Source organism: Sphaeramia orbicularis, chromosome 12 (assembly GCF_902148855.1).
Source record: "Sphaeramia orbicularis chromosome 12, fSphaOr1.1, whole genome shotgun sequence".
Classification (NCBI taxonomy): domain Eukaryota; kingdom Metazoa; phylum Chordata; class Actinopteri; order Kurtiformes; family Apogonidae; genus Sphaeramia; species Sphaeramia orbicularis.
The window spans coordinates 15,878,676-15,950,252 of record NC_043968.1 but is presented as its reverse complement, the minus strand read 5'-3'; the positions used below and the strand labels follow the sequence as shown (position 1 = coordinate 15,950,252).

Below are 71,577 nucleotides of genomic sequence, written 5' to 3'. Positions count from 1 at the left end.
ACAGCACACATGAATTCAGCTTTAGTGCACTCTACTCACCAAGAAGGGATTACATAATGATAAATAAAGGTCATATAGTTCAAGAAAAGAGCTATTCCAACAAATGTCAGACTTGACAGGCAAATGAAGTGTACGTTTAAAAATGATGATGTTGGGTCGCATCAGCAGTGACAGAGACAGAACAATGAGATCAAATGGAGATCAGCTGTTCATACAGGTAATTAGAGACGCCTGTGATGAATGTGGACCACACAAACTATCTATTAAATCTGAACCCCACGAGAAAAGAGAAAATGGATTGTCTCCTCGACAGATTAAAGTCACCTTTTGAACACACTAATCTCCAAAAGCCATTAGTGGTACTAGCTACAGCAATATCTCCATCCTTCTTTTTCCATTAGGTGTTCGTGTCATTTTATGTGAGATTTTCATCAAAACACATACGTGCCACTCTGTTTCCCAGAGCTATTTACTGTAAGAGCCTTTCAGCTGCCCAACACTAAACACACTGTTAATCTCCAGACATGTGTGCATTTGATTTCAAACACTCCATAGTTAATTAAATGACAGGGGGCTAACACGATACTGTAAATGCATTAATTTGGTTTTTAATCATCTGTTCCAAACTGAAGAGGATGAATTTCAATAAAAGCAAATGATAGACACTTTACATTGAAGATGAAAGTGTTGATGGGAAATATTTGTATTCAGTGATAAGTACTGAAGAAGAAATTATGTAAAGTTGGACTAAAATGTATGTAATCATTGCACCAGGTCAACGTATAAAGCATCTATCTATCTATCTATCTATCTATCTATCTATCTATCTATCTATCTATCTATCTATCTGTCTGTCTGTCTGTCTGTCTGTCTGTCTGTCTGTCTGTCTGTCTGTCCGTCCGTCCGTCCGTCCGTCCGTCCGTCCGTCCGTCCGTCCATCTATCTATCTATCTATCTATCTATCTATCTATCTATCTATCTATCTATCTATCTATCTATCTATCTATCTATCTATCTATCTATCTATCTATCTATCTATCTATCTATCCTTTACTTAGGGATGCAGAGCGTCTATGTTCAGTACTGGTTCTACTTGAGTGCTGCCAACCCTCAAAGACCTGAACAGCCTTCAGGAACCTAAAGCATCTACTGATCTAAAACCACCAGAGTGGGAACGTGAGAGCAAATGAAAATTGGATCACTAATGTAAAGTGCTTTGGATACTTTGAAAAGCACCATAAAAATCAAATCCATTGTTCTTATTCTTATTCTTATTCTTATTCTTTTTCTTTTTCTTTTTCTTTTTCTTTTTCTTTTTCTTATTCTTATTCTTATTCTTATTCTTATTCTTATTATGTTTTTTGATGGAAAGGGTCTAATCAAATTAAATTAGCTTAATTTTTTTTTTTAAATTCAAAATCTAATTAAAATACCCATAGCTTCACTTCATTATACACACATGTATATGTCGAGGCCCAAAACAGAATCTGGCCCGATTCAGAATCGGGCCGGCCCAGAATGGAATTCTATTCTAGGCCGGCCTAGAATGGAATCCTGCTGCTATAATGTTATTTTTATACCATGTTTAATGCAAATGATCCATAATTCCATAATTGGTCATAATTTTACATTTTCAGTCTTACATACCTTGAGTAACTATTGTCAATTTCAGTCGATTTCACTGTACCGTATATTGGTGGGGAGTACCACTAGGTTCTATTTGTAAATAAAGTGTATTATAGTTTACAATTAAAATGTTGTTTGTTTCCTTTTTTTTTTCACATATTTGCAAATTCCATGTATTGATTTTTGTAATAATTTAGATCATTTGCATTAAACATGGTATAAAAATAACATTATAGCAGCAGGATTCCATTCTAGGCCGGCCTAGAATAGAATTCCATTCTGGGCGGGCCCAATTCTGAATCGGGCCAGATTCCGTTTTGGGCCTCGACATATACACTTGTGTAAAACCAAAAAAAAAAAAAAGGACTAAAAAAGGTTCTGGAAATCTTCTCTGACACAAAAAAACCACTTCTAAAGGTTTTATTGGACTCTGGATTCCTCTCTTTTTCTTGTTCTTTTGGTCATGTTTTTTTTCCCCATTTTTGCATCTATCTATCTATCTATCTATCTATCTATCTATCTATCTATCTATCTATCTATCTATCTATCTATCTATCTATCTATCTATCTATCTATCTATCTATCTATCTATCTATCTATCTATCTATCTATCTATCTATCTATCTATCTATCTATCTATCTATCTATCTATCTAATCTGTCTGTCTGTCTATCACACACTATGAACATAAAAAATATGATGATAGAAGAACCACAGGGAAAGAAGATAAGAAAAGAGACCAGAGCATCGTTGTAAAACATGGCAATCATCAAGAGGGTGGTTTGATTCTCCTTAAATCATGCCCCATCGTCTCATTTTCTGTCTTGTTAGTAGTGTCATCACTCACTGTCTCTGCAAAAGCTGTTCATATCTGTACATCTCTGTCCCGCATCTGCAGCTATGACTTTGTACAACAAGTAATAATGTGACTTTATATTAGCGATGACATGAACATTGTGATGCACACACAACATCTGCGTCTGCTTAAAGATCCCCTTGATTCTTGACTCCTCTTAATGCACTCTAACTAAACTCAGGAAACACTGAATGGAAAGCAACATTTTCCAAGCTTCAGTCATATTTTTGAAGTCAACACACAAACTCTGTGTGATTTGACGGATTTTATATTGCTGGAAAACCCCGCTGAGAATCACCCATGTGTTCACCTCATTACCTCATTTCAGTTTAGTGTTTCTGCTCCACTCCAGCCACTGTGGATGGACCCTGACGGCACAAGTTGACACCCTGAATACATCAAAACTGTGAGGGCCCACTTTAATCCGAGCTCAACAAGCACAATAAGTGGTGAGTAATGGCTGCTTTTAAAACTAACCAAAGAACACACGAGGAGCTGACAAACCAAAGCCTAGGAATACATGATATTCAACAGGTGGCCAGAGAGTAGACTGCAACAGAGAGACCATGTTTCTGCTGGATGTGCAAGTACGTCTGCTGACATTTGTCATTTTATGTTTGATTGCTTGAGAAGCTTTTTACCTCCTAGTGTTAGAAAAACTTAATGCAGCTTTAACCCATGAAGAGCCTGTGCTATTTTTGTGGCAGTTTGCAAATGAATTTTTCTCACTAGTTCATTTTTCTTAAGTGGTTTATCACCATTTATTACAGTGTTTTTCAACCTTTGGTTCGGAACCTCACGTGGGGTTGCCTGGAATTCAAATGGGGTCGCCTGAAATTTCTAGTAATTGATAAAAAATAAAAAAATAAAAACTTACTAACAAAAAATCTATGGTGAGTTGAGAGAGACAATCACAATACATACAAGACATGACAAACTGTGAAGCTGAAACGGAAGCACTGTGGTTCTGTTTATCTGTCAAATGTTCATTGTGGTCGGTTTCAGATGCTGCAGCTCTTTCATAATTCATAGTTTGAGTTCTTGTTTGTTCAGTATTAATTGTCAGCCTTGTAAATCCAAGCTGGACTGACTGTACATATCCTGACCAAGGAAAATCAAATTCTCACTTTGTGCAGTAATCTGCCCCTGGCTTTTCTGCCTCCATCCATAATAATATACATTATACAGACTACATGTTATCTAAAATTTTAAAGTTTATTTGCAACATAGTATAGCAAACTATTACATGATCAAAAACAAATTAATTTTAGCAAAAAAAATTCTCCCTGTTGAATGTCTGGGGTCGCCAGAAATTTGTGATGTTAAAATGGGGTCACGAGCCAAAAAAGGTTGGGAACCACTGATTTATTATAATACTATTCTCTATAGTTTGACCTTTTAACTGTAAATCATGTATTTTCCTATATTTATTTTCCTATATTTATGTTAGATGTTCATGAAAATTCTGAGTTAATTCAAAGGTTATTATATCAAAATATGAAAAACTGAAGAAAAAGTGACTTTTTTCTGCAAATGTATCAATAACTGAACATAAACCCAGTGTCCCCATCCACTGTCACTGATCCAACTCCATGGGTTTTACTGGTGAATCAGTGTTGTAGAAGATGACGGTGTTTCCTTGTTTACTACGAAGCCTCTGAACGTCCAAATGGGTCATATCTGATGACCGTGAAAAGATGACAAACTGCATTTTACACCAATTATTTACATGGATTGATAGGATTGGTGGATCAACAGGTATTAAACAGTTTAGATAAGTAGATGGTTTAGATCGACAGTGGAGGTTTGGGTCTTTATGGGTTAAAAAGATGTGTATTTACATCCTTAATGCTCATTTACCGATCAAGACAAACCACTGACTTACAGTATAGAGTGTAAATATAAAACAACAAACAGATGATAGGTTGAAGAGTTTAGTGATGAATTTATGTTGTGAGTATTCCTAATTCTACTATTGATAATCATAATACACATATTTAATATTAAAACTCACAACTTCCTTGACTCATTTCCTTTGGCGAAATCAAGGCTATTTCTGCATATAAATTAATAGAAATGTGCACATGCTATTCTTTGCTGAAACTGTACTCTAATGTTGTTTGTATCATTATGTTTAATTGCATTTAATTATTGTTTTTGCAGCAGTTCAACCTCTTGGTCTTCCAAGCAAAAAAGGACCAATCCCAAGGGATTTCCTGGTAAAACAAGGGTTGAATAAATACATATAAACCAGGCTAATCTTAGTCATATAATGCAGTGCAAACATCTTTGAACCCCCTTTTAACCTTGTTATTAATCCATCTTTATTTCTCTCTTCATTATGATATAACTAGGTAAGGCAGAAAATATGTACACATAAAGACCCAAATATCCACCACTCAACAAAATCATCTGCTGATCAAAAATGTTTAATACCTGTTGATCCACTAATCCTATCAATTCATGTAAATAATTAGTGTAAAATACATTTTGTCATCTTTTCATGGTCATCAGATATGACTCATTTGGATGTTCAGAGGCTCTGTAGTGAACGTGGAAACATCTTCTACAACATTGATTCACCAGTAAAACCCATCGAGTTGGATAATGGCAATGGATGGAGACACCTGGTTTATGTTCAGTTAATGACAGATTTGACTGAAAACGTCACTTTTTCTTCAGTTTGCTCTATTTCTGATATAATCACCTTCAACTTTAATTTGAGTTTTTATGAACATCTACATGATCAGTATAGTATAGTATATATATATTATCAGTATATTGCTCCTACCCACTTAGGTGCACTGATAAAAGCTTATGTTGCCCCTGGGTCTGGGGAATGTTGTCTGGTGGTCCCCAGACCTTGTACAAGACAATCCAGGCTCTTTTCATGGGTCGTTCCACGTTGGTGGAACATTCTACCAAGCACTACGAGAACAGAGGCATCCCTGAAGCTCCTGGAGACCCAGCTCTTCCGAGAGCACCTCCTGTCCTAGCACTGTCAGACATTCCATTTTAAATATTTTAATAGGGTTTTTCCCAGGATTATCACAGATTTTCCCAGGATTATCTCTGGACCTGCTGCGGTGGTCCTGCCTCTCTCCTGCCTTCACCATCATCACTCACTTATCCTCAACTGCCTCTGTGTGTCTCCCCCTACTCCGCCCTTCTCCCCCTCTCCCCCAGTCTCTATCTCTGTCGCTCTTTCTTTACCCTCTCTCTTTAACCCCAACTGGTCAAGGCAGGCGGCCATCCTCCAGGAGTCTGGGTCTGCTCCAGGTTTCTGCTGTTAAAGGGAAGTTTTTCCTCGCCACTGTCACCAGTCACAAGTGTTTGCTCCTGGAGGATTCTGTTGGTTTTCTGTAAATTGACTTAGAGTCTGGTTTTGACCAACTCTATATATAAAGTGTCATGAGATAACTTTTTTTGTTGTGATCTGGCGCTATATAAATAAAATTTGATTGATTGAGTGATTTGATTGGTTTTCCCCTGTAAGTCGCTTTGGAAAAAAGCGTCTGCCAAATGCATAAACATAAACATAAACATATATTAAATGTAGGAAAATACATGATTTTCACTGAAAACAATGCAAAAATACAGAAGATAATATTATAATAAATGGTGATAAATTATTGAAGAAAGGCTGAATAGAGAGAGGAATTCATCTGAGAACTGCCATAAAAGTAGCTTTGGGTCTTTAAGGGTTAAAACAAAAATGTGTGAACTCAATGAATATGAACTCTGGACATTCTTGTTTATAATCTTGTGGTATTATAAACCAAGCTTCAGGGTGAACATCCCAGAGTTTTACTTCAGATTTCACTTCTCTTTTATTAATTTTTCTGCCCACATGATGCCATATAGCTTTTATCATATGTTTTTCTGAAATGTATTATTGCCTTAAATGTTGTATGTGTATTCTCAGTACATTCCAGGTGTATGTATACACGCTTTGAGTTAGTGTTAATAGAATAGCACTATATAAAGCTAATCCATTATTATTATTAATTATTATTATTATTATTATTATTATCATTATTATTATATAGATGCATATATGTGATCACCGTGACCTTGCTACAACAATATATGAAATGATGCCATATATTTAAGATTAAACAACAAATAAGTTGTAAAATATGTTCTTAGGGTTGAATACAAGTGTCTGCTAAGTCAGTGAAAAACAATCTTGTGCCAACTAAAACAACTTTCATCTCATAACAACAGTTTTTAAGTTATTGATGACACAATCACAATATCGTACAAAAAAAACTGTCCAAGTCCAACCTAATTCACCCTATATTACTCTACACTCAGCAGTCAGTATATAAACACAGATCAACAGATTAAACTGTTTATGTATCTATGCGCTGTAATAACCACAACAGATAAATTACTGAGGGCCTGAACTTACAGGCTATTTGTCAGTCACTTATGTCGTGATATATGTGATTAAGCTTTACTCAGTTGAAAACCTTTAAAATGTAGGATGACTGGGTGACATAAACTGGCTGAGACATTAGCACAGATGGCATTATGACACGTGACGTATATAGCACTTGTGTCTGAATAACGATATGCCTGATCTTAATGGAAATGTCACATTATCTGCCCACATCTACATCTATATCTTATTTTCAGATTTGCATACAAGATATTTCATTAACTAAATAATACAGATCACAATGGGGAAATGGCATTACTAAAATTTGGGTCAAGACATAAATTAAATGTGAAACTCTTCCTTTTGCATGACCTTAATACACTTATGGCAGTTCTCTTGCACCACCTACTGGAAGATAGAAAAATACACATCACACACAGCATTTAAACTAACAAGAATCATGTTGATTGTGATGTCTATTTGTACTGCAATCTCCAAGAAATCAGCAAAAAGTGGAAATTTTTGGTAAAATTTATTTCTCAAGTGTTTAAGTGACACGTGTTTATAGGGATTGTCTTAACAACGATGTATTTAAATTTCCCCAACATCTGGGAGTGTAAATGAAAAGCAGTTTTACTTTTTCTTTTAGTTTTCCACACAAACAGTACAATATGTGAATATACTTCAGCACAAGGGATACAAATATTCAACTTGAGTACCCTTGATTAGACCCAAACGTATTCCATTTAAGTACCAGAAAAAGGCATACTGTCAGTATTTGTCATGTCACTTCGACCTCCCGCTGTGTTTTTAACCAAAGACATAGATGTATCATACCTAAACACACATTCACAGATTTTAAACAACCTTACAGCACTCATTTTCTTAGAAAAAAAAAACCTTTCTGTGTGCTTCAATTCTTTAGCCCTGAACACATCAACGTTGTCACCAGCGGGTGCTGCTCTAAAGGAGTCAGCTTCAAGAGAGATATACTATACGCATCATGCTCCAAGACATATGAAGGCATTTCATACAATCAAATATATTGATTAAAAACAGTCAGTGAAACTGGTTTGGACATAATATCTGCAGAAGCAATCACAGGGACTAAGGCATAAAAATCGTAAATTATAATGAGTGTAGAAGACAGGCTAAATAAAAAGAACAGCACAATGTGCAGCAAGACTTGTTTGGGTGGTGTATGAGTCATCTGAATGAAAAAGCACTCTTTCACAAGTGTGTTCCCTCCATTTATTTTCAAAGACCTTTCTTTTGCTTAGAAAATTAAGAAACCGATGACAGGGGACATAGCAGAGGACGGACATGTAAAGGAATATAAAAAGAAAAAAAACAGAGGGCCCTTCAGTTCAGCCTTCGTCTTTTGTGGTATTATCCTCTACATCCTCATCGCTGTCTAGATCACTGTGGAGACGCTTGGTCATTGGAGTTCTGCTTCTCTCCTTGTTCCCCTTCTTTACCTGGACTGGTAGTGATTTGACTGGTTACACAAAGAGAAAACAGGGATGACTCTCATGAAAAGCTCTTTTATTTATAATCTCAGAACAGCTGTCAGTGACACCGTATTTATTGTTTTGACTTTTTTAAATACACATACGTAGATACATACATATATACAGGGTGTCCCAAAAAATGTATACACACTTAAGCAGCTGATAACTCAATTGTTTGTTTTTTCTTTGCAGATTAAACCATTTGGAATTAATGATGGCAGCCAGACTAAACTCTGACGAAAGGTGAATAGAATTGAGAGTAGCCATTGAACGTGAATGCACGCAAGTATCAAGGGAATTGTTTCGTGATGTGTGCGATTCCATTGGTTGGCGTTGTCAGCAGTGTCTGGACCAGAACGGACGTCGGTTTGAGAACAGACAGTGACAAAACAATAAAATGATGTTTGTAAATTCTATTACATTTTGAAAATTAAATTAATTTTAAAAAACACCTACTTTACAATTATTTAAAGTATGTATACATTTTTTTGGGACACCCTGTATACATATATATATATATATATATATATATATATATATATATATATATATATATATATATATATATATACACATACATATATATATATATATATATATATATATATATATATATATATATATATATATATATATATATATATATATATATATATATTCGCATACACTGCAAAAATCTAAATCTTACCAAGTGTATTTTTCTCATTTCTAGTCAAAATATCTCATCAGACTTAAAATAAGACATAATCACCTAAAGAGTAACTTGGAAGTGAGATATAAAAACTTATTTTTAGACAATAGATCTTGAAAATCTTATTTCAAGAAATCTTACCAAGATAAATTTTACTTGCTCCATTAGCAGATTTTTTTGCTTAATTCAAGATTTTTTTTCCCTTAATTCTTAATTCTTTAGGTGATTATGTCGTATTTTAAGTGTGATGAGATATTTTGACTAGAAATGAGAAAAATACACTTGGTAAGATTTAGATTTTTGCAGTGTAGTCATGATGCTTGTCTTTAAATTCTCACCTGCTGAAGGGACAAATTGGTCTTCAGCTCTGCCGCCATTATCACTGTGACTGGCGCTCACTGTCTGTTTCTGCTCCTCATCTGTGACAATTCTCTGCCTCGCGCTCTCAAAAACAGACTTAATGACAATTGAATCCTCATAGATCTGCAGGGATAAATGGAGACACATCCACGTATGCACAAATGCAGACATAAACACATGAGCACACATTGAAAGACAATCAGAGCATGGGTTGTTGTTCAATAAATTAAAGATCCAAACCCACTTATTTCTACATTAACAAATCAAGACTGTGCTAGGGAGTGAGTAGAATAGAGACGGAAAAAAAAATATGGAAGAAAAAACTCCGGAGTTCACCTGAGAGCCTTCCAAGTTGTAAGTCTGAGCGTTGTGACACAGGAGGAAAATATCCTTTTCCAAATCGCCCACACTTCTGTACTTATGATTACGTACGCGCTCCTGTCAGAGAAAAAGGTCGGCATCATTACTTTGGTGAGAGTCATCTGACTGATATGAGAATGTCCTACAAGTCCTCAATGCACTGGAAACATTTACGACTTCTGATTCTGTCTGGAATGCACTCATGTTGGTTCATTTGCTGTTTAAAAGGCAGAAAACCAATGCTTAAAGACACAGAACTGGAAGTTAATTCAATGCTCAAGTTACTTACAAGCTGATGTAGATGTCTAATACTTTTCACCCAATATTTACACATTTTTTAGCTCATTTTGGGCCCCACCTAAGCCAAAAGTAAAACTAGTTTTGTGAATGTTGTTTATTTAGAGTAATAATAATAATAATAATAATAATAATACATTTTATTTATAAGCACCTTTCAAGACACCGTACAACAAGACAAAACAAACAATCCATAAAAATACAAAGAAATAAACAGATAGAATAGAATAGAATAGAATAGAAACACTTCAAGTGCAAAAAGACCATAAAAATATCACACAAAATACTAGAAAATATTGGCAATGTACAAAAACTACAAGTTAAAAATATTTTAAAATATATATATATACACTATTAAAAAACTATTAAATACTATAAAAAATATACAAAAAGTTAACTTTATAATACTTTCTCTTTTATTTATCATCTGTGTAAGCTTTACCAATGTTTTGTACAAAGATATTCTGTCAATGTTCCAAAATTATGTGAAATTATGTATTGATTATTGAAACACATAGTATTTTCTTTTTATGACAACATCTTAAACAAACCACAAACCAGAGAGAACGTAAAACATCTGAAGACTCTGAAAAGCCTCACAGCTCCGACTAAATCTGTTTAATGAAGCTTGAGTCGAAACTATTTACTCCAAAACATTTTTTAGCACTAGCCAAACATTTGAAGTGAAAATTAATAAGAAATCTGGTAATTATACTACAGATACTTTCACAGAAACACGGTTACCTGCGTCCTGTTAATTAACTGAGTATAGACGTTTCACTTTGCTATTTGCTTTTCCAGCTTTTCTCAAACAATAACATGCATTCAAACACTGAGGATTAAGGCCTGTTGTACAACTCAAAAAAATACCTTATTTGAAACTATAGTGATCTTTTCAATCTATGATTATTATTGACTCTGCTTTTCTATTAGGTATAAGAATGTGTATATTTTACAAAAAATCTTGGCTGGTTTCAGAGTGAATCATTTTATTATTTTAAGATGTAATATTACACATTTCTTTTTTCATCCCCACTGATGGTAAAGGAGGAATGCCACTGTTTTTCTTAATGCCATTATGGTTGAATAGTTGTTATTGTGTTTTATTGTTAATTGTGTATCATGTGTGTGTTTTATGTTGTTTAGACTTTGTATGGCTGCTACCTTGGCCAGGTCTCCCTTGCAAAAGAGATTCCTAATCTCAATGGGACTTCCTGGTTAAATAAAGGTAAAATAAAATAAAACAAGTGTTCAGAGAACACAAACCTCCGCCAAGCACCCCGAACGGTGTGCATGTGTGGACTGACTATTTCTTTTTAAATTAAACAGTTTCAAGGTTGTTCCATACAGCACAAAAAGTTGAAGCTTGGTACCAGTCATGTGTATGCCAAATTAGATTAAATTCCAATCAATATTTGTTGAGTTATAATGAAAAATGTGTTGTAAATGGGATTTTCAATGTTAGATTGAAATGTCCACAGAGTCCACATTCCACAGTGGATGTGGACAATTTTGTGCCAGATACAAGATATTGTTATAAGCTACGGGTGTATCAAATTGGAGGCTAATCGGAGTCATTAGAATTTTTTATGAATTTTCAAAAATTGCTCAATGATGAGAGAAAGGAAAATTTGAGATTTTGTGACCTTGCTGTGACCTTGGGCCTACTTGGCCCAAAATTTAATGGGTTGGTCCCTGGGCCTAGGCCTATCTGTGGGTACAATTTGGTAAACATGGTTGTAATAGTTTTCCTGTAAAGTTGCTAACAAACAAACAAACAAACAAACAAACAAACACGCAAACAAATACACAAAGCAAAGTGATCACAATACCTCCTGGTGCAGGTAATAAAAGGTGTTTCTACTAAACGAGCTTGTCAACAAGAGAACATTTTAACTGTTGTATCAGCTATTTCACAGGTTTTCTCACTAGTAGCGACATATACATGATATTATATATCACATGGCAGGTTCTTCAGTATTTAATACGCTGTGTGTGATATTCTAAAATGATTATCTACCAAATGTAATGTCACTCATGGATTAAATGCCCTAATGTTTACTATCTGTATGTTGAGTCATGTGACTAAAATTATTTGTTAAAGATAATTATAAATGAATCATTCAAAGCAATGATTTCCCATGTATAATAAACCATATACATCACACAGAAACCACCGCTGAATTAACACTACATCTCCACAGACTGTCACTGACTGAATAAAGTGTGATACTGATAATTTATACACATCCGTATTATGGTATTTTCTCCTTCATATGTAATCATATGATCTATACATGCCACATCATTCGAATAACATTATAGCTCTGTTAGCTTAGCTGTGTTTTTAGACAGAAACAGCCACAGTAAAACTGTAAATCACCTCTGTTTTTGTATGGTTTGTTTCGTCAGTAGCTGCTCTAAAGATATGAATAATCTGAACAAGGTCAAAATTGTCACAGTTTAGTCTGAACAGCAAACATAAAACCATAACGAATAGTAATTTTATACCTTCATAAGCTTCACAATCAAACTCACTAGTGGAGAAGAAATGCTGGGATTTTAGTATGAAATGTCATTCTGTTACTTTAGAGCTGTGTCTATTGGAGATTATATTTTCATCGTGGTTTGTTTGTTTGTTTGTTTGTTTTTTCGTTTGTTTGTTTTTTAGCAAGATAACTCAAAAAGTTATGAATGGACTTGGATGAAATTTTCAGGAAATGTTGATACAGGCACAAGGAACAAATGGGGGGGGGGGGGGGGGGGGGGCTGATCTGTCTTGGTGAAGGTCTGCGCTCTCTGAGTGCTTTTCTAGTTTTTATCACTGTCATTTGTCTTTGACTCTGAAGGTTGTTTGCTACTTGACATTGGTTGTCATTGCTATCGGAGACTGGCAGTGACTCACTACTCCCTCTAGTGGTCACATATATTCAGACTGACACAAAGGCCTGTGACTGAGAATAAATTCACCTCATACTATCTCTGCAGTACAGTGGATTATCATCTTTGACATAACATCAGAACTCTTAATTCTTAAGAGTTTAATGGTAATTTTAGAATCTCAAGTCCTTATATTTGAAACATATTTTAATTAGGGCCATCAAAATTAATGTGGATTAATCCATCTGCAGCAAATCCAATCTGATGAAACATTTTAATGCAATTAACTCATCTGCAGTGAATAAATGACTCTGAATGTCTCTGGCAACACATTTGGGGCAGTTTGTCCACGTAGAGTTACCGTGGCACATGTGCAAATGGGCAGTTGATCCGGTGGTGAACCAACCCATAAAGATGGAAGATGCTAAACAGCATGTTGGGCCTCTGGATGGAAATATGAGGACCAAATAAACAAAAATGGAACAGCTGACTGACAAAAAGTATTATACACACTCTGCAGGAGGGAGTTTTCTTTTCACCAAAGCACTTCCATCTTAAAATATCACTTTTACGCGAAGCATACATTAGTCGGGGATTCTGCTAGCACTCCGGCTAACGCGTCACCCAGCTGGCAACAAACCACCCTGACAGAACGGTGGGGCCTCAGTAAATCTACATCGGTCAAATTGACTGACACAATTGCCAAGTGGATTGCAACAAACTGCAGACCTATTAATATCGTCAAGGATACGAGCTTTACAAAGGTTTTGAAAGTTGCCTCTCATGCGAAATTATTAATATAGATTAAAAATGACTGATATTTAATCGTGATATATCTAAACTAATCCACAGCAACCCTTGGATTTTTCTGATTAAAATTTTAATCATTTGACAGCAATAATTCTAATCTTTTATGCTTGTACTTTGAGAGACCTCTGTACAAGAATTCCTGTGAAGCTGAACAAGTGTACAAACGGCAAATAAACTTTATCTTTATCTAGCTTTATCTTTAAAGTGGAAATCCAACATATAGGCTCTTTCAAGATAATATAATGAAATGCAGATCAGTGTCTTTTGATGTACCATGTATCTGTTGGAATTTCATTTTCCTTTTTTAAAATGGTTTTACTGCTGAACAGTGAATATTATCTGGCTCTGTGTTTGGGAGGCTTTTAATGACACGTACCCTGATCCTTCTGAAGTCCACAGGCTTTCGGATCAGCTCGTAGTACTCGGGTACCTCCTTCTTAGAGGGAAGTTGCACAAAGCCTTTACTGATCTGTCGACCCAATCTGGAAACACAAGGCACAGGTTCTTGAAGTGTCATTTTATGAAGAGCCTATCTGATCATCCTATCGGTATATCAGTAACACCTAGAGGAACCCCGAACAGCTGTTATTGCTCCCAGTGTTTTCTAGGACATCAGCTTGGCTTATTTCATTATCTGATTTGGTGAGCTCTGAGTTTCTCATTTTAGGATGAAAGGATTAGGTTATGACTCAATTACATTATCTCCAGCATCAAATATTGATTTCTGCCAATCATCAGTAATATATCTTCATATCTGTAGATGACAAGTCTCTACATTCTTAACAGGATTGTTACAGCAAGGGAAATGAAGCTCCAGTTCTGACACTACCTGGATGAAAGCAGCATATTCAGATATTAACATTAAATTATAGTTGATGAAGAAAAACATACTGAACATCACATTGTTTCATCTTAAAATCAAAATATATGTCTTATGTGGTATAAGCAGTGATGAGACTTTTGTCACTATAGTTTCATAACAGACCAACAGATTCTCAATGTCCTCACCCGTCCTTGTAGTTGATGACCATGTCCACCAGTGTGTTCAGCTGTCTGGTGAGCTCAGGTGGATTTGGGGGCATTTTCTCCACAGGTGGACGTCCTCGCTTCCTTTTGACCTTTTCGCCGGTTTCCTGTCCGGTCTGGACCTCTTTCTCTTTCTCTGCATGTTGATCACCTTTACGTTTCTTCAGACTGATGTCCTCCTCCATCTGCTCCAAGGAACCGTTCTCTCCTGCTTCAGGCTGCAAAGAGAAGGAAGCGGTGACCGAAAACATCTCACAAAGTCAAAGACAAGGCTTTACAGTGAGACGGATGAAACATTCAGTTTAAAAACCTATGCAGTACATGAATCACACGCAAGCCTGCCATGTCTGTTCAACCTCAGTGTGTAATAGGAGGAGAGAGGAGGTACTGTGATTGATCTGCAGTTGTGACTCCTCTATTTCCATTTATTTTGACTCTTGCTTTGACTTCATGAGACATTTCGGGTGCCACATACATTCGTCAGACCACATACTGGTGATATGATAAAAGACACAGCCGTGTTGCACTTCAGGAATGCAACGCCTAAACCCCTCGTATTTCAATCAGAATATGGCTTGTACTCAAATAGCCAGAGAGTTTATTTATTTATAATAATAGCATGTAGATTTGCATGGACTGGAGCGACTGCTGTGCTGCCTCTGCAAATTTAGCACAGATTATTTTATCGTGAGGCTTTGCTTTGATGTCAGATGAATACCAAAGAGATGCAGAATTGTATGCCAAATGTTATACCAGTGGAGACAATACAATTAGTATTGATATATATTTTCAATGGTTTGCACTTGCCTTTGTTAACGCAAATGTAATGCATTAATCATTGTGCGTTTGTGGTGTTTGACAAGCGTGTTTACTGCATCCACAGTTATTTTCATCGGTTTCATCACTCATTTTGAATATATGCTGCAACCACTGTATTCTCCACAAAGGCAATTAGAGGCCAGAAACATGAGTATGCATGCAGCAGGAGCAGCTACAGCAGTGGCAACAGCAGCAGCAGCAGCAGCAACAGCAACAGCAGCAGCATCGGCAGCAGCAGCAGCAGCAATCCGGCTTTGAAGAACACAGAAGAAATAGAGATGGCAATACAGGGCTAACCAATCCGAACAGAATATTGATGCATCAATCACACAGGCACACACAATGCATTCATTCAAAGGCACTCATATCACATGCATGCACTTGTGCAGATGTGCTGTGTGTCAAGGACAGACATCAAAGCACACTGGTTGTATTTTTGCACATGCACACAGTGGTAAGAGGAGCAGTAGGCTACAGTAGTACAATGCAGAATACAAAAAAAGTGCTAATTATCTGTAGAAGCAGATGTCAAGCATAGAAGCTCTTAATGATACGGTGAAGCAAGACGCATGGCTGCACTATCCAACTGAAAACATGGAAGAATTGACTGAGATGAGACAACAACACTACTACAGAGGTAACAAAAGAAATCCTGCTCATCATCGGTTCGGCTCAAATGTAGGCTTTGAAAGCCCCGCTACTCTCTAAGGGGCTGCAGTCGTTCCGGCGGAATACTGGAGGGATAGAGGGTAATCCTCAAAAAGATGTATAACACAGCTGAGAGCAGAGTGAATGGATGTTAGTGTGTGCATGTGATGCTCCATGCCTGTGCTATCTCCTAACAAGCCTGCCTCTTCCCTGACTAATCTGGCAAAGATTCCCTCTCATCTGTTACAAGACACACACACACACACACACACACCTACACAGTCCCTCTCTCACCCTGTTCACTCTCTCCCCCCCATACACACACACACACACACACACACACACACACACACACACACACACACACACACACAGAAACAGATAAACTCACAGACAGTCGCGCTCTTCCCTGGCACGCGCGCGCGCACACCCCCTCATCCTCCCCACACACATACACACATATACACACACACATACACACACACACACTCATTTTATCCATTTCTTCCTCTCTTCCCATGCGATGTACCCTGGCTGAATCCTGTGGCTGAGAAGAAAGACATGGAGGAGGATGTTTACCTGAGTGCAGTCTGCAGGCTGGCTATCAGGATCGGCTGCAGCTGTGGGGGAGAGAATTAGCAAGCCAGCATAGCGGCGAGCTGCTAGTCTCTTCATCAGCTGATCACTCAGAAGCAGAGCCCAGAAGGGGGGAGAATAAAAGCGCTATGTTTTCATATACAAATCAATGGGCTGGGGAAAAATATAAATGCCATACCCATCTTCTGTCTGCAGCTCTCCGAAGTCTTTTTCCTGACTCTGGAAGGCCCCAAGCTTGTCTCCCTCTGCATGTTTTTAATATCGACTAGCAGTTGCCAGACGGTTTTTTTCCCCTTCCTACCCCGCTGTTAAAGTTATCGGGTCCATTTTTTTTTTTTTTTTTTCCTATTTTTTTGTTTTGCGTTGCATGTCAGAGGCAGAGTGCCACAACAATGCAGGGACAGGAATATAGGACAACAGCTTTGTCTGCAGTGATACAGACATTCCAGGTTTATAAATACAAATGTAAGCACTATTATGTGTGTGTGTGTGTGTGTGTGTGTGTGTGTGTGTGTGTGATTCGTGTGCGTAAAAACAGCCCCAGCATTCCAGCAGAGTGATTAATGCATAAATACTGACTCAGATTACACTTTGATTCCTCTGCCAAGACAGCAAAGAAAATATCTTTGCAACTCGAGGCAGTAACAATTGCAGTAAAACTCTGACTTTCTCTGCGTTGGGCTGATACTCACACACATCTGGTTTCTGTAAATGAATGATTTTTTTATTTAAATATGTGCAGCAGGGAAACACCACACCATGTTAGAATTCACACCACAAGAAAACAGGATGGAAGGAAAAGATCTTGTTGTGGTAAGGTCAAATTCAAACTGACATTGTCCTTGTATTTTATGTAGGAACGTGGCAGCTCTGGGAGCTAAGCTACTTGGACTGGAATTCAGTGGTACCAGACAAAATCATGATGCACAGTTGAACAGCAATTTGCAGCTCTAATGCCTTGTAGCAGACAGCCAAGGCCATTTGTCAAACTTTTACAGAGTGGGGGTTTTACACTGAAGACAGACTGAGAGTCTATCAAGCTGCAAAAATCCCAAATAGAGTAACTTAGTACCATCCTCACTAACAGGAGACACACTGTGAAACACATTTAAGTAATAAAATGCTCACTCTACTGATAAATACACAGTCTATTTGCAGAGACCTGGACCTTGAAATCAACTTTGTGTGTGTTTGATGTTAAAACTATACAGGCACTGCCTTCAGCCAATCAGAGATTTGCCAGGGTGTAAACATGATGGTATCCATGGTGCTAACCGGCGAAGGGCGTTGACAACAGAAGACAGTCTGTCCAAAATCCCATACCAGGTCCTACGGACATGACATCTACTCTAGTGTCCATCATACTTACATGTAAATAAACAATGTAACTGCATAAATTGATCATGATGTAAACACATTACTTCCTTATCAGCTGATGGCATGTAACCTTGGTAACCACCCTATATCATCTCTACCAGCATCTTGGCAATACTATAGACTACAAATGTCAAGGCTCTGTTTGCCCTCTGTCATAGTCCTGCAACAGCATTGCATTATGGGATATTTATACCAGTGAAGTCTCAAGATTGAACACTGTAATGTTCCCCTGGACATAGCACATAATTCACATGCAAATCTTGCATGGTGTTTTAACCACTAATTAGCATGTTAGCATGGAATGTCAGACTCCACAACTGAAGCAATATATTTTAAATAGAGCTGAAAACCAGCTATGTTGAATTTCAGCTCAAAAGTCTTATGGGACTTGTACCATACTTGTACCAGAGCACATTATCCTCACTTTAAAAAAAATCATATCTTTCAAACTCTACAGTTTTCAAGTTGAGGTTCCTTAAATGTTTTTAACACAATCATGATGGAGTTATCACGGTGATGTCTGCAAAATTTAGAGTCACAAACATGTTTTATATTACAATCAGGTTTATCTGTTTGCGCCTTTATCTGAAAATCAACTGAACACTTCCACATGTTACACAAGATAGGTCTGTATCCTATCATAGGCAGCTTGAAGATAATCCAGATCCGGATCCGGATTCTGATTATGAAATTTTCAAAGGATTCTTCACCATTGAGAAAATAAGGCACCTTTGGACATTTTTATGATTTTCCTTGGAAAAGAGGTCAGTTATGGCTCTGAAGAAACCTAGCCACATGGTGCATGACAGTATTTACGAGCAATGCAGTTCATCACTGACCTGAACCATGATCTGGACTCAGGACCATGTTTTCATTTTGCAATATTTCATGAGCATTTCTAACCTCACTTTTGAGCACGACATCATAGTTGGTGTTTCATTCACTGCTCAGTTCTCTTTAAAAAAATGTATATATATATGTAAAAATAAAAGCTCTGTTCATCGTCTGTTAATAGTACTGACAAGCCTGAGAACCAGACACATCTGCCTGGGATGAGCAGATCCACCTGGCGCTGCTCCATTTCCAACTCATTTCCACTGAACTTAGATCAGACTGAGCCAATCACAATTATTCATGCGATATGCAGCAGCTCAGATGTGCTTTGATACAACCATGCTGCTGCTGCCTGTCCTGTATCTGTCTGTGACCAGCACTCTGACTGCCAACAGGTCCATTCACTTGCATCCAGAGACATTTTGGTCTGAGCTTGTTGGTGACACCCCTTGAAAATCAAAAATGAAGTGAGAGGACCCAGACCAAGGCCAGGATAAGTACTGACAGTGAAACTGATGTCACATCCACTCCCTCAAGTAACTTCAAAACAACTGATAACAGAAACATGAATCCACATTCTGGAGTATGAACTCATTTATAACACACTAGAGTATGTTTATTTTAGTGTATTCTCAATGTAGTGGAATTATTGTGTTTTGGATGTAATCTCATGAGGTAATTCTTGGACTGTGTTGATGGGAATTGTTTCCATCGGGGAATACTTCCAACCAAAGTGAACTTCCAATGTAAACTTGGTGAGATACTCCTTTAATATTCAGCTTAATTTGTAAAATTGTAGTCCTACATAAGATGCTGTCTAATATCTTGTAATATCAGTGACATGTAATCAAATACTGAGTATTGACACACATTAGGAGTGAGGAACATCCATTAGGGTTTGTATTAACAGCTATACAATGTAGACCTAACCCCTAAAAGCTGCAACACTTTGAGCAGAATAATAATACACAATTAGGGCGGAGTTACTGTGCTCAACGGAACAATATCATTTATAGCATATTACATTTGGTTCAGTGTGCAGTGACATAAATCTGCAGACATCACAGCTAACAAGCACAAATAAGAATCTCCAATGTCATCTCACGTTTGACATGTGTTTTTTGTTTTTTTCTGTTGTTTTTTTAGGGCAGAGGTTTTTCCTCAAATGGTAGGCTGAGGTGAGGAGAATGGATGAGCTTACCCCAGTTAAACAGAGATATCATTTCAATATCATGTTCCCAGGAAGCACTTGCTAGAAACCGCCGACTGTTACCATGGCAACAGGAAATTTTGATGGTGGACCTTGTATATTATTGTATTTTATTGCAGTTGCCGGGAAATGAGTCAGAGTGCTCTCCGTCACACATGCACAATCTCTCAGTAATGGGACACAGTGACACACTGGTGGAGGGCGGCGGCGACAGCGGGCCACCGTGCAGAATGACAACATAATTTTATACATCTACCCTGTCCTTTCACTGAGGCTTTCTATCTTCTGCTTCCAAGCACCAATTTCAGGAGCTTTACAAATAGACACAATATAAATGATGTGGATAGACTCAGACAACAAAAGCAGAGGCAGATTTGTATTCTTTTTTTAGCCGTCCCTGGCAAAGCTTTTAAAAGGAAACTTTAGGTGTCAGTACAGCTTCATTATATCCATCTAACTTTTGTTTCAGCAATAATGTATAATTATCTAGAGAAAAATGGATATTTAATTTAATAAAATGGGCACTGTCTCTGTTTGTGATTTCTTGCATTTTATATTTCTCACATATCCACTGGCAATCAGTGTTCTTACATAATAAATGATTGCACACTACAATACAGCTAATACAGCCCTGAAATATACTTATACATAAAGATAACATCATTTGTGTCTTCAGAGACTCCTCTAAACTCTCTTGGGAATATTAATTACCATGATGAACTGTACTGGGGTATAGGTCATTCAGACTGTTTTGATTAATGATTTATAGCAGTTTTAAAGCATCTTTCAGATACAATTTCCAGAGGCACAAACTTAAGCTCAACAGACTTTGATCAGATATTCAGACTGATTATAAGTGTCGGATCATGAAGCCAACTAACAATGAGCCAGTCCTCAATACAATGTCTTCAGAAAAGATGTTTAATATTTAAAACCTCTTGCTGTCCTGTGCTGATGAAACGACCAGTAATGAACCGACCAGAGGCTCCTTTTTTCATCCGTTTGAGTCAAATCAAATGTGAGAAAGCATCCATTCAAAACATTTACTGAAACCTGGTTCAATTGCATCTCGTGAATCATGGAAAGTAGTAACTGCATAAAAGCTATTAGTCCCTGTGTGTACCTTTGTATGAAGGTGTTTTGCTTCGTTTCGTAAGTGGCCCATAGCAAAGAGAGATGTGGTGCAGAAAGAAACTGTCAAGAACAGTTCTGAGGTACGAATACCCCAGAATTTAAGACAGATTTTTAATTACAACAAACTGAGAAAGATTGTTTGGTCTTGTATAGAAAGTAATATTTTACTGTTGATTCTTTTAATGACAGATAAGCCCAGCAGCCAGTCATCAGATGTGACTTTATTCACAGACAATGAAACATCCAGCTATTGAGCCTTCGTCTGTTTAAACACTACGAATCATAAAGGTAAGGCTGTTAATGGAACAGCAAAAACAGTCAGGTTTCCAGTAATGGTAAAATGACAAATCATGCTTCATGATAATTCCAGTCAAACAGTGCAGAGGACAATTTCTAAATAGAATTAGAATGAAAATACAACTCTACAAAGCTACTTTTGTAGAAAAAAAACATTGTTTCAACATATGTTTTCCTTGTGGCTACTTATTTAGTTTTCTCTTTATTTACATCTTTACTTATACACTTGTCTCTTGGTTAAATAGTATTTGCAGCTATAAAATATGCAATTATAATATTATTAACTAAAAAAGTATAAAAAAATGACAAGAAAAGTTAAATTTGATGTGATAGTTATATACTTTGATTGAATTCTTCTCCATTATGAAGATAGATTACTTTTACATGCTCAACTGATTTACAGTACAACACCATACTATGTCCACATGCTAATGCATTACTGTATTATAACTTTTAACCTGTTAATTGCTGAATCACACCTGACTAACTAGGTGTCAAACTGTGAGTTTGACAATAACCTTTTCAAAATATTAATAACAATGGCAACAGGAGCTTTGATACTCTATCACCTTCAGGATGAACTGGTTCTACTGCAGGGACTGAATCACTTCATTCAAAGATATTTTTTCCACCAGGTGAAGGCAGTGACTTGCCACAAAGACGAGCAGCTGCCTGTCAATACACACACAAACACACAAAAGAAAGGTTACCAACCAACCTGATTTTCTGCTTTGTTATAGTGTTAATGTGAAGATGACCCACTTACTCCTGTTTGTCCTTTGGAGAAGTTGGCATGTGCATAAAGGAGCATCGCGATCTCATTATGTCCTGCCTCTAAAGCAATGGACAGGGCAGTGCTTTCATCCTACGATCAAACACAAGCACATCCACACAATATTCATGCAAATTACTTTGTATACCACTGTCCCCTTGTGTTTTCTTGGCAAATCTGGCAGATTTTTCGACAAATATTTACTATCTATTTAATAAACAAAGGGAGACAACAGTTAAATATTCCCAACAACAGAAGCTGTGAGCAGGGATTCACATACACTGTCGGTAAGGGTGGCATCACAGTCCGGCTGGACCAGCAGAAGTTTAACTATGTCCACATGGCCATGCTCGCTTGCACACATCAACGCCGTGGAGCCCTCATCGTCCTGGAGGTTGACCTGTGCGCCCTGTGCCAGGAGCGCCTGCACCATGTCCATCCTGCCGTGGCTCACAGCCAGCATCAGAGCGGTCTGTCCAGCCTGGACGACAGCCGGCAGGGGTCAAACACACACAGGGTTAATGAGCTGGGTCAGCACATACCAAATATGAAGTTACATGTTTTGTTTTTTTTTGTGACTCAAATTTCTGCGTTATTCACTCATATGATGTGTATAATGTCAGAACTGTTCAGATACTGTAACTGATGAGAATACAGAGACTGAGGTGGATCATGAACATACTAGTAGAGAGAATATAGTACAAACATGTACCTAACTAGGCCAATGAAGGCTTATTTATTACATTCTGGGCTGATAACTGGATTTTAGATTAATTATTGCTGATTTCTTCTTATTAACTTTATTCCGTGTGATTATTCATTCCTAACCTATTTGCAATGCCTTTCGGCATTCAGTTACTAACCTGAATGTATTTTGTTTGCACTAACTTCTCTGCTCTCATTCTATGATAAATTTCTGTCATTAAAAGTGTGTTTTTTGCTCCAGATTGCTATGAGTATTAAACTTATTATCTTTTTTATTAGTCCTAGGAGCAAAAAAACCCCACATAAAAACCCCAACATACAAATAGAATCTGTAGTAGGTCATCACATCCACATCCAACTGACCTGGCTGGCTTTGGCATTGACGTCTCCTTTTGTAAACAGTTCCTTCACCACCCTCATGTCCTCTGGTGAATCCACAGCTGCGAGTGCAGCCAGCATGATGGGTGTGTAGCCTGCCTTGTTCTGCTGATTCACATTACACACCTCTGTAATGAATGTGGTCCATTGTTCCACACAAACAGAAAGAGAAAATAGATGTGGAAAAGGTGGAAGCATGAGGTGAATATTATTATTTATTAATGCATTTTCTTCTGAACTTTTGTATAAAAATGGGTGAAAAATAATTTATCATAGAAATCTTTTGCCCCCCAGTATGCATATATTTATAATTTTGCCAATAAATTTCCGTAATAATGAGAATTGGACTCAAATTATTGATTTACTACTTTTAATCTAGCTTTTTCTACTAGTTCCCAGTTGCCTTGTTATGCAATACAACTGTGTTGTCATATATTCATTCAATATATGACAAAGTCTTGAGTTTCTAATATTAATTAATAATATAATTATTTTTATGTGCTGCTGTACTGTATGTCATTTGTTCATACTTATCTATTACTGATATTTCCTTGGGTGTTCTTATTTATGTTACAAGTAATCATTCAAGCATAACCTTTGAATTTACTTATAAACAACAGTAGAAAATATGAATTTTTTAGATACAAAACACCTTATGATCCTAAATGTATTCTCTGTTTTAGTCTCTTTGCCCCCTGGTGGTTTTGAGGAAGCATAGCAACATACACACAATCCAGTGAGCACTGTCATTCCCTGCCATGTACTCAGTGCCACTAAAATGTAAAGCATGTCTCATGCCAAATTGTAAAACCACAGAACACACTTTCTGAACTGCAGAATGTGAATCTTGATCACTGCCATTTTGTTCTAATGGTAAATCTGTAAGCACAGTGACATTAAGGATGATAGAATGTGGATACAGTATAATACCTGCATCAAGCAGTTTCTTGACAACACCAAAGTTGGAGTGTGAGACACTGTAGTGAAGCGCTGTGTTTCCATTGCCATCTGCCATATTGGCTATATGTTGCAACACTGATGGTGAAATGACTCGAAAAGCAGATAAGTAGTCCTCCACAGTGTCAGGAACAGCTGCCTTTTGACTAGACACAAAGAACCACTCCTGTTGGAGTGTTTGAAGAGAATCATGCTGTTGTGGGGGAGAGAATACGACAAAAACAGATAAAGATACATTTTTCATGTCCCAGATTCAAAGACGGTGTAAATTCACACTATGCAATGTAATTTGGACTTTGAATACCTAGGAACATCTTGCATTTACAAGTATGTGACTGAAAGAAGATGGAAAAATGCAATACCGCAGTAGTTCCCTGTAAAAAAAATTCCAAGGCAACAATAACAACAATCTGTCTTGACTTTACCAGCAAAAAGGCTCAATGTTTTGTTACTAATTTTACTTAATTGTAATTATGAAATCTAGCCATATTACTTATTTACTCTAATAATAGTAGGAAATTCTCTCCAAAAAACAAAAACAATGTTTTCATATATAAATTTAAATACCATGGCAGATTACAGAGGCAACACATTCCTGAGCTTTTTGTGTCCAAGGCCAAGTTGTTTCTGTTAAATGACATACCCTGTCTCAGCATCTCTCCACACCCTTCCCCTGACATGTCATTAAACATGCATATACACTGCATATACACACAGATTCAGTACATATATGCATTGGTGCACACATTAGAATGAAAAAAAACATACCAGGTCTCTAGAGGATAAACTTTTATCATCCACCAGGTGCATCTTTAAGGCTTGGCAAGCAGAGAGCATCTTTTCACTGAACTTAAACCTGAAATGAATATGATGCAGGTTTGTCGGTAGCACAAACACTTTTAATAGCAGAAATATTATAGAACTCAAAGAATTGTCTTGAATCCTTTAACGGTACCTCTGTGGTGTATGTGATATCCCAGATCCCTTTGGGCCCTTGTTGGTGCCACTTCTGCCCTTTCTTGCTTGTGCTCCTTCTTGAGGAAGTTCCCTTGAATTGCTGGCTCCTTTTTTTTGCATTTCCTCAGAGAAAACCTTGTCAGTGACGGAGAGATCCTGAGATTTAACAGGTTCCAATCTAAGAAGAATTTACAGGGTTAGTATAGAAAACTACAGGTGGACTCTCTAACAATCAGTGCCTGGCTAAAAAAAAAAAGAAAAAAAAAAGGCTTCTTCAACTGGATTTAACTAATCCAACAGTTCAGATCCTTCCATTGGCTAATTACTTCAGTGATTAATATGTTTCAGCTGCAACAACTTCTGTAACACGGTTACAGTGGGTAACTTCTCAATTTTGAAACGACCATCAATTTGCTAGAGAGCATTAAGACTGGACAAAGTCAGCATTCACAGGGCTCCTCAGGCTTGTAAAAGAGTGGTTCAAGAAGCATGAAACATCATTTTCACACATAGATTGGACACCACAGAGACCAGACCTGAACCACAATGAGAATCTTTGCCATGTGATGGAGAAGACTTTACCCAGTGGCCTGACTCTCCCATCATCAATGCAAGATTTTGGCAAAAATATTCATCCAACTACGGACAAAGCAAATGTTGTGACATTTGTTGCGACATTGCAAAATCACTGCGTGACATAAACAATGCCACAGCGAATGTGTCCTGTAATCAAACCGAAAGGCAGCCCAATGAAATATTGTGTGTGGGACTTTTTTTGGTCAGGCTGTGTATAAACTTCAGCTCTTACCCTGTGGTCACCCTCATAAATTTCATGCTCTTTCTGTTGTTGCTACAGCCATGGTCACTGCTCTTTTTCTTCATTACAGCCCGAGGGACACTGCCATTAGTTGACCTATCTGGGAAAAAAAGGAAAAGCATCTGACACCACACTTAATTCATTAAGCATTATAATTGGTTTATTTTATTACCAACAACATATGATGCCTGTGGTGTAAAACCATTTGATTTGGATGGAAAGTCATGAGGATATCTCCACAAGACAAATGAAAAGTATCTGACAGCACTCTCCTCTACAGTGCTATACAATTTTAGACCCGCTGCCACAAACTGCTCTGTGGTATGAGACACCTTCCAAAACCAAATATCATTCCAAACATTGCAAGTGTATCCCTCAAAAAGTGAACTTGCCAAGCCAAAGGCAACCGCTTCCTCCAAACCCAGTATGGGTTTAAACTGAGCCTTGGGAGTGGTCTGAAAATAGAATATTTTTAAACTAAACTGCTTGTACAGACAGTAATCTTACTCCCCTAACGTTTAGTGGAATTCTTATGAAGATAAACTTGGTATGTCACTGTTCGGAAAGGAATTTGGGTGAACATGATGAAAATAAAAACAGGGAGGTGACATGAGAGGCTTTTGGTCTTTTGTTTTTTTCATGCCGACATAAATCTTGACAGTGCAATTTGATGCTATACATAACGTGACTGAGGATTAAAACCAAAAACTTCATCCTTGTTTGGGATTAAAACGTATAAATTTACTTAGGCATGTTTACCTTGCATAGCTGACGACGTCTGCTGTTCTAACATTTGTATCATTCTTTTTACATCTGAACTACCACTCTGTTGACAGATTCCTTGATTTGATTTGTCACACCTAGAAGGATCATCTGAATGTTGAGACATGGCCTGGACTTCTCTGTTGGCTGCTGCAGACAAAGGGGATATTTGTTTTCAAAAAGCACCAAAATATGTCATGGATTATTTAACATAATAAATAATAAAAAAGTAATCTTTTCGGTATTCTGTAGACTGTCTATGCACTCATTGTTACTATGTTTGCACTGTATCTAGTGTAAAAAAAGATAAAGAAGAATAGTGATAGTGTATTACTTGTTATTGCCAAATGCAGTATGTAATGATCTCCAGGATGTAATAACAGTATATGTGTTTGCTACCTGATGGGTAAGAATCCAAAGGATGGACTTCTGTTCCTCCATGTGTCTCAACTTTGTTATTGGAGGATTTGGTGGAGCTCTTTGTTTCTTGGCTGCATTGTGGCTGGATAAAACCCTCTCTCTGCTCAGTGCTGTCCTCTGTGAGCAGGTCCTGATGATCCCTGAGGAACCGCTGCAGCTTTTCAATATAATGGTTCAGCTCCGGGTCCCACTGTGACTGTGTCGACGGCTGTGTCACCGGACTTGGTGTACTGGCTGTATTTGAAAAATCCCAAATCCTCCCCTCACCGACACCAACACTCCTCGTCTTTATGGGATCAGGTAAATGTGATGGTCCGGACGCCATGTTTCGTGTTTTCAGTCCAACTAGGTAATTCTCATAAATGTTTGTGAATCCAACACCAGTGTCCCGGGTTGCCACACTCACAGTATTTAGTGACTGCTTTAAGGGACTTCCTATAACAATGGCGGTCCCTACACCGACTGTGCGGGTCTTTGGGGTACATTTAACATCTCTGACCACATTTCCGACAGACACCGTCCTAGTAACAGTCTGAGGAGTATTGGTGTGCTTGTCTTGGGTGCTGAGGATAGTATTTGTGCTGGAGTCTGTGTTAAAGGCTTGTCTAGTATTGGTAAAGCGAGACACTGAACTGCACACAGTGTTGGTACGCTGAGAAGCTGTTTGTGGTGCTGCCATGATGCCCAGGTCTATGCCTTTGACCGGATCTGTGGCTATACCATGAGAAACTACTTCCTTTGTCTCAGAGACAATCACATTTACAGAACAGTCTCCGCAAGCCACTGAGCGACACTGAGACACTCCTTTCTTAAATCCCAGATTCTCCACTGGCACCTCTGTGTTGGTTTCTGCGTCACATACTTTTACATGTGGGCCAACTCCTTGTGAAGTTGTTAAAACCTGGACTCCCACACTCTTTTCTCTGGTCTCTACTTGCTCTCTGACCACCCAGCGGGTCATGGGCACATCTGGTCCAATGCTAACATTTTTTAACTCAGACCTACAACAAGATACTCCCACAGTCTTCATCTCTGTCTCTATGCCTGTGCTGGCATCTCGGAGCTCGATGTGATTACCCACTCCCTGGCTTTTGGTGTGAGGTCTGGCCTCAGTGCTTGTACTTGCAGTAGATGGTGTAGCAGTGGATGCTTTATCAGCTCGGTTTCTTGCTCCTGCAGCTTGAAGCTCCAATTTCAGTCGGCTCATCTCTGTCTGGAGAGTTGATTCTTTCAATTCTGCTTCTAGGTAACACATTTTTTCCTTTAAGGAACCAATTATTAGTTGTTGAGCATCAAGCTCTGCATCCCTCTCTGTGTAAATGCCAAGATTATCTTCACAAACCTGTGTCGCTATGCACCTCATCTCCTCCTGTTCAGTGTATGCATATTTATTTTCCTTTTTTCGATTAGACTTCGTATCTATATCTTCATCAGTTCCAACTGCCACTGACCTGGTAGACATGCTATGTAAAGAACTTTTTCCATGTAATCCTTGCAAATGTCCACCCTTGATTGTCCTTTCCAGTGCTTGCATCTCTTTGGTTAGTTGCCTGAACTCTTTGAAGTTAATGCAGTCATTCTGCACTGTATCTCCAAGCTCTTCAGTACTAACACTGACATTTATATCCTCACTGTCATTCTGGTTCTTAAGCTCACAAACAAGTAGCCTCTTTTCCTCTTGAAGAACTGAAATCTTTACTTTTAAGACAGGAATGATTTTAACCTGCTCCTCCAGCTCCTTTAACCTTTGCAAAGCAACAACCATTTGATCACGAACATGCTGCAGGTGCATGGAGCCAAGACTTGTAACTGGGGTGGATCTACCAGAGCTCTGTGGACTTAACTTCAGACTCCCTGTGCTGCCTCTACTGCCCAGTGAAGCGCTCAGGTGGGCATGAATATCACCACTAGTGCCAGCAGGCTTGTTCCCATTGTTATTTTGATTATATGCACCCAGGCCAGTGAAAGGGGAGAGTGATCCAGGTGAACTTACTCCTCCAAAACTGGCCAGTCGTCGTCTGGGAAGGGGCTGAGGTGGAGGCTGGCTCATTGCCTCCTGTTGTAAATATCTGTGGGTCTCTACAATGTTCTTTTCGTCCAGAGAACTTTGTTTTTGTAAAATGTGAGATCTTGCAGGAGGCTGAGGCTTTGACTCCATGTGGGAGGTGGTAGGACCTTCAATCCTGCAGGCTTTGTTATCCAAGGAGGAACCGTGGGATGGAGGAAGAGGAGGTCGTCCTCGTGTGCTAGACACGGCCAGTAATCTGCTGTCATCACTGCTCGATAAAAGAGACTCTGCAGAGTGCCACTGGCTTGATGAAGCATCACTGAGTGTTGGTTCAACATTATTCAAGGCCACTCTGGGCCTCCTCTTAAGGCTTAATCGCTTAATGGTGGTGCTGGTTTGTAAACTCTCCACGCACTTGAGGTAGTCCAAGTTTGACTGAAAACTGTAATCAGAGTCCAAGTATTTAGGAAGACCGTCTTCAGCGTTTTGACCTGTTGGGACCAAAATTGGAAAAAACACAGCGTTTCACTCTCGCAGATTAAAAAAGAAAAACCTAATCTCTGGGATAGTTAGTGATGTAATGTCATCAAGTGTCACACTGATTAGTCATATTTAGAAAAATACTTAACTGTGAAAAGCAAAATCTACTGACTGTAAACTAAATAAAATACATGAAATTAATGTTTAACCTAGCCTAAACTTATTTTAAAATATATAATAAAATATGCAAGTAAGTCATGTAAAAAACATCTACAATATGCGACAGAAAACAAACCTGTAAGGCCTTTCCTCCGTATAGCTCTTCCTTACCTCAGTTATACGTGCCCATCAGAGACAATTTCTAGATGAGTCTAAATCACTGCTTCTCTCCCCTCAAAATACTTTTGACTATAATCTCTCAGAGCCCGTCCCACAATGAGAGGAGGGACAGAGGCGGATTTACCAATTGAGTAGACACTGTTTTCAGAAGCAGCTTCTCTCCAAATGGTATGTCTCTCTACATAGACTGGACCCACTCTATAATTACTCTTCAACTCTCCCTCTAAATGCCCAACCATACTCTCTTGGCAGGTTCCCTCAACCACAGACATCTTCCTGGTATTTTAACCATGAGTCAAATAAAAAAAAAAAAAAAAAAACACCAGAAAACATTTTCATTTTTTCCACTGATACTAAAACATAATAAATGTTTTAGAGCCTAATGTGGACACATATTAAGTTGGTCTAAGTGTAAAGAACATTTCTTAACAACATAAAGTTTTTGTATTCAAGTCACAATGAACACTATCTACAAACAAAACAAATGACACATTAACACACAGAGCTGAAGTTGTAGAAATTCCAATTGTAAGTAATAATAGTAGTTACCTGGCATATTTCTCAAGACGAAACTGCCTTGGGCCATGAGAACGTTTCACTAATTATTAATAACAGAGTGATCCCTTTATATCCAGTGGAAACATAAAATAAACCTGTGAATAGAAAAATGTATCAGGTTAAAAAATCATCACATCTTGTTCTACTGCATTTGTTCAGTCTGTTTCTGTGTCCCAACTCAAGTCCAGCAGTCGATAGCAGCTAACCCCACAATGCTTACACAAAGGAAATGTAATACGAGGACATATTATAGTTAATTCTGCAAAGTACAGTTAGCAAAAGGCTGAGCCTCAGCGCGCATCAGTGACTCTGCACTGCACTGCCGTATCATTTTATCTCCAGTAAGCACCTTCTGTTCTCAGCATGTGAAGGTCTTAAGGAGACTGTCTTCCTAAGAATGCACATAAGCTCACTTTCACTATTAAATATTGTAACTGCTTTCAGTACATGTGCTTACTCATAAAGAGAGAAATATTACCATAAACATATTACACCATACCAATAACGATGGCTAAAGGAATTTAGTTTGTTTTTCATTTGAAACCAATTAGATATGATACGAAGACATGAAGCCCCAGGACAACTAATGAAATAACTTTTACAACTTTGTTAAAGTAATCCATAGTGACTGAAAAGTACAACTTGTGTTGCTCTCAGGTGTCGCTGGATATTTACAAGAAGAGAATCAAATTTGCAGTAAAGGCATAAAAAATGCATGTAAAACTATAGTGATAAACAAATGCACTACTCCACCTTTCCCTATTTGTCTCAGAGACCATCCAGCACCATGAAGTGTTTTAATATAGACTCTTATTTTCAATGAGCTCTCAGCGTTTTTCCATTTTTAGCAGGAATAAGGAATTTCAAACTGAAATCACCTTTTTAATCCAAAATTTGAGCAGATTGGGTTCTCAGAGAAGTCACAAATTAAACAAGCATAACATTCAACCATAAAAAACAAAATTTCTGCTCAGGAATGCAAGTAAATAACTATAATTTGACATCGTACTCTAGAAGTAGAAATAATAATTTGCTTTACTATTTTTTCTGACTTTATTTTTGTAAAACAATGAATTTGAAAATTCATGCATTGAAAATATAATTTTGGTTAGAACTTCCAATATACTGGAGTATTAACCTTTACAGAAACATAATAAAATGTAGTAATTACCAACACTGTTAACTTAGGGTGGCTGTGTTATAAACCTTACATTGGGTGGTGACCTAATTAATTTGATAAGCACTGAAAATGGGCCTGGCCAAGCAAGTAATGGAGTGAGAAAGAACTGTACAGCAATACTAATCATACCATATCTGTTTTTAAAAATTAGTTTAGTAGCAACCATAATAGCTCAAATTGCAGGTCTAAGCAAGTACTTTAACATGCCATTAAGGAATAATAACCAAATATTTAATAAAAACATTAATTTATCATCATTGACAAAGTAACGGAGTGAGTAAAAATATACAGCAGTTATTCAAGATTTAGAAAAAATGCCAAAAAGTGCTGTTCCTCAAGGAAAGTACAAGCAGTTAGTGTACCATACTTTTCTTGATATATGAGAGTACATTATATCTAAAAGTGAAGCAAATATTTTTATTTCAGCTTCAAAAGACATTAATTCATGGTAACGGAGTGAGAATCCAAAAAAGTAATGAAGTGAGGTGTTTATTCAGTGTGATGCACCATAATAATAATTTTAAAGATTTTATTAAGATACTGATCAAATTATCAGTCTTTGGCGACATATTCTTGACTATAATACACATCTTTCTGCTGTTTTCTTATAATAAATAACATTCAAAATCAATATAGTATTGGATCATTATGAAATACAGGGTGGGGAAGCAAAATTTACAATGAACATTTAGTTGTTTTTTCTCAGCAGGCACTACGTCAATTGTTTTGAAACCAAACATATATTGATGTCATAATCATACCTAACACTATTATCCATACCTTTTCAGAAACTTTTGCCCATACGAGTAATCAGGAAAGCAAACGTCAAAAAGTGTGTGATTTGCTGAATGGTAGCTTTGGTACGTTTTTTTGTTGCTTCCTCCACTTCCAGACTTTCTCGTAATAGTTTTGCTCATAGTCATTCTCTTCTTTCCACTATAAACAGTCTTTATGGACACTCCAACTATTTTTGAAATCTCCTTTGGTGTGACGAGTGCATTCAGCAAATCACACACTCTTTGACGTTTGCTTTCCTGATTACTCATATGGGCAAAAGTTTCTGAAAAGGTATGGATAATAGTGTTAGGTATGATTATGACATCAATATATATGTTTGGTTTCAAAACAATCGACGTAGTGCCTGCTGAGAAAAAACAACTAAATGTTCATTGTAAATTTTGCTTCCCCACCCTGTATAAGATTAGACACAGGCATATATTTACACATTGCTATTTACATTCTGACTTTATGCTGTATACATTCATTTACAACCTTTACTGTTCTTAATTTACACTGTATTCTCATATATTTTCTCCAGTTGCAGTCACAGTTTTAGAAACAATATGTCTTTCATGCTGGGTAATCAAAAATATTGTTTTAGAGAAAGAAAAAATTGACCCTGACGTTCACTTTCACTTGGCCAGGCCCACATATGGAACACATGCAGAGGACACAAACAGAAAAAAAACAAAACAAAAAAACAAATATGAGGTTATTTAGTTACATCTCCTTCTTTTACATCATTGTTTGGAGGATGAGGTCCCACATATATTAACCATATTTGTCAGTGTACTCATAACAAAAGGAAATAGTACAAAACAGGCAACTATTATGACCAGTCCAGTCAGAGTGCTGGTTGTAGCTGAAGCCTGACGCCTTGTGGTCTTTGCGACATACAGACTGTGATGCAGGTGCAAAAGGTGAATGTAAAGTGATGAACATACACAGGTTAGTGCGCGCGCATTCACCTGTTAGCCTCGTTAGCTGCTGCCAGTGAAAGTCAACTCACCTGTAGGAGAGGAAACACAACACCTACAATGGGCTCTGTTGATGCAGAAAGTCATAAAAAGTATTGTCACACAGTAGCTTTCGTTCGGGGAAGGTCGAACGGCGTTTCTGTCGATAATAAACCGACAGTGCGTTCACTTTGACTCCTTTCTCGTACTTTATTTTGGATAGACAAACGCCATTCCTGTGAAGAAAGAAGTTTAGTGTCTGCAGGAGCAGGAGCATGAATGCGCATGCGCACAGAGCTGTCAGCGTGCACAGCAGGTGTTGGAGCTGGAGTCAGGTAATCCTCTGAAATATTCATGTCTGCTCATTTATTCAATTTATCACTCGACAACTCGGACTATACTCCCGTGACTGAAGTTTGTCATGTTTCTTTAAGTCACTGAAGCTCATGTTTTGACTAATGACCCACGAACATTTAACTATTTGTGTATATTTTATGTTTTTGTTTTTGTTTTTTTAGCAGGCATTTCTTTTCACCTTATTATATTTCTAAGCAACTTTATCAGAAATATCCATATTTACTGTTTAACTTAATAATTTTGTATTAAGATTGTCATTTCTCTGTGACAAGTCCACATTATTTGCTTTAAAATCTAACTATAAGTTGTCTATTAGTTACATACACAACTGGTGAAGTGAGCAGTAATGATGACAAAATCCTTTTCATTCTGTCTTTGTCTTGAATTAATTTATGAGCAACAGTTAAATTACAGCGACATCATGTGGACACAATGGATAATAAAATCCTCAGACTTCACCCTAAATAAGCAGTATCTGTATTGATTATTATTATTATTAACTGAAGTGAATGAAAGTCAACTGCAGTAAGACTAGAATACATGTGTGTGAATGAAAGGGGTCCAGGTGAAGAAGGTTATGTTAAGTATTTGGGGTCAACTGTGCAGAGCAATTGGAGGTTGGATTGGAAGTGAAGGGGAGAATGCAGGCAGGGTGGAGTTGGTGGAGAAAAATGTGACAAAAGAGGATTTTTTGGGGGGAGTAATAGTGATTGTATTGCTATTTTCTTGTGGTATTTTTTGTGTGTATATTCTATTCAGTGTTTAGTCTCAATTTCCTGAGGACTCTGTCAATAAAATTCTATCTAATCTAATCTAATCTAATCTACCATACCATACCATACCATACCAGCTTTATTTATAAAGCACTTTAAAAACTTTACAGTTGGGCAAAGTGCTGTACATAAATCACAAAACAAGGGAAAAAACAAGTAAACAGTGATAACGCAAGATGCAAAGTGGGCTAAGTACAACAAAATACACCCATCATAAAAACAAGATAAATTCAAATCTGGTACAAACTACATAGGAAATCTAAAGAAACATCTCACTCTTTGATTAACCCATAGAGGCCCAAACATACACTGGAAACCAAAATCATTTACTGATATACAAAGTTAAATAACTGTTGATCCACTAATCCTATCAATACATGTAAATAGCTGGTGTAAAATGCAGTTTGTCACCTTTTCATGGTCATCACATATGACACATTTGGACGTTCAAAGGCTCCATAGTTACCGTGGAAACACCGTCATCTTCAACAACATTGATTCACCAGTAAAACCAGTGGAGTTGGATCAATGACAGTGGATGGAGATGCTTGGTTTTCTGTTCAGTTAATGATATGTTTTACAGAAAAAGTAACTTTTTCCTCCATTTTTTCTGTTTTTGATATAATAACCCTCAACTTTAATTTGAGCTTTTATGAACATCAGTCATGATCAGTCAATTCAATATAGAAAAATACCTGATTTTCACTTAAGAAGGCAAAAATGCAGAGCATAATATTAGAATAAATAGTGATAAATCATTTAAGAAAAGTTAAAAATAGAGAAAAAACTATATGGGAACTGCCACAAAAATAGCATTTGGTCTTTATGGGTTAAAAGCCAATGAGAAAAAGTAAATTTTTTTGATGTGATTTAAATGCAGGCAGAGACTGAGACTGTCTAAATTCTAAAGACAACTGCTTCCACAGCTTTGGGGCAGCAACAGAAAAAGCACGGTCCCCACAAAGCTTCTTTTTAGTTTTTAGGACCACAAGCTGCAGCTGATCTGCTGACCTGAGATCTGAGATTAGATCTAATCTAATCCAAGATCTGTAAAAGTCAAGGGAAAGGTGTAGAGGGCAGTAGTGAGACCTGCGATGTCGTATGGTTTAGAGACGGCAGCACTGACCGAAAGACCAGAGGCAGAGCTGAAGATGTCAAGATTTTCTTTGGGAAATGACAAGGATGGACAGGATTAGGACCAAGCACATCAGAGGGACAGCTCAGGTTGGACTTGAGAGAGGCCAGATCGAGATGGTTCGGACATGTGCAGAGGAGGGAATAGTGAATATATTGGTTGAAGGATGATGAAGATGGAGCAACTAGGCAGGAGGCAAAGAGGAGATTTATGGATGTGGTGAAGGAGGACATGCAGGTAGAAGATGCAGAGGAAGCAGATGATTTGTGGCGACCCCTGAAGGGAGCAGCTGAAAGTCGTAGTAGTAGATATGTATGTGTTTTTAATTTCACTACAAAAGTAACCTAGAGCCTGTGTTCTTTGTGTTGTAATATTATAGCTCTAACACACTGGTTTGACATAAAATCCCACATGCAACCGATATTCAAGAAACATGCGATTAACCATCAACTCATCCTGCTGAGTATTAGAACAGGTTCAAAGTTCAGCTTTAGGCGTCTGTTACAAAACAGAGCACATACACACTGTTGTGTTGTGTGAAGTTTTGTAATCTGTTGTCTGTGTTGCCGACAGATGAGGCCATAAATTGATCACACGAATGCAGAGACACGGTGGTACAGAGACAGAAAGGCAGCACCACCTTCTGTTTGTCTATTAGCTCTGAAGTGTTGATTAGGAGCATTTGTGAAATTAATGGTGTTATCTAAACACAAAGAGGGTGGGCAAGGACAACAGCTCCCATGATCTGGACTTTAAACTTCTTTAAGATCATGCAGTAAGGGCATGTTTAGGCAGTTTGGCTGATTCGTCTTTTTCAGGCATGAAGCTGTTTCCTTAAGGTTTCAATTTGAGGTTTTTAATTTAACAGTTATGTATGAAAAACAGTCAGTTCTAATCATTATTTTTATACGACTTGGTTGTAAAAACAAACTTTTACTATACCTTTGCTGATGGAAAAGAATGTATTGACGCTGAGCTGTAGAAATACTGTTTCTTTTCAAATGGTCCTTACGTACCATGCATTTATGTGTAACATCACATCGCTGTGATCATTCATTACACTCACTCAGTGTTTACCCGACAGCTTATTGCAATTTGTCTACCTCACAGATCTTATAAGTGCTGACGAAGGAAAAGAACTTAACAAACAGTTTAAAGGAAAACCAAGTGATTGCAGTTCGTGCCATTGTTCTATTAAAACAAACTTAAAAGCTCACTATCTTTGAACTTTGCTCTTTTTAACCCAGATGTTGTTAAACCGCCCTCCTCCAACTGTGGTAAAGAACACTTGTGATTGGTTGGAAGAGTCGCACACCCCTGTCCTTTCCCATATCTCAGTTCTAGAGTTCACTTTTTAAACTTTGGGCCTTCGCTCACCTATTTCACTTCAGGCAGCAGGAGCCAGTGCCAGTCCCACACCTGACAGCAGCATGTCTGAAAAAGGAGCCTTCGACACCAACGTGCAGACCCTCACCAGGTTTGTTCTGGAGGAGGGCAGGAGGGCCCAAGGAACAGGTGAGCTGACAAACCTGATAAACTCCATCTGCACGGCTGTCAAAGCCATCTCCACTGCTGTCAGGAAGGCTGGGATCGCTAACCTGTGAGTATTTCAAGCTTATAATTATCATGATTATTATACTTGTTTGTTCTGTGTTCTGTCTTTTTATTGAGCTGATGAAAAAGTACTTTTCTCCCTGGAAATCAGTAAAGTTCACCTGTGTCTGTATAATTTTTTTAATGTTGGTTTTATTAAAATGACAATAACAGAAGGAAGCATCTGAATGTTTGGGAAGAGGTTATTGAGTGAGGAACATGAATATAATATCTAATTTACTACCAAAAAATAATAATATACAGTATGTGTAGTATTTGTGTAACATTTCCCTGGGTTTGCCTACACAACAAATTATTTGGTTCTTACCAAGATAAGATAATTTAAAAAAAACAACTTAGATTTAGAGGTGTTCAATAATGTATCTTGTTTCAAGAGTTCATTTCTTATTTTAAGTGTTCATACATCTTAGATTTAACTATCTTAATTCAAGAATTTTGTCAAGTGAAATTATCTTGCTGCATGGACAGATAATTTCACTTGTTTTGAGCAGCTTCTTGCTCAGATTTAGTGTTTTTATCTTGTTTTTCGACACCCCTTTTTTGCAGTGTACTTTAGTGTGCATGAAAATATACTTGTTTGGTTTCAGACATGTTATATTAACCCATAAAGACCCAAACATCCACCGTCGACCAAAAGCATCTACTGATTTAAACTTTTGATCCACTAATCCTATCAATACATGTAAATAAGTGGTTTAGAATGCAGTTTGTCATCTTTTCATGGTCATCAGATATGACCCATTTGGACGTTCAGAGGCTCCATAGTGAACGTGGAAACACTGTCATCTTCTACAACATTCATTCACCAGTAAAACCTGTGAAGTTGGATCAATGACAGTGGATAGAGACACTGGGTTTATGTTCAGTTAATGCTGTGTTTTACTGAAAAAGTCATCTTTTCTTCATTTTTTCCTGTTTTGATACAATAACCTTTGACATTACTCTGAGCTTTTATGAACATGTACATGATCAGTCAATGAAATACAGGAAAATAGATGGTTTTCACTGGAAAAAATGCAAAATTCAGTAGATAATCTCATAATAAATGGTGATAAATCACTTAGGAAAGGCTAAATAGAAAAATTCATTTGGGAACTGTCTCAAAAGTCACACTGGGTCCTTATTGGTTAATTTTAACCTATAACCTTGGTTCTCAGGCCAAAGGTACACCCTAGACATGCTGTGTACACTCCCCACAGCAGAGGTCAAGAAAATGTTGAGCTTTTCAAACCCTTCCCACTGTTCTTAAGAGAAATGTTTAAGAAGACATAAAAAAAGGTCACAGTTTAGAGCAAAACTACCTTTTTTTTATTCACAAAAACCGTGAGAACAGCTTTGATTTCTCTCCTCTCTTCAAAGTTATGGCATTGCTGGAAGCACCAATGTGACAGGGGACCAAGTGAAGAAGCTGGACGTCCTGTCCAATGACCTGGTCATCAACATGATCAAGTCCTCTTTTTCCTCCTGTGTGCTGGTGTCAGAGGAGGACGAGAAGGCCATCATCGTGGAACCAGACAAGAGAGTACGTGCAGCTGGGCAGGGCATATACTTCTCTGTTCAAATACCCTGTGTCTTCAGATCACAGGTTTTCACATGTTTTTCTGGTAATAGCGTCACAAAGATAAACTCATTTCTTTGTAACTGACAGGGAAAGTACATTGTGTGCTTTGATCCACTGGACGGCTCCTCAAACATTGACTGCCTTGTCTCCATTGGAACAATCTTTGCCATCTACAAAAAAGTGAGTAATTTTAATGCAGCAGAAGAGATTTGTATTACCCTAGTGCATTAGAAATAAAAGTGGTAATATGGTAATGCTATGGGTAGAACCCTCCGAAGGGGAGGTGAGGGGTATGTTTTTGGTTCAGTTTGTTTGTTTCTTTGTTTTGTTGTTAACATTCTAGCAGCAAAACTATTGGTTGAATTCACACCAAACTTAGTTTATAGATTGCCAGTGACCCAGAATAGATCTGATTATATTTTGGGAACAATAGGTCAAAGTTAAATTTTTTTATGAATTTTTAAAATCTTTTTTATTCCCATTTACTTATAATGGGCAAAATTTCAAATGTCTGTAGCAGCAAGACTATAGGCTGAATTCATACCAAATTGGGTTTATAGATTTCCAGTGACCCAGAATAGATGTAGTTACATTTTGGGAAAAGTAGGTCAAAGTTCAAATTTTTTATGAATTAAAAAAAAAAAAATCCCCATGTACTTATAATGGGCAAAATTTCACATCTGTAGCAGCAAAACTTGAAACTAGATTGCCAGGGACCCAGAATAGATGTGGGTACATTTTAGGAAGCATAGGTCAAAGTTAAAACTTTTCTGAATTTTTAAAATCTTTTTTCTTTCTCCCGTTTACTTATAATGGGTGAAAATTCAAATGTCTATAAAAAACATCAATTTTGTTTTAATTTACTTCAAACTTGGCGCATATATAAAGGCAGTTGATATGCTGACATCACCACATGCATAGACATGATGACATCAGATGGATCAATGCCAAAATAAGCTACAATATGTGCAAGGGGCGGAGTTTGTTGTACCTGGCACCATTTGTTTAGTATGTTTTGTTTTTCTTACTGAAAGCCTTTGCAAATTAGCATAGCGCCCTAAGTATGAAAGCATGAATATGAGCTCCTGATCTGCTGTATTCTACTCATCAACATCGGACTAGCTCCCGGAGTGATAAATGAATAATATTGAAATAAGGTAAAATGAGATGCACAGTTATACATAGTACAATGTACAGTGAAATGTATTTTTGCACCTGCTGGTAATGGTCATGGTAATACAGGGTGGGGAAGCAAAATTTACAATATTTTGAGGCAGGGATTGAAAGACAGTATATGACCAGTTAGTTTATTGAAAGTCATGAGAATTTATTTGCCACAAGAAAATTTACATAATAGAAAATGTTTTTATTCTATGTGTCCTCCTTCTTTCTCAATAACTGCCTTCACACGCTTCCTGAAACTTGCGCAAGTGTTCCTCAAATATTCGGGTGACAACTTCTCCCATTCTTCTTTAATAGTATCTTCCAGACTTTCTCGTAATAGTTTTGCTCATAGTCATTCTCTTCTTTCCATTATAAACAGTCTTTATGGACACTCCAACTATTTTTGAAATCTCCTTTGGTGTGACGAGTGCATTCAGCAAATCACACACTCTTTGATGTTTGCTTTCCTGATTACTCATATGGGCAAAAGTTTCTGAAAAGGTATGGATAATAGTGTTAGGTATGATTATGACATCAATATATGTTTGGTTTCAAAACAATTGATGTAGTGCCTGCTGAGAAAAAACAACTAAATGTTCATTGTAAATTTTGCTTCCCCACCCTGTATATAGAATAATAATTACACACTCAGTACGCAAGATAAAAAATAAAAAAGAAATGTAAACTTAAAAGGTCTTGTATGTACATAATATAATTGTTTCACTTCTGCAGAGCACAGATGATGAGCCCACTGAGAATGATGCCCTGCAGCCTGGAAGAAACATTGTGGCGGCTGGTTATGCTCTGTACGGCAGCGCCACCATGATGGTTCTGTCCACTGGTCAAGGAGTCAACTGCTTCATGCTTGACCCTGTAAGACAAAGACTTACTTCATCAGGTCTATTACATGTATTGCTTTTTGTTTTCATATGTTTCTTATCAGCTACTTGTGTATTTTTTCAGGCCATCGGTGAGTTCATCTTGGTAGACCGAAACGTAAGGATCAAGAAAAAGGGCAAAATCTACAGTTTGAATGAAGGATACGCACAGCATTTTTATCCCGATGTGACAGAGTACCTGCAAAAGAAGAAATATCCAGAGGTAAAATATAATAATAGATCAGTTTTTACACTAACATACTGGATAGTAGGTACTATAAAACACTATAACATGGTACTGTTTGTGTTTCCAGGATGGCTCTGCTCCTTATGGTAGCCGATATGTAGGTTCAATGGTAGCTGATGTTCATCGTACTTTGGTGTACGGAGGGATCTTCTTATACCCTGCCAATGTGAAGAGTCCCAAAGGCAAGGTAAGCAGATGGAGCCTCAGTTACTACCTCTGCCAAGTGAAACGGCGGAGGTTATGTTTTCATCAGGGTTTATCTGTCTGTCTGTCTGTCATTTTGTCTGTTAGCAAGATAACTCAAAAAGTTATGGATGGATTTGGATGACATTTTCAGGAAATGTTGATACTGGCACAAGGAACAAATGATTAAATTTTGGTGGGGGTGGGGGGACTGATCTGCCTTGGCGGAGGTCTGCGCTCTCTGAGTGCTTATCTTATCTTATCTTATCTTATCTTATCTTATCTTATCTTATGCCAAGGAACGGCAGAGGTTATGTTTTCATCAGGGTTTGTTTGTTTGTTTGTTTGTTTGTTAGCAAGATAACTCAAAAAGTTATGGACGGATTTGGATGTAATTTTCAAGAAATATTGATACTGGCACAAGGAACAAATAATTAAATTTTGGTGGTGATTGGGGGTGGGGGTGGGGCAGTTTTGTTGTTTGTTCTTTTGACTGTTAGCAAGATAACTCAAAAAGTTATGGAAGAATTTTGATAAAGTTTTCAGGAAATGTTGATACTTGCACAAGGAACAAATGATTAAATTTGGGTGGTGATCGTGGGGGCAGATTTTTTTTTTTTGTTTGTCTGACTGTTGGCAAGATAACTCAAAGTTGGGGGGGGGGGCAGGACATTTTCAGGAAATGGGGGGGTGATCTACCTTGGCGGAGGTCTGCGCTCTCTGAGTTCCTATCTTATCTTATCTTAAATACACAAATTATACACATCAGGTGGCATTTAGACCTTTGAGTTGAGTCCGTCTTCATTGAGCCTCTTTCTTTTCAGCTGAGGCTGCTGTATGAATGCAACCCCATGGCCTTCATCATGGAGCAGGCAGGAGGTCTAGCCACCACAGGATCCATGAATGTTTTGGACATCCAGCCCACCACTATCCACCAGCGGGTCCCTGTGGTCCTGGGCTCCCCAGATGATGTCCAGGAGTATCTTAACATCTACAAGAAGCACGCCAAATGAGGTATTTACTTAGCCATATTGTCCTAGTCACTATTAAACAGGAATCAACAAACATCCTAATAAAGCAGTTTGTCTTCAGTGTCTTTGAATTTTGCAGGTCAGTCGGGTAGTGAAAAACATAAAGGTGGCTACCAACACAGCTGAGAGGCTCAGTCAGGACATTAACTGTGAAATAACACAACCAAGACCTTCAAAGGACCCACTAAGTCTGCCTCAGACCATGCTAATTCCAGCATTAGTGTGTGTGTGTTATTTGTCTTACCCTTTTTTAAATAAAGACAAATGAAAAGATGTCAGTGTTTCATTACTAACTTGCAAGTGTCCTGCATGCATCCATAAGGTTTATTTAAGAAACTTTTACAATGGTCATTAGGGAGAAAAAAAACCACAGAATCTCACAAACTTAAACAGACACTGGACAGTGTTTACAGCTGAGTGCATGAAATGTTTCCTTCTCAAATATGTAATTTTGCTCTTTTATATGACCACTGCACATCTGCAAAAAAACACAAAATACCAAAAGCCAAGCAAACGGTTAATTGTGTTTAATACTGTATTTTATTTCCCATCTGCTTAAATGCTCTATGAAAGAACAAAAGTCTTTTTGTCAAAACCAGACATAAGACAAATACAGTAATTTGATGCAGGTTATGTTATAATGGCATAAGGTAGTTGAATGCTAAAATGTTATATATAACATTTCTTTGAGTTTCCACATTAGAACTTAATAAAATGGCTTTGGTAACGAATCCTGATGGGCAGCCAGAAGTGTTTTTGTTTTTCCTCAGTGTAAATGATCTGTAAAGACAAACTATTTGAACATCTAAAAGAACCAAATGTGCCCTTACACAAAACCCCCTTTGGATTTATAGAACAACAAGGCTGTCATGGTATGACTTAAAGACTCTACACTGGTTGACAGAGTGGAATGAAACACAAACACAGTAACACAATTGTCTGGATCACTGCTGCTGATTTTATTTGGAAACTTGGCATTGAAGTGCAGGACAACTCTTGAGATCATAATGGAATTTCTATTACTTTTTTTTCCACATAAGCCCCAGTATTTGACAGAAAATATTCTATGTGAAACTGAATTATATGAATTCATAGCAGATGTCTGATTTGAAGTGGACAGCCAAGTACTTTCAAAAGAACTTTAGAGTGAATACCAAATAATTTATGAAGCTCCAGCATGTTGGACGGAATCCATATTGTCTGGCATCCTCTTATTAAAACAAAAAACAAAAAAACTAACCACTTCCTTTTCTGCGTTTTATTTAGTCCATGTCAGCATTCGAGTGCTTCACTGCCCTTGAGACACACAAACACTTACACTTTGTAGACACACTTGTTTATTTCCATTCTGTTCAGACTTTGTATGATTATAGGTTACTGAGTCAATATTTAGATTTTGCAGGAAAAGCAAAAGCCAGGGTGTTTGTTTTTCTCTTGCTACTGTGTGTGGCATGTATGCATGTAGACAAAATGAGATGACATGTCTTGGTTTGAAAAACAGTTGCACTACTGACTTAAGTATTGAGATAAATACAAAGCTGAGGGCTGCTGTCAGATACTTTGGCTTCATCGTCTATGTCATGCTTCATGAGAGGCATTTCCTTCTCTCCTTTTCTTCAGTGCTGTTTATTTTTGACATGTAGCTGCATCATCGTCACAATATAAATGCTCCACAAAAACTGTTCATGTTGAGATACGTCTAAGTATGTTGAAACAATAGCATTCATTGGCAAAAGAATATCGCTTAAATCATTTTTTGAAACTAAACCCTTCTTTGGTACCATATTTGCTTTTTCCTCTTTAATTTGGGTGATACAACATTGTTTTGTCCCTTTTTTCTGTCTAACTATGACAGGTCAGTACCTGCTCAGTGTCTAACTGATATCCAGTCCATGTCCAGACAGGCTCTGTTTACTTTACACTCTGATGAAGTGTATTATAGTGGTGCAGACTGTGGTGCATCTGCAAGCAGACATCTGAAGTCTGCAACCCCCTGCCCCCTTTCCTAAAGCTGGCCTCAGTGTTGACAGTGCTCACAGACCCTCTGATAAATATTTATTACGAAATTTAAGCGAATCAGATAAAAACCCAGGAGTACCTTGTCATGAATCAGGCTAGGAGAACAACGTGATGTGTTCAGGTAATCAGAACAATCCGAAATGCTCCATAAACTGTGAAACCAGCTGACTGTGTGCCCCAAATATAAACAAGCCCAGTCAAAAAGGTAAGGACTATATTTTCAACAGCTGACTTATAAACAAGAATCCATTTTGTGTACAATAAAAAGCCCCTGCCATTTCATTCATCATGCCACATATTGGCCCTACCGTATCACCTTTTATAACAGATCAGTGTGGCTTTTCTCAGCGCAGTGACAATGCGCAGACCCAGAGAGCCAGTGTTTAAATTAAATATAAACCCTGTATCCCAGACCACCCTGACAGGAGCGAACTGCTAATGTAAATACTGCTGCAACCATCCAGAGAGGAGCCATATTTGTACCGTTGTTCATGCATCCTCAAACCCTTCCACCCCCGGCCCACTTTTAGTTTGGAGGTGGCCATCCGCAGTTTCCTTGGTACCTAAACCGCAGTTCAAATGCCAACAATGGAAATCTCAAATTCACTCTGACATTTCGGTTACTTCAGTACTGTCTTCTTAGTGTCTTGGTTACCCGGTCAAACCTTTCCTGTATCTTTATAGAAATCTGTAATTTAAAGCTATTAGAGCTATGCCGGAAAGGAGGAATATTTGCTGCAGTTTAAAGGCAACAAAGTGGAATGTTTTTCCAAAGTTATAGCTTCATCAGATGTTTGGGAAGCATTTCATAGACGGTTTAAAGCTCTGTAAACCGTATATATTCCACTAAATATTATGCAAATACCACATTAACTAATGTCTCTGGGCTGTTCAGAGCGTTCAAGCCAAGTCAGATTTCTATGTGTAAGCGAGAAAAAGTCAGGTTAGATAATTTTATTTTTATTTCAGGCATGTGGACAGACCACCGCTATTGTCCAACCACAAAGGGGGTGGTGTGCTTGGATTTAAAGCATGCATGTGGTTGGAGTCACTGCAGACAGCCGCATCTGACGGATGGTACCAGAATGGTCATGGGCTCACAGATAGTATTCTTTTTGTTGAATGTACTGCAGTGGTTCCCAACCTTTTTTGGCTTGAGACCCCATTTTAACATCACAAATTTCTGGTTACCCCAGACATACAAAACAGAGACATTTTTTTGCTAAAATTAATTTGTTTTTAATCATGTAAGAGTTTGCTATACTATATTGCAAATAAACATTAATTTTCGATGACATTTAGGCTATATAATGTATATTATTATGGATGGAGGCAGAAAAGCCAGGTGGAGATTACTGCACAAAATGAGACTTTTATTTACCTTGGTCAGAATATGTACAGTCAGTCCAGCTTGGATTTACAAGGCTACAATGAATTACTGAACAATTAAGGAATTTTGAATTAATAAATACATACTGGGGACAAAGAACATTTGAAAGATAAACAGAACCACAGTGCTTCAGTTCCAGCTTCAGAGTTTGTCATGTCTTTTATGGATTGTGATTGTCTCTCTCAACTTACTATATATTTTATTAGTAAGTTTGTTTTTTATTTTTATCAATTACTAGAAATTTCAGGCGACCCCTTTTGAATTCCAGGCAACCCCACGTGGGGTCCCGACCCCAAGGTTGAAAAACACTGATATAATGTATGAATGGATTGAATTTCCCCCTGGGATCAATAAAGTATCTATCTATCTATCTATCTATCTATCTATCTATCTATCTATCTATCTATCTATCTATCTATCTATCTATCTATCTATCTATCTATCTATCTATCTATCTATCTATCTATCTATCTGTCTATCTGTCTATCTGTCTGTCTGTCTGTCTGTCTGTCTGTCTACCGCTGACTAAAAAATTTGCAACAAAATCAAGGTTAAAGATTCTTTCTTCCCATGAAGCACTGGAGTCAACGTGTACTGCGTTCTGAATTTAGACTTACAATAGTCTATAGAGATGTCTGTCAGCAGGAGAAAATTGTCACAATGTCATTGAACAAATGTCATAAATTGGTGCAAAAAATGTTTCCTTTGCCCACTTTGTCATTCTAAAAATACGTGTAAAGCCCATCTGGATACAATGGTGCATGTCAATCACACATCTCCAACATTGTGATTAGTGAGGCAAATGTCAGGGAAGCCCAGGGTGACATGTCATTTTCAGTCTTCCGAAACAGTGAATCGGCCTTTTAGATCAGACTCAAACTGTGCCCTGCTGGCGTGAAGCCAGAGACACTGAATGACAGATTGCACCATTGAAATGTAAAACTGGAATGTGCATATCCTGCCCCTTTGACTACAATTTTGAGGGCACTGTATGCTTCTGACAACAAAATCAATTTCCTTTGGCTACACCCTCAGCAATCCGACACTAAACATTGTGGTTGGTATAAATAGTCATTATGCCATCGCAAGGAAATTCATTGGGCCTCAGCAATAAATACTGAGGCTGAATACAGGCTGCGTTTATTCAAAGTGACTGATTAAAGGTCTGAGCTACTACAACTCCTGAGTTTCTTCACAGTGACGCTGTATTCAGTCTTCCATTACAACAGCAAACATCTTGAGCATTACATGTGTTCCACAGCAACCAAGAGACAGGTATATATCCTCTTATTCTGCTCTGCTCTTGTAAAGTGGATGCTGCCGAGTCATTTTGTTCTTTGCCAGTTTCTTGTAAAGGCCTTGATCCAGTGAACAATGACTCCTCTGTGGTGAGGTTGTAGTCACGTATCTGTCCCTGAGCAGCTATTTCCTCTTGGAGAGATACATGATCAGAGTTTGGAGAGCAGAGGAGAGGTCACATTTCAAACAAAAACTGAAACCTCTTTCTGCCCCGGAGTCTTTTTTTTTTCCTCTGAAAAGCCCCCTGCTTTAGACAGATACCCTCAGTAGTATTACCCCAAGGGGACTTTGCTTGGCTTTATTAATCTCACCTCATTGTGAGTGAATGAAAGTGATCTTATAATAAAAGCTGTTATCTTATCATTACCTGACCAGTGTTACAGAATTCCTCTTCACTGTAGCTTTAAGCAGCCCTGTAAAGTTTCCACTGTTCCTTGAAAAACATTTTACTGTGGGTGTCATTAATCTACTAAAGCACCAACTATCAATCAACATCCTCTGTGATGAGAAACCAGGCTTTACATTTCTGTCTAGAGCTGAACTGCTCAGTTTAATATATTTAACAGTTTCCTCTCCTTTCCTTTTTCACTACTTGAGTCTACCTCAAAAGCATTGCTGCCTTCTGTTCATCATCACAGAAATAGAGACTTCATCACCACTTTCTAAACCTCTACTTCAACAACCAGGGTTTTCTGGGAAACCGACACATCTCAGCCAAAATGACCTTTATGTGAACCTGTGGCTTTACAGTGAGTTCAAGTCAAATCCTTTTCCTGGTGCTTAGATTCTCCCAGGGGATTCATTTAGTCTCTGAACACGTGGTTCGATCCTTAAACATCTTTGTTGTGATCAAGATGGAGTTTGGGAAAACAGCACGAGGAAAGAGGATGGTACTTTTGAGAACACAGGCAAAGTGAGAGTCAAAAATCACCTAAATTGTCATCTAAATATTCAGATGTTAAACAGAAAACTCTAGTGAATATAATCTGTAATGGCACAGGCTAAAAAACTTGAAGTTTGGCTCTTGTTCTCACCAAAAGTATCTGAATTCTCTGCTTCCATGTGAAAACAATGAAGAAAATATCAGTTTATTTGAGACAGGCATCTGAGAAGTTTCCATGAGCCACAGAAAAAATGAACAAAGCAGGGAGAAAAACACTTGGCAGCTTTGTAATATCGACTCCTTTTCCTCCCTCCCCTCTCCCCTTTCTCCAACTCTCTCTCTCTCTGAGCTTGGAAGCACTTGAATACAGAGCTCAGTGAATTGTTCTGGCACACCAGCTTGTGTGTAATGACTTCTGACAGCAGTGGAGACAAACTGAAGAGCATGTCTGTCTCTGCATGAGTATTTGTGAATTTACTCTCTGGAACTGCATTCCATTTCTGGAAACACTATTATATGCAGTTCGCTGCAAACAACCACTTGTACAGGATGCATGGTTGAAGGTATTTCTTTGGAATAAATGGAAGACATTGAACAATAGAGCAGAGTGTTATTATATTTCCTCAAAAACGCCCTTAAAGTCTAGGTATGAAAGTAAGGAATGAAAGTGATGTATTAGAGTAATTTAAGAGGTACAGTTTGGGGGAGAGCAGCTGCCTCCTCCATCATACTGAGCTGCTGGCTCAACTGAATCTGGCGCTTGTTCTTATTTGGCAGTCGTCCAACACTGACTGGATTTTTATTCCGCTATGAAATATGGAGTCCTTCTTAAGGGAGTAGTGAAAATAGGAGCAGGATATGTTCTTTAGTTTGTTAGGAGGTGGTGAGAACACAGCTTTCTGCAAATCTCATAGTTCTGGAAAAAGGGCAACGAGTTTGCTCAACTGTGCTTAAAAGTAAACAACATGTAGAATATGAGCTTCCTCAGCGCCCTTATCTATGTCTGTTTAGTGCAGGATTTGGCCCCTAGCGGTCTGAGGCATATGTCAGGTTCTTTGTAGTTAATGGGGACCCTTGAGCAGCTCACCATTTGGGCTCTCTCTATCCTACACTTTGAAGTTGCTTTAAACTGAGTTCGCAGTCGGCCTCTTGCTCTGGTATGCCAGCAGGATGAGGTGAGGGGGGGGGCATTTGGGTTGTTTGGCTAAGAACTCTTCTGCACTTGTCTTGACTCCTCTCTAATCTCTCTAATTGGAACCGGGGGTCCAAGGGTCCCCTGAGAGCTGCCACATCTTTGTGGGCATATTGCTGTGATGTGATGGGGTCAAAGGAGTGACTGAGTGGTTTTTCTTTCTGACTTGATGATGAGGATGGAGTAAACACAGACCTACTCTGTCTTCTTTCTTGTTGTTTACATAGAGTGTGTGATTGCAGTTGTTCAATGGAAGGCGTCGTTATTTGGGAAATAGGGAACAAAAACTACTGTTTTTCTCAACTGCTGCACAGTAAAGCAGTTGGGTGTTTTTCTTTTACTCCTTGACTTTTCTCCAGACTCCCACCTCCATATCAGGACATCTTAAGCCTTCAGACTTTTTCCTATATTTGTGGGGTCTCAGCTCTGGGTCTGCGCTCACAGTGTGGGGTCTGGCATCTTCGTGTGGGCCAGAATGCTGGACCCATGATGTAAATCACTGAATGTTTTGGGTTAAGACATGGGCTGTTAGGGCTGGGGTTGTGCAAGTCTTCAGGAAATTAATTTAAGTCAATGTAATGTCCTCACAACTATGGAAACAAAGAAGTGTGTGTGTGTGTGTGTGTGTGTGTGTGTGTGTGTGTGTGTGTGTGTGTGTGTGTGTGTGTGTGTGTGTCTGTGTGTGTGTGTGTGCGTGCGTGTGTGTGTGTGTGTGCGCAGTGCTGCATGTGTGTTATATCACAGCTATGCATTTAAGCCTTGTTATGTTTCTGAGTATAAAGTGTAAGACAGGAGCTCTGCATGTGTTATAACAGCTGTCGTTTCTCCCTGCGGGAAAGCAACACAATCCTAGTGTTTTCAAAGAAACTGTGGCTCATGGATAATGGATCCCAAAGCTGCAATGAGCCAGTACTGAAGAATTAAACGACCACAGTGCACTATATGATCTGTATGAACTATGCACATGTAGCCTAACCCTGCGTAAAGTTTCTTTTCCGTGGAGTGTGTGACAGTGGTTTGCGTCACTACCCCTGCGTGACGAACCACAACAGTTTATCGGACCAATAGGACGTGGCTGTTGGAGTAACCTCATCAGTCCATCACTACTCTGCCATCATTACGAGGCGGCTACTGTTGGAGTAGATGTTGGAAGAAGAGGAAGCGTGTAAGATATCCAACATTTGGACTTTGGACATAAACGGAAACTCGACCTTTGCACTTTTTGCGCGCATTCAAGCCTCGACTCCGGATGTGTAAGCGGTGGATCTGGCGAAAAGTGGACTTGGCTGCTCCAAACTTATCAGACTTTTACATTCATTCTTCCTAAGCAGTTGTCGCGTCCTTAGATGTGGCGACTTCTATATGACATGATATGAAACCACCAAGGAGTAAACCGCTTTTTACGCATTCCGAAACCCTTATGAAGTCTGACATCTGCAGGAATCATTCTTCGTGGAAATGGCAAGTCGTGCCATGTTGATGGCGCGGACAGAGGTTCTAATATGTAGTGTGTTCATCCTTATGGTGGGTCTGTGTGTCGCTTCTAATAACCACGGACGTCGGCTGGTTTGTTGGAAAGCCATCCTGAAGTGCCATGGAGAGCCGGAGTGCCATTACGCGTACGATCAGTACCTTTTTGCGTGCGCGTCTGTTCTCAGCGGGGAGCGTAAGAAGTGTCCCAGCCACTGCATTTCATCTCTCATTCAGCTCAATCTGACCCAAAGCGGTCCGGGTCTGGAGGACTGCGACTGCGCCAAGGACCCGGTCTGCAGGGGCACCAAACAAGCCATAGAGCCGTGCCTGCCGCGGACCAGCACCATGGGCTGCACCGAGGCCCGGCGGCAGTGCGAGAGGGACCAGCCCTGCAGCTCTGCCCTCAACGACTATCTCATCCACTGCAGGAAACTTTTCGGCGGGGATATGTGCTCCGATGGGTGCCGCAGGGTCATAGCCAACCTGCGCTCCATACCCAAAGGACAACAGCTGGACACTTGTGTGTGCGATGGCACGGAGAGGAACATATGCGAGTACATTAAAGTCAGCATGAAAACCTACTGCTCTGATCCAGGCGACAGGTTCACAGGCAGCGGCTTTTCAGACTCTGAGGACACAGAGGATACCGATGATGAGTATATGTACCAGGATTACTATCAGTATGTGGAGAATTCAAGCAACATGCCACATTTTCAGACTCTGCTCACTATCCTGACCACCATTTTAGTTCTAGTGAATTGTATTTGAGAAGTTAATGGCCCTCACTGCATAAACAAACTCCCAGAATCACTTTGCTTTGTTCTAACCAGCTGCTTGTCATAAGAAATAACAACATTAGCTATTTAATTAAACTTAACTGTTATACATCTGCACTAACACAGGGCTATGTTTATGTGAATATCATTCAGAAGACACACATCCAGGTGCTTATAACATGTTTGTAGCCTCTTACTTACACGTGTCTTTTACCTGGTAATACTGAACTGAAACCTGTTTGTATGTGTGTTATATAAGCGTAAAATGTACAGTATATTTGTATGAAATTATTTTTGTCAAAAATGTTTATCAGTAATACAAGATTTGCACTAGAAGGATAGGCAAACCTCACTCCCTCACTGCAATGCAGAGGGGAAAAAATGTTGAAAATGGTCTAAAAGTGCCTAAAAGTCTGGGTTGATCCACCAGTGTGTGACCATACCAGAGGCTGTGACAGCAGGGCAGTTTTCCTTTACCAGCTGCACAGAGACTCTCTCTACAAACCCTTCATTACAAACCAAAGTTGATGTAAACCAGCGAATTAAAGTTGATGTAAGTCGGTGAATTGTGCCTATAAGTCTCAGAGCAGATAATGTTTCTGAGAAGAGAAGCTCTTAGAGTCATACTCATGACCTTGTACACATTGGTGTTTACATAAAGTATAAAATGTTAAGTCTCGAAAAATGTTCATTCCGAAATGAGAAAGGTAAAGTCTCCTCCTGGGGATGTTTTTGGTCAGTTTATTTCACCTCACCTCATGTGATTGTTTGGAAAAGACACACTGAGACCTACAGTCTGTGTTCAGGTGAGTGGAGCTGATAAGTGCCCTTTATGAACATGCTCCTCTGAATGTACATGCACAACAAATAAAAGTATTAAAAAGGTACCGGTGTGGCTTTGTGGTGAATTTAAGCTTTTGGTGTAGTATAGACAGAAGTTCACGATTTCTTATTGTGCTTAAAATAGTGCAAAGCAATAAGTGAATCATGGTCTGTTTCATGGTTATTTCATTTCAGTTAACTTTGTACCAGATTCATTAAAGTTCAACTTAATACATTTTCTTCTACTTTTATTGCTAATGTGCAGAGGTAAAAGCATAAACCTGGGACATTTTTTCTTTTCGACGTATCATTTATCACAATTTCATTTCAATGTGCATTTTAGTTTTAAGAGTTTTGCTTTTACTCATTTTCACACTTCTATGTGCCATTATCTGATAACATGTATTCACCCAGTAAAACATTCTGATCCTCAGCCAAAAATGCACATTTAATTTAATCACTATAATCATTTTAACAAGCGATGCTTTTCTTAGAAGAACTAATAAGAAAAAATAATTACATATATGACATGCATGTTAAGTCTTATTTAAATTAGAGGTAGATGTAGAGATTTTCAGATGACACAAGATAGATTTTAGGATTTCAATAACACACGTATAAGGTTATTCGAGTCACTGACAGCAGGGTCTGTTCTGGGTACATGCGTCTGTTTACATGCTTGTGACTCAAAAGCCAGTGTCCCCTCCTTCACTTGTGACAATGGGCCCTGAAACCATTGATGGCAGCCATGTTGCTTTTCAAGGAAAAGAGATGGGCCCTCCAACCAATTGATTGGAAGAGAAGTCGAGTGGCACCTCTATTATGGAGATGCAAAATACACAATGGTGCATCAGGACAATGTGGGGGCACTTCATTCACTCTGTTCTTCTGTCACCCTTTTCATGGAGTGGGGGTGCGTGAGGAGACAGCTCTCCCTGAGGAGGACAGAGGAGTTATGTGAGAAAGTTCAGCCTTACAGCGCAGCCCAAACCACTGCCTGCACTGTTCACACTGCAACTATTGCTCACATGTGACATTTAGTTTTGTAGCTGTGAACTGTTAGACAGCACGCTCTAATGTTTTGCTCAAAGCTGTGATTGTAATGTTGTTGAATAGAAAATTACAACTTGTCACCAAACAGTCGTAGATACAATGATGAGATGAGAACCCAAATGATAAATCCTACATCTGTCAAAAGAGAAGTAAAAGGCTGCCACTGCCGCTTTAAGAGAGCGGGCCTCCAGCTCCAACCATTAATAATTGTAATGCCTTTTTATTATTGTTGAGGATAATGCAGGGATGAGAGTCATATGGGGGCCCCAGACCATACTTTGCCCCGCAATGGTTTCAATTAACTTTTGGCACCAGAAGAAAATAGGAATGTTGTGTTTTATTCCCATGCCGAAACAGAAAAGAGTCAACTGGGGCTTTTGGTTCAGGGACCAGAACCTCATTAAAATTGCCTCATCATAACTCAAGCTGCTGCTTGGCCAACCTCTGCCACGCCTCAAATCCTCTGTCCCCTGTGTTACACTAAGGAAAAGCAAACAGGCAGACTTAGTTTGGATACATTTTGCACACAGTATTCTGTTGGACCAGTGATGATTTGGAGGGTTTTTTTTTCTACTTTTCCTACAATTTATTACTATCTGCTACTACTAAATGTGTTCAATCCATACAATTATTATATTGCAGTATCAAAAACTAATCTACAGCAGAATCAAGTCCACTTTCGATTTCCTTTTTCCAGTATTTTGGCATCAGCGGCATCAAATAATTTTCGGTGTCTTTGCAAAACATTTCCGAGACAGTCCAGACATTTCTTTTCCTGTTCAGCCTATTTTGAAAGTCTCAGTTGCTGAATGAAGGGAACAGCTTCCACTGATGTCGGCCTTATGTGAACCCAAAGCAGTACAAAAAAAGATGAAGTAGAGAAGCAGGTTGTAAATGGAGAAGTCACTATACGGCACTAGCAAAACACACGGTTAGACTAATGCACTTAAAGTCTCAAACATTTAGAAACATATGGGATGCAGTTCTGTTTTCATCAAAAATAAACAAACTTAGCAAAAGCAAAGTGAAGTGAATAAACCCCAGTGACCCATGATAATTGGATGGTAGGGGGAGGAAGGGAGAACTCTGGGCTTTAGAGAGGTGGGAAAGGTGGAGGAGGGGTTGATTTATGATTGAGGGTTAATGGGGGAAGGGGCTTTTTTGGGAAAGGGGCTGAGTTGGGTTGAATGTCAGGGATTTTAAGCCTCTGTGAATAATGATGCAAAGAGGGAATATTTAATCAACCAATCAGGTAGGCTTTCTCGATATGGGACGACTGGATAGGAGTTTTCCTTTGGTTTCCTCCCCTGCAGCCACAGAACAGTGGTGCAAAAGTTTTCAGGGAGGGGTGGGGAGGGTGTATGTGCAGGGGGGAGACACAAAACATAGCTGACAAGGGGCATAACTTCATTTGCACGGTGCTGGGACAGCTGTGTGGAGTAATCTGCCGTAGCAAGTCTCTAAAACTTCAATGCCTCGAATGACCCAGGAAGGCGGGGAGGGGGCAACTCCAACTGTGTCCAGGCATTTAGGAGTGAGAGGGGGCTCCTTTCACACCCTTCCAAGGGCTTTTGTTCAGAAATATCCCTTACCTTTTCTTCACTCAATGCACGGACTTTATGTTTATGAGATGAGACAACAATAGGTTGCATTTTGAAAGCGGATTTAAATACATTTTCTCAGTTTTCTCAGAATTAACTGTTTTCTCATATGTTTCCTCGAGTTTTTTTCAAGGAATTTGACGAGATTTGGAAACAATCTAAGTATTTTATGTCTGTGGAGAATTGCAAATCTAAACAGTTTAATGTAATAATAAAAGTTTCCCACCAGATGTAGATTTGAGCACTCAGTGGAAATTGTTCCATTTGTTTAATTTCTGTCGACTATAGTGCATTTTTTGTGTCTTTATTGTAAACTGTGCATGTATCTAGGCTTGTATTTGTACTGTCAGCTTGGTAATACTGTTATTCTGTTTATTCTCTTCAAACATTGTATTTTTGTTCTGCTTTGTCATATAATAAGAAACAAATGCAGCTCTAAATGCATGGTTTAACAGGTTTTTACATGTCGGATTAGTTTGGGAGCAAATATAAGTAAAAAAGAGAACTGCGTAGTCTATTGGGGACCAGAGGTTCATTATTTTCTGCTAACAGCTCTGCTAAAGACTGAAGAAAGAACAAAACATTTTAGCCTAAGATAATGGTCTGAGGCTTTGTTGCTGTCCGGAGTGAATGGGGTCTCCCTGGAGCTCAATAAGGTCCCAAAGTTTTACTCCATTATGCTGACATCCTGAAGGCCAGGGGCCACCACCCCCAGTGGTTCCTTCTCAAGTATGCATTCATCACCCCCCCCACCCGCAACACACAGACACTTGCAAATATCCCAAAGAATAAGATGGAGAAATTCATAAGTTGGAGGAAACACCCAAATCCTGCCTGTATGGTTAATGTTACACTCACATTAACAGAACTGCAAAGAATTTATTTAAGAAGTTGGTTAAAGTAAACAGAAGTGAAACAGTGCTTCTACCCATGCCTGCCCCCCCTCAACTCAGTTCGATGCACATTCCTAAATATTGTGCAAGTCTATAGGGGTGTGCTCACTGCTGTCTCACTCACCCACTGTTTGCTTAACAAGGCCGACTCTGGCACGAGGATCTGCACTCATGCCTGATGTCTTGGCGCTCAACGACTGAGTATAAATCCACAAGCAAACACAAAAATCAAAGGCAGTTAAGCTAAGCAAATAAGACAGTGATCCGTTTTGCCTATTGTGAGAGTAAATCCTCAAACATTAAAGCTAAACCTGATGGTAATGATTTTGTAAAAGGCACAGAAATCACACAACAAACGCTTTTTTTGTGTGTGTGTGTGTGTGAAACAAAAGGCCACAGTTGGAACATTAGAGCTCCTTCTCACACAAAGTACAATTATTTGGCATTTGATACTATGTAAATATAAATATATACTTCTATTTCCATAAGGCAGCAGGTGTAGCTGCTTATTACTGTTACTATTCACATACTCTCACATATATCTCATTTCTCACTGCAAAAATCTAACTCTTACCAAGTGTATTTTTCTCATTTCTTGTTCAAATATCTCATCACACTTAAAATAAGACATAATCACCTAAAGAGTAACTTTTGAGTGAGATATAAGAACTTATTTGTAGACAATAGATATTGAAAATCTTATTTCAAGAAATCTTACCAAGATAATTTTCACTTGTTCCATTGGCAGATTTTTTTTTGCTTGAATTAAGTTAAAAAAAAAAAAAAAATCTTGAATTAAGCAAAAAAAAAAAAAAGTTGAATTAAGCAAAAAAAAAAAAAATCTTGAATCAAGCAAAAAAAATCTGCCAATGGAACAAATGAAAATTATCTTGGTAAGATTTGTTGAAATAAGATTTTCAAGATCTATTGTCTAAAAATAAGTCCTTATATCTCACTTACAAGTTACTCTTCAGGTGATTATGTCCTATTTTAAGTATGATGAGATATTTGGACTAGAAATGAGAAAAATACACTTAGTAAGATTTTGATTTTTGCAGTGCTCTATATCAGATACATAGTTTTTTTTGCTTTCATGTGACTAAAATGTAACCTTCACAAAGGTGGCAGGACCATATACAAACAGCTGGATTGTAAAGCAAGAACACTGCATAAAAGGACATTGTAAATTTTTACAGCCAGACAACATGATTAATGTTAGGATTTTTAATTGTCCTGTTAAATAAATGAACAGTTGTTTACTATATCTAAGTGCGTGCTTTGTTCCCCATGTGGTTTTCATTGACAGTAATGAGCAGCTGCCTCTGTTGTCCCAAACTTCTTCCAAAAAAAAGTACAATTAATAAAGACTGTTATGTGCATGTAGTGTTAATGTACATATCAGGAGGCCTTCCAGTACATTAAACAACAACTACGAATGATTTTCTTTATGTAGTGTTTATGTCCGACACATTTCATCTCTGACCTCTGACACCCTGCTGTCTTTATTCACCCCGTCCCCTCAGTGACGACTTGTGCTCATCTGGTTCTCATTTGCACTGAAAACCCAGCTGGAATGTACATTTAAATTATTAGCCCATAAATACATACCTCAGCAAACTCTATTTTATGTGAACTGAAGCTGAAAGACACAGCAGTGTTTGCTGACAAAAAAGAAATGTTCTTTTGGATTTCAGTGTAAGTCTTTTAAATAATATATGTTCTTGTTCTGTCTTATTCTCAGATGTCAAAGAAGGAATGCTTTATGAATACTGCAAAGATGTAATAAACACAGGAAAGACAAGAGGCTTCTACTGATAAATTGCAAATGTTAGTGTGCAGACAGTGTTTTTGAGATTAAGGAGATGAATTTACATAATACTTGTTTTGTGATTGCTAGTGTTTAAGGAGGATTGTATGTCAATAAATGTAAAAAAAAAAAAAAAAAAAAAATACAGTAAAAATGTTTGTTTTCATCATTATTATTTTTTAATTCTGATACTATTACCTAATGTACTCTACAAAAACACCCACAAACATCAAACAAATTGCATTTTAACAAATTGCAGTATCCACCACCAACCTGAAGATGGCTCTGTTTTCCTTATTAATCACACTGAAGTTTTGATGCTGAGTTTTATCACAGCCTGTACAGTATGTGTGTTAAGTGTGTGTGTCAGAGAAAGAGAAGGGTTTATATTTGTTAACAGCGCTCTTCACTTCTGCTGTCTCCTCTGCAAGAAGCATCACGGAGCCCGTCTGTGTTACAGCTCCGTGTCCTGGAGCGTCTCTCATTACTACAGCTGGACCAGCTGGACCAGCATGACCAGTTCCCTTCCTGGGTTGTGGTCGGCCTCGTACCTGTAAGACATTATTCCATTTAATGTAGTGAAGAATGGTGGCACATACAAGGCATCTTAAAGAATGAAAAAAATGACAGGAGAAAAAAAAAAGTAATAGGAAGTTTTTTTGTTTGTTTTTTCAAGAAGACCACAAAGTGAGAAATATAGCAATGTGCAGGGTCAAGAAGGTAATGCATCTCAGGTGTTTCCTATTTAAAAAAAAAATATATATATATATATATAAGAAAAAAGGATTTTCAGTCACTTCTGTGCAAAATGTGAATGTTACTCAATTTTGCATAGTTTGTAAAACACATTTTTAGAGTTGTAGACCCCATTTCAACCCTGTTTTTTAGTCACACGTGCCAAGTTTGTTTGGTGATTCACAGATTCACACAAGCCACCAGTGGGCTACATCTGGGTGGGGTTTGCTGAAATAGTGTTCTTTTACATACAGTTGTGGAAAAAATTATTAGACCATCCCTTGTTTTCTTCGATTTCCTGTTCATTTTAATGCCTGGTACAACTAAAGGTACATTTGTTTGGACAAAAATAATGAGAACAACAAAAACAGCTCATAACAGTGTAATTTCAGAGCTGATATCTGGACATTTTCCATGTTTTTCTTGATAATAACCAAAATCACTTCAGTTCTTACATCAATATCTGTGGCATTGAACTGACAAAAACAGTGCTTTTAGACATTGCATGTTTTCTTTTCTGTCTGTTTTAGTCACATGATACACACAGGAGTTAGTACTTGATTGCATAACCATTGTTTTTGATGATTTTTGATGGTCTGATAATTTTTTCAGCGACTGTATCACTGTCTGTTGCTCTGGATTAGGAAATATTTAAGATGAATTGGAGATGATAATATTGGCACAAAATGGAGTAGGGTTCAAGTTTTTTTTTTTGTAAATGTATACCTACTTTGCAGACTGCAGGAGTCATGTCATGTACAGTAAAAATGTCCTTTTGTGATGCATTTTTGTTGTTGTTGTTTTTTAACTCCATCGTTCACTTACCTGGGTTTTTAGCTCTGTCACCTTTGTAATTCTGACAGGCCATGCCTTCAAACAGGTGTGTGCACAGACAAAGACACTTCCCATCCAGCAATGCCAGAGTACCCCCATTCTGACAAGGCTTACACTTGCAGACGTTGTACTCGGCCACATAGTCTGCTGTGGCCTGCCTCAGGTTTGCCATCCTGGCGCTGGCATCAGGCATATCCACAGGAATTAGCATATAGATGGGCTCTGACTGTGACAAACAACAAAACGTGTACATCGTTTCAGTCTGTGGAACATACTGAAAGGGAATACTTTCTTTCACCTGCTTTATATCTTTTTACCTGCTAAAGGTTTGTCTTTCATTTCACCCATAAAGACTCAGTACTACTTTCATGGCAGTTCCCAAATAATTTTTTCTCTCTGTTTAACCTTTCTTAAGCAATTTATCATCATTTATTGTAATATTATCTTCTTTATTGTGCATTTTTTGAGTGAAAATCAGATATTTTCCTATATTGAAATCACTGATCATGTAGATGTTCATAAAAGCGCAGATTAAAGTTGAGGGTTATTAAATCAGAAATAGAGAAAACTGAAGAAAAAGTGACTTTTTCTGTGAAATCTCTCATTAACTGAACATAAACCCAGTGTGTCCATCCACCGTCATTGATCCAACTCCATGGGTTTTAGCGGTGAATCAATGTTGAAGAAGATGATGGTGTTTCCACATTCACTACGGAGCCTTTGAACGTCCAAATGGGTCATATCTGATGACCATGAAAAGATGACAAACTGTATTTTATACCAATTATTTACATTTATTGATAGGATTAGTGGATCAACAGGTATTAAATATTTTAGATCAGTGGATGGTTTTGGTCGACAGTGGAGTTTTGGGTCTTTATGGGTTAAAAACAAAAGTGAGACAGAAATTTGGTGACACTGGTACAAATCTCACCTCACTTTGAATCAGTGCGGGGGCATCAGCGATGCTCCGGGCCCAATTCTGATACGTATCAAGGTCCATCACACCGTCCCTGTTTAATTTCGCTCTCATGGTAACAGCACTTTCCAGAGTACCTCCTTTGACTGATGTCATCACCTTATCTACCAGTGCTTTTCCTTCAGTCTGGTCTGTGAAGCAGCAGATGATTATTTCAGTGACATTCTTAAACTCATTTTAATAAAACACTTGCATTAAAGAACAGTATCTACCCATCTACCTATACGTTTGAATCACCAGTGTGAGTAAATAAAAGAGAAGAAACAGACCTTGGCTTTTTAAGGTGATGTTATCACAGTCACCAATTTTCAAGGGGACATCTGGCATGACATTTGTGGGTTCTTTCGTCTTCTGGTCAGGGTTTAGTGAGATGCCTAATTTGACACATTCTTGGACTTTTCTCTCTGTAATCTCTGAAAGAATCAAGAAACTGTGAGATGAGAACATGAGTCATGTCACCTTTTGTTCACTTACAATATATAAAAACAGGGATGCACTGACACTCCGTATTGACTTATCTCCATATGGTTGCGGAAAAAATTATTAGACCACCCTTGTTTTCTTCAATTTCTCATTCATTTTAATGCCTAAAGGTACATTTGTTTGGACAAATATAATGAGAACAACAAAAATAGCTCATGAGAGTTTAATTTCAGAGCTGATATCCAACCATTTTCCATGTTTTCTTGATAATAACCAAAATCACTTCAGTTCTTACATCAGTATCTATGACATTGTACTGCCAAAAACAGTGCTTTTAGGCATTCCATGTTTCCTTTTCTGTCTGTTTTAGTCACATGATACACACAGGAGTTAGTACTTGATTGCATAACCATTGTTTTTGATGACTTTTGATGGCCTAATCATTTTTTCGTGTCTGTATAAGGTGACTTTCACTAAAGGCAGTGGCCAATGTTTATGTTCTTCAGTCATTTTGACTTAAGGCCTGAATTTGTGCTCATCAAAAATGAGTGGTTTAATGGGGGATGAATGATTATTTAAAAAAAAAAAAATTTTCCTTAGCTACATTGACACTGCAGAGAGCAGTGACCTAAATCTAACTTTTTTGCCCATATGTGACCTATATCTGATTTTTTAAATGACAGTCTGAACAGCACAAATTTGATTTTTTTCAAATCACATCCAGGCCACCTTCATACATAGTATAAATCAGATACGCATTTCATTCGACTTTTACATCACTGAAATGCGACAGATGTCACAATTCTACACTGGAGGAGGCAGGACCCAGCAAAATCCAGTGTCTACTTCAGAACCATAGACTGTTCACACATGAGTCTGATGGTGTCACATTTAAATTATAATGTGAACGATGCAAAAATATCAGATTTCAGCAAAAATCTGAATTGAGCTTTTAGACCTGCAGTGTGAACGTAACCAACGACATCAACCAAATTGTTATTTTAACCCTCATTTTGTATTCAAACCCTTTTGCGTTACAGGGCCTGTACCAAGTCATTTAGTTTTTTGGTTTTAATAACCTTTATTGATAGTCAGAATCAGGAGAAACTCATTCAGGAAAAGCTAAAGTTTAATCTGGTTCATTTAAAGTCACAAATTTGAATTTCATTAGCATAATAGCATAATTGCCCCGAGTCATATTTTTTTTCAGGTCATAGCCAACAATAAACTAGAAGCACTCGGAGAGCGCAGACCTCCGCCAAGGCCGATCAGTGCCCCCCCCCCCCCCCCCCCCCCCAATCACCACCAAAATTGTATTGTTTGTTCCTTGTGCCAGTTTCAACATTTCCTGAAATTTTCGTCCAAATCTGTCCATAACTTTTTGAGTTATCTTGCACACGGACAGACAAACCAATGCCGGCAAAAACATAACCTCCTTGGCGGAGGTAAAAATGATGATTCAGTGTAAAGAGAGTAAACTTATGTAGATCATAATTAGGCTAAAACTATGACTTAGGTCATAATGCTATGAGGTTAACAATTTGTTTTGTCTAAGAGTGGATGAATTTACCAGATTTTTTTTTTTTTTTTTTTTTGTCAAGTTATAGCCATTTATTGACTCAAATTTGGACATGTTGATGATGCTGTATATCTGCTATAATCAGTGTCTGTTGTTCTGTTGCTGAGGATTAGAAAATGAGGGCTTGAGGACATTCATCACTCATAAGAGGTACCCATGGATAGCTGAGAAACTCCTTTGTCTGACTTTTTACCCAATATGTGTTGGATAAATAATTAAAAAGTTATCAAACATACTACATAACAACATAACATAAAAAACATACATAACCATGTAAACGCAGACACCAGTCTTGATCTAAGAGGGTTAAACTTCAATATTTTCATACTCAGTGCATCCCTACTGGCAAGGAAAAGGAAAAGCCACCTTTGAATGGAAAACTAATCAAATGTGAAGAGCTACTCAATGGACACGTACTTTTTTCCCTGATGGAGTCCTGGTTGAGAACATATATCAGCTCATATTCACCACCAGACGTCCCACTTTTGGTGTAGTGGGTTCCGTAGTCTTCAAGGAAGGCAAAGTAAATACCCTTCTCATACTCCACAGGCAACGACCTGACATGGTGAAGGAATTCATCGGCCACTTGGAGCTCATGGGAACGCAGCCTGTATGTACTCAGCTGGACTTTTCCCTTTACCCGCATAAAGCTTTTGTTCTGAGTGTGACAGACATGAATATTACAAACTATACATACAGATAGTGTATCTTTTATTACCCCGCCCCCTGCAGGGGAGGCAAGGGGTGTTGTTTTTGGTTCAGGTTGTTTTTATTGCTTGTTTCTTTCTTAACACTCTAGCAGCAAAACGATTGGTTAAATTCATATCAAATTGGGGTTATAGATTGCCAGTGACCCAGAATAGATCTTAATACATTTTGGGAAAAGCAGGTCAAAATAAAAAAATTTTATGAATTTTTCAAATATTTTTTTCACCATTTACTTATAATGGGCAAAATTTCAAATGTCTGTAGCAGCAAAACTATTGGTTGAATTCATACCAAATTTGGTTTATAGATTGCCAGTGACCCAGAATCAGTTTGGTTACATTTTGTGAAAGTAAGTCAAAATTCAATTTTTTATAAGAATTTTTAATTTTTTTTCCTCCCATTTACTTATAATTGGCAAAATTTCAAATGTCTACACAAACATCCATTTTGTTTCAATTTACTTCAAACTCGGCACATTTGGACACGTACCTGAACACTGGTGTACTCTGTGACCTCCTTAATCATGGTTTTTTTCTCATATTCGTGGTCAACTTTCGCTTTAGTGGTGGTGTTGGACATGGATGGCTCAGTTAGATCCATTTTGAAGGAAAATCCAACATTGATTTTAAACGATTTATCCCTCAATATTTCCTTCAGAAGGCTATGTGTATCATCATAGATTTCCCTGGAAACAGTTTGATCCACTTGAGTCTTGAAAAACGGAGAATAATTATATTATGGGAGGAGAGAATATGCAGAATATATTTATAATAATTTTACTCAAATATGCACAAAATCACATGCCGTAAGTAGCAGAGAAGATATTTCTAACCTCATAGTTGAAAACACCGATATTCCAGGGAATCCTCTCAGTGTTTCCATTGTTTGGGTTCCTTTTTACATTGCACCTTCCCCTGAAGAAATCATTGTTGAAGGGGTTCATTCGAGGATCTGAACCCAAGAGGTTGATTCTGGGATAAAGATACAGGATTAGGTCTGTTAGAGGGAATAAGAATAAGTTTGTCTCCAGCAGAAACATAGAAATATTAATGTTCATTTGGAGTCAGATTTTTGGCCTCTGATAAATGAAAAATGAACATCCAATAAGCCTCTAATCTAGTTCATTCACCAATAATGTCAAGGTCTTTATCTGACTGTAACTTTGTGTATTTGTGTCTTTTAAATGAGCATCTAATGATCAATCAGTCTGACAAGAGTTCAGTGGACAAAGTTCAAAGGTCAAGGTTGCTCTAACCTCACGTCTCACATACAATATATACAGATACAGATCAACTTTATTTATCCCAAGGGGGACATGAATTTTTACATCAACCCAAGAAAAAAAAGAAAACCAAACAAAAACAAAGCCAGCAATCACCAGCCTATTAGTAATCAGATTAAGGTGTTGATTAAGGATCCTTTGCATGGATCTGAAGATATATCTACTTGAAAAAGACTTTTGATCAATACCTTGAGTGATTTTTGTCTAATTTTTCATAAATGTTCACTTTGACTTAAAGGTGAACTGATTAGATTGGCCAAAGGTCAAAGGTCAAGCTCACTGTAGCGTCACTAAACACATTTTTGACCATAACTACTATTAACTGAGAGAAGTGCAAGAACAGATTATGATGCAAGGACAGTGGACACATCTGACTGAACTTACAGCTCCCTTCATTGATAAGTAAGTGATGCAAAATTTTTTTTTGTTTTGTTTTGTTTTTTTTACATATTTTTCATCACCATAAAGAGCCCTGTAAATGATTACTGCCCCCCCACCAACAAAAAAAAAAAAAAAACAAATAATAAAAATAATTCCACACTTCCTCATGGCATTGTTTCAGTTAGTGTAATTAGTGCCACCTGAAGCAACCAGTGATTTTGTTTTACTTTCACATAAATGGATCAGTGGTTCATTGTGGTAATAAAAGCCTCCTATTTTTGTATACAAATCGTGATCATCTCGTTGTTTGCAGTTAACCCATAAAGACCCAGTGCTACCTTTGTGGCAGTTCCCAAATGAATTTTTCTCTCTATTTTAACCTTTCTTAGGTGATTTATTGCCATTTATTGTATTTTCCTATATTTAATTCACTGGTCATGTAGATGTTCATAAAACCTCAGAGTAAATTCAATGGTTATAATATCAAATAATAAAAACTGAAGAAAAAAGCAACTTTTTCACTAAAATCTGTCATTAACTGAATATAAATCAAGTATCAATCCACTGTCTTTGATCCAACTCCATGGGTTTTACTGGTGAACCAATGTTGTAGAAGATGATGATATCTCCACTGTAACTACGGAGCCTCTGAACGTCCAAATGGGTCATATCTGATGATGATGAAAAGATGACAAACTGTATTTTACATCAATTTTTTACATGGATTGATAGGATTAATGGATCAACATGGATTCACGGTTTATATCAGTAGATGATTTTGGTAGGTGGTGAATGTTTGGGTCTTTATGGGTTAATATCTATTGATCCATTAATCCTATCAATACATGTGAATAATTAGTGTAAAATGCAGTTTGTCATCTTTTCATGGTCATCAGATGCGACCCATTTGGACGTTCAGAGGCTCTGTAGTGAACGTGGAAACACTGTCATCTTCTACAACATCGATTCACTAGTAAAACCCATGGAGTTGGATCAATGACAGTGGATGGAGACACTGGGTTTAAGTTCAGTTAATGATAGATTTTGCCGAAAAAGTCACTTTTTCTTCAGTTTTCTCAACTTTAATCTGAGTTTTTGTGAACATCTACATGACTAGTCAATTAAATGTTAATGTTAATGTCAGTGTTAAATAAAGGAAAATCCCTGATTTTCACCGAAAAAACACAAAATACAGAAGACAATATTTCAATAAATGGTGATAAACCACTTAAGAAAGGTTAAATATAAAGGAAAAATTCATTTGGGAACTACCACAAATGTCACACTGGGTCCTCACGGATTAAACAGATCAGTCGATGGTTTTGGTCAGTGGTGGTTGTTTGGGTCTTTATGGGTTAAAACAGATTGCACTCGACTTGGACTCACCCGTATCCTGCTGTCCTGCTTTGCTCATTGGTATCCAGGACTCTTGAACCACAGGGAGGTCGTTCCGGATCACAGTCTTCATCTGATCCATCCTCACAGTCATAGTCCCCGTTGCACTGGAACCTTTTGTTGATGCAAGAGCCTGAATGTGAAAGGAGAGTTTAAATGAAAATAGCCGACAGTACGTGTGTTTAAATGTGCTGTATGTGTGTTAAAACAAGCTGTTCTACCTGACTCGCACTGGAACTCTGCCTCGGAGCAAACTGGAGGTTGTCGGTCACAAACGACATCTGTTACACAGAACTCTCTGTCCCCTACAGATCCTTGGCAGGACTCACCTCCAAACTGGCCAAAAACCTCTATAGCTCGAGAACGCCTCTGAGGATCACAAATCATATCACACTTTGTTAATAACTTCCAGATTGTCATTTAGCAGCTTCCAAGGTACTGTGATTATAGCGAGTCTGGTTTTCTAACGGTCAGTTTTTGGGCTTACACGTGTTTTTGTACAAGGATCACATGAACCCCACTCTGACCAGGGGCTCCAAACACAGTCCACTGCTGGTGGGTCAGGAAGCTCCACTCCCCTGAAATACATATTTTAGGAAATGCAATAAAGTGTGCCTGCTGTACCCAAATCCAACTTGCGTATGTTTAAATGAAACAGGAAATACATACATTCCTTCTCCAAGCATTACCACAGTAAGACAGAGGGCACAGAAGCCGAGCTGGAGAGCAACCTTAGTCCTCATTCTGAAGATGTCAAATCTGAACAAGGGAATAGCGTCAGTCTCAGTATTTAATCTTTTCACCACCAGTCTGTCAATGATTATCCAGCTGAAGAAGAGCCATGATGTTGTTGTCATCAAATCAATAGTTGGGATTTCACTTCCAGTCATATTGATTCAGGGCTGGAAAGTTCTGAACTTAAGCATCAGAATGAAAACACTCTCAGTCACACAGTTCATACATTTTGTTCTTTAAAGTGTCAGTTAAACCTCCTACAACAGAAACTAAAGTGTTGATTCATTTTGTCACATGCTGTTCTCTTAGTCACATACATATTCATACAAATGATTTATAAATCTCAATCCAATATAATAGAAATATAATCATATAGATTTATTGCTTAAGAAAGACTTATATTTGCCTGAGGTGTTCTGAGGTGTTCCATGACAGTAAATACTGCACCTATGTCAGTACGTCCTGCTACTTAATGTAAGAAATGTAACAAAAGATTAACTTAATGAGTTTCAGTAATTATAAACACCAAAATAGTCAAATAATATTACTGACTGACACTGCAGAAATCACATTCAGGAGTGTGTTTGGTGTGTTTTGGGATTGAAGAACCACATGCCAACACGTATAACTCACTTTTTAATGTGAAACAGTGAACTAGTGGCCAGTTAGATCATTCAACCTCAAAATTATAGAAAGCTAGATATTATATAAGTTTGAAGCTAAGAGATTTTTTCCTTTCCTCTCTTTTTTTCCGCAAGTTCAGAGACCGGAATAAAGATTGGTTTATTCTGTAACTGTAAAAAGTACAGGTGCATAGCCTATTTTTTTTTTTTTTAATTTTCTGTAGAGAACATTTGGGTTTTTAACCTACCTCCTAATGGCTCTGTTTATTAGAGCTGAGACTTTCATTTTGGTGATTCCAGGATTATGCAACATGTCAGGCAGGTTTACAGCAAAGCAAATATTTACAGAGGTAGTTTTGAACGTTGAAACCTATTACATCAATGGTAAATTTAGGTCATTACATGGGAGTGGAAAACTGTAAAAACTTGTATTTTACAATTACCATGAACACACTGGTGAAGTATTCAGGCGTTAAAAAAGTTGTTTTTTTTTTTAGTTCTTAGTTGTTAAAGCTTCTGATGTGCAGGTTTGTGGTGTGTGCTGAAGTTTGCATTTTTTTTCCACAAGGTGGCGACATCAATCAGGGAGTATGTAGTATTTTGCATTCCCAGGTCTGTTTATGTACAGTAAAGTATCTGCAGTTAAAGAAAACACTGATGTAGACCGTTTAAAAAGGATAAATAGCACTTGTACTTTAAAAACATTTCGTTTTCAGTGCTTCACATACTCACGTCTTTATTAAAACTAGTCTTGCACGATGCAGAGGAAGCTTTAAACCGTTGTACCTAATGATCTGTCATGTGATCTGACAAGCTTTTGCTGAGTCTGCAGAACTTTGTTCTTCAAAAGGAGGGAGTGCAGTGTGTCTAAATCACAAAAAAAGGAAAACAGAACACTCTTCAGTGTAGAGACACAATACAGACGTGAACTCAAAGGTAGACATAAAACGTATTTATATTCTCAGATTATTTGTTAGATGGTTCATTGACCATTCAGTCTCAGCAGACAGGGTTTAATTCATAAACACATATATAAAGACACAAATACCTATGTTTTTCCAGGGTTAAATTTGAGACTATTGAACATGCTGGCCTGTATTTTCTGCTGACTTAAGTAAACACAGTCAGACTATTCCAAAGTCAAAGTGAGGGCTGCCCTGTCCCGTCCTGGTTCTTACCCCAACACTGATAATCTCCTGTAAGCAGAGTTGGGGTAGTCTAGGGGCTATGTGGTCATGGCCCACTGAAGAGGCCCAAATATGTGCTGAAGTCACCACTTTTATGAGGTCCGGCAGTTTCCCCACAGCTTTCTCAGGAAACCAGAGGGTAGGTAAGGTGCTTGGCCAATGTTTCTCTTGACTAAAAAGACTTCCTGTTTTTTGGAGGGGGGGGGGGGGGGTGGTGGTGGTTAAAACTGGGACACCCTATTGCTCAGTTTTACTGTAATTTACACATCAACGTCCCGTAAAATATTAAATCCAACAGTATTTGGTGATGTTATTTCCTGCTTTTCCAGTTTCCCCACTGGCTTATGTTTTTAGAGATGGGTGATGACACTTGAGAGTTAAAAGACAGAGTGAGACAGGGAGGATAAAAATCAGAGACTAGCTCAATTATGGAGTTGAGATAAGTGGCTATCTTAGGTTCTGGCTGCGGTGGCTGCTGGTTTCAGGATTCACGCCCTAAAACCTTGATGTGTGGATTGTGGCCTTCCTGTCACAAACTGAGGAAAAGACACTTCCCAGTGGATCGCTTCTGTCAGCATTCTATCATAAAAATAAATCCTCTAATATGCTCTATGCCATGCTGACTTATGCCATCTGTTTCTGGAAAGGGGTGCCCCACAACTTTTATTGTTCTTACCAGAATCCATATTGCTCACTTTAGCCTATATTAGTATGTGTGAGTGTTTTGCACCCTATGGTCGTCCTGTATGATGCAAGTGTTCAGTTGTATTGAGTATGACAGACAGTCTGCCAGAAAATGAATCACATTTAGTGGAAAGGAGAACCATATATTTAACCGTATGTCATCAGATGTAGGACATGAACATTGGAGGTGAGTGGACAGTCTTCATTTTACCTTTATGTCCTTATTTTTGCATTGAGACTTAAAAATGGAGTTAAAAATATAAATAAAATATATGTTCATATATAAATATATTTGAAGAAATTAAACAATATGAATGCATTCGTTGTGTGTACGCAGAAACACATACTTCTCTGAAATTGAGAAACTGATATTAAATGTTTAAAAAGTGCCCCTGTTTAATATACGATCTGTACATGACAGTGGTTTGTGATTGAAGGACAAAACACACTCTCAGATAGTCAAGAATCTGGCTTTTGAGGGGCTCATCACCTAAAAACCAGCTTCTGTCAGCAGAACACAAGATACAAAGCCAGGAAGTACGTCCTTCCTCTGTCCTTTTCTCTTTTATTACTCAGCTTCAGTATACAGTAAGCTACATGTCCTTATATATATATATATATATATATATATATATATGTTTTTTTTTTGTTTTTTTTTTTTTGTTTTTTTTTTTTGCCGGTAAATCATCATTTTGTAGTTCATGATAAGTTAAAACTGAAGACCCTGGATGGTCTATACAGCTGTTTGTCCCAGACTTACAACCTCAAGGATTTGCTTTTAGCAGAAACACTAAAAAGGCAAAACAGACATCTGTTTATGCTAAAAGCTGTTGGCTATGTAACTAATACTAATAAAACTCATATTATCTCAAGTCAGTGGTGCTGCAAGCCTTTGGGTCAAGGTTTTTATTTATTTATTTATTTACAACAAACATGCCATTATCTTGTGATTAAATGTTCCTCAATCATTTAACAGTCACATATATAAAAGAAGTGTTCATCATAATCCACCAGTGTTTACTGCGACAGATTTGCAGAAGTGAAACCAACCAGTGAAGAGGAAAAATGAACCACACTGACATCATTACTCATGTTGATGCAGAGCTCAGGGTTGACGCTTTTACCCGAGATTGATATGACTAAACTTTGGCTTCCTTTCTCAATAATCTGATTTTATTCTTTCAGAGACAAATGCATTTTTTTCCTTTTAATTACTATCCGTGTTCTTGCTTGTACTCACTACCCAGTTCTTCATTTAATTATCCCAAACAAATGTAAAGCCTGCTAAAGCTTCCTATAAACATGAAGCAAAGTATTTCCTGTGTGTCTGAGGATTTTCCTCCTGGGAAGATCACCACTGGCACTCAATGCTTAGAACAGAGAAAACGGTCATTATATGGCTACATCACTGTATGGTATCAAATGACAGTGAAAATGTACATTTATACTGAGTAAGCTGAAGACTGCAATGGCTCTCTGTAATTGCAATAATACTTGGGCACAGAGGAAATATACTGCCTGGACTTCAGAAAATTGTGCTGCGTTTGCAAGAGTGCAACCTCCATCTGTTGTGGGCTCTTCTTCTATTCTTCTGTCACACTGCTTTCACTTTATGGAGCTTAAATTGTAGGTATGAGCTGCACTTTAAAGGCTATCATACAGTTCTGGAAGAGAATAGGTAGGATTTCTTTTCTTTTTTTTTTGTCCCCTATAAGGCTTGTTTTACCACTAATGTTGTGCAAGAAGGAATTCTTGCTTCATCTCATCTGCTGCAGCCTATCGTGACACTTGTTCCAGCTATTGTTGCCCAATGCAAATAAAAGAAATCAAATCCTCATATTTACATTTATTCAGATATTCTGCGTTTAACAATAACATGCATACTCAGAGATTATTGTAAGGCATAGGGTCAGGGGCTGACTTTGAAAATAAGGTTGCAAGGCTGTCTCTGATAGAAAACACAGATTTAATAAACTTTAATATATTGGGGGAAAAAATAAATAAAATAAAAAGTTGTGGATGTTTAACAATGACATACATACTCAGATATTACTGTAAAACATAGGGTGAGGGTCCAACTTTGAAAATAAGGTTG

At 37.9% G+C, this 71,577-nt stretch overlaps 5 protein-coding genes across 8 annotated transcripts; 2 read left to right on the top strand and 3 right to left on the bottom strand.

Annotated features, from left to right (window-relative positions):
- Window positions 1–7,379: 7,379 nt before the first annotated feature.
- Window positions 7,380–17,200, bottom strand: LOC115430763 (probable global transcription activator SNF2L2). Of its 3 annotated transcripts, none has more exons than XM_030150952.1 (6): window positions 16,848–17,200; window positions 14,784–15,019; window positions 14,152–14,257; window positions 9,765–9,866; window positions 9,407–9,551; window positions 7,380–8,364 (listed from the first exon to the last, which is right to left on the bottom strand). In XM_030150952.1, the coding sequence occupies exons 1-6, from the start codon at window positions 16,941–16,943 to the stop codon at window positions 8,234–8,236; spliced, it is 816 nt and encodes a 271-aa protein (XP_030006812.1). In that variant the 5' UTR covers window positions 16,944–17,200; the 3' UTR covers window positions 7,380–8,233. The 3 variants fall into 3 exon arrangements, with proteins under 3 accessions (XP_030006812.1, XP_030006814.1, XP_030006813.1); XM_030150954.1 differs by having other exon boundaries at window positions 17,044–17,199; XM_030150953.1 differs by lacking the exon at window positions 16,848–17,200 and adding an exon at window positions 15,123–16,483.
- Window positions 17,201–21,635: 4,435 nt separating this feature from the next.
- LOC115430775 (KN motif and ankyrin repeat domain-containing protein 1-like) lies at window positions 21,636–34,044 on the bottom strand. The gene is made up of 12 exons (XM_030150975.1): window positions 33,840–34,044; window positions 30,862–30,965; window positions 27,465–29,984; window positions 27,063–27,215; window positions 26,295–26,403; window positions 25,485–25,664; window positions 25,298–25,385; window positions 24,503–24,722; window positions 23,558–23,700; window positions 22,770–22,970; window positions 22,484–22,582; window positions 21,636–22,389 (listed from the first exon to the last, which is right to left on the bottom strand). The coding sequence occupies exons 2-12, from the start codon at window positions 30,896–30,898 to the stop codon at window positions 22,327–22,329; spliced, it is 3,813 nt and encodes a 1,270-aa protein (XP_030006835.1). The 5' UTR covers window positions 30,899–30,965; window positions 33,840–34,044; the 3' UTR covers window positions 21,636–22,326.
- Window positions 34,043–43,002, top strand: fbp1b (fructose-1,6-bisphosphatase 1b). Of its 2 annotated transcripts, none has more exons than XM_030150978.1 (9): window positions 34,043–34,121; window positions 37,443–37,651; window positions 39,025–39,187; window positions 39,314–39,406; window positions 41,123–41,263; window positions 41,354–41,491; window positions 41,583–41,702; window positions 42,523–42,712; window positions 42,809–43,002. In XM_030150978.1, the coding sequence occupies exons 1-8, from the start codon at window positions 34,062–34,064 to the stop codon at window positions 42,709–42,711; spliced, it is 1,113 nt and encodes a 370-aa protein (XP_030006838.1). In that variant the 5' UTR covers window positions 34,043–34,061; the 3' UTR covers window position 42,712; window positions 42,809–43,002. The 2 variants fall into 2 exon arrangements, with proteins under 2 accessions (XP_030006838.1, XP_030006837.1); XM_030150977.1 differs by having other exon boundaries at window positions 42,791–43,002.
- Window positions 43,003–50,564: 7,562 nt separating this feature from the next.
- gas1b (growth arrest-specific 1b) lies at window positions 50,565–52,648 on the top strand. The gene has a single exon (XM_030150919.1). It carries the CDS (start codon window positions 50,971–50,973, stop codon window positions 51,751–51,753), a length of 783 nt encoding a protein of 260 aa, XP_030006779.1. The 5' UTR covers window positions 50,565–50,970; the 3' UTR covers window positions 51,754–52,648.
- A 5,563-nt stretch (window positions 52,649–58,211) lies between these two features.
- On the bottom strand, window positions 58,212–66,842 carry c9 (complement component 9). Its single transcript, XM_030150518.1, has 10 exons — window positions 66,741–66,842; window positions 66,475–66,622; window positions 66,245–66,386; window positions 64,028–64,166; window positions 63,685–63,906; window positions 62,905–63,145; window positions 60,755–60,898; window positions 60,441–60,616; window positions 59,498–59,732; window positions 58,212–58,488 (listed from the first exon to the last, which is right to left on the bottom strand). Exons 1-10 carry the CDS (start codon window positions 66,840–66,842, stop codon window positions 58,331–58,333), a joined length of 1,707 nt encoding a protein of 568 aa, XP_030006378.1. The 3' UTR covers window positions 58,212–58,330.
- Between the last annotated feature and the right edge of the window lie 4,735 nt (window positions 66,843–71,577).

What these genes read in the sequence shown, in the direction of transcription:
- LOC115430763 (XM_030150952.1), bottom strand. Translation starts at nt 16,943, where the DNA reads ATGAAGAGACTAGCAGCTCGCCGCTATGCTGGCTTGCTAATTCTCTCC. An exon ending in GTCATCAACTACAAGGACGG is followed by an intron (nt 14,258 to 14,783) that starts GTGAGGACATTG and finishes TTGTGTTTCCAG; the next exon opens with ATTGGGTCGACAGATCAGTA. An exon ending in CCAATTTGTCCCTTCAGCAG is followed by an intron (nt 8,365 to 9,406) that starts GTGAGAATTTAA and finishes TTGTGTAACCAG; the next exon opens with TCAAATCACTACCAGTCCAG.
- LOC115430775 (XM_030150975.1), bottom strand. Translation starts at nt 30,898, where the DNA reads ATGGCCCAAGGCAGTTTCGTCTTGAGAAATATGCCAG. An exon ending in GACGTCGTCAGCTATGCAAG is followed by an intron (nt 26,404 to 27,062) that starts GTAAACATGCCT and finishes TTTTTTTCCCAG; the next exon opens with ATAGGTCAACTAATGGCAGT. An exon ending in ATATCACATACACCACAGAG is followed by an intron (nt 25,386 to 25,484) that starts GTACCGTTAAAG and finishes TATTCATTTCAG; the next exon opens with GTTTAAGTTCAGTGAAAAGA.
- fbp1b (XM_030150978.1), top strand. Translation starts at nt 34,062, where the DNA reads ATGAATGCGCATGCGCACAGAGCTGTCAGCGTGCACAGCAGGTGTTGG. An exon ending in GGTGTTGGAGCTGGAGTCAG is followed by an intron (nt 34,122 to 37,442) that starts GTAATCCTCTGA and finishes ATTTCACTTCAG; the next exon opens with GCAGCAGGAGCCAGTGCCAG. An exon ending in AAGGCTGGGATCGCTAACCT is followed by an intron (nt 37,652 to 39,024) that starts GTGAGTATTTCA and finishes CTCTCTTCAAAG; the next exon opens with TTATGGCATTGCTGGAAGCA.
- gas1b (XM_030150919.1), top strand. Translation starts at nt 50,971, where the DNA reads ATGGCAAGTCGTGCCATGTTGATGGCGCGGACAGAGGTTCTAATATGT.
- c9 (XM_030150518.1), bottom strand. Translation starts at nt 66,842, where the DNA reads ATGTATTTCAGGGGAGTGGAGCTTCCTGACCCACCAGCAGTGGACTGT. An exon ending in ATCCTTGTACAAAAACACGT is followed by an intron (nt 66,623 to 66,740) that starts GTAAGCCCAAAA and finishes TGTGATCCTCAG; the next exon opens with AGGCGTTCTCGAGCTATAGA. An exon ending in CAGAGTACACCAGTGTTCAG is followed by an intron (nt 63,146 to 63,684) that starts GTACGTGTCCAA and finishes TGTCACACTCAG; the next exon opens with AACAAAAGCTTTATGCGGGT.